Here is a 72,089-nt window from a genome sequence, read left to right as displayed (position 1 = left end):
TCAAGGATAGGAAATCCAGGAAGTGTGTACGGGAGAAACCAGGTATGCAGACAACCCGGAAAAATATACACAGGGCTATCTGGGGGGAGAGGGCCATGTCACCCCAACCCACCTCTGCGGTCAACATCCTTATCTCCAACACTAAGACTGTGAAAGAAAGATTAAAGTATGGATTGACACAAACAGTGAATACAAAGCGGTATTGTGAATTAGGAACACAAAGTATTTATTTTAAACAGGTTAATAGTATAACAGGGTAATTTTGTTTTTGAAACATTCACTACTTTTTTTACAAATGTAGTGAAAAATGCTACTTTTAAAAATAGGGGTTGAACCTGCTATTGAAAGAATTGATGACCATGTGTTTCTTTGAGAAAGTTGAGGGCAGCAATGGCTTTTAATAGAGGATTCCGCTAGGTGGCCAGCAACAGGCATTCTTTTTTATTTTATTTATTATTATCGTATTATACAGTTAACAAAAATCAACTTTTAATACATCACTATTACAGTGTTCATTGAAATCCCAGTAAAACAGTATAAAATAGAAAAAACAGTGACCACATAGGACTGTGAAAAGTAAAAACAACAATTTCAAGCCAAGATGTCCAAGATCCTCACTATCTTCCTCCAAAAGATTGTAAGGTATATAATGCATGCTTCTTGGTTTCCGTTCATAAACGTAAATCAAAGTTCTTCCCTTGAAATAGTACCTTCAATTCCAGCTGACCTTAACGCAATCAGACAGAGATTCACAAGTGAAATACATTCGGTCAACAAGTGTTTCACAGTTTCCAATATAGCATCTCCACAAAAACAACATTGTCTGTTTTTTCTAGTTATATTCGACCAAGTTCCAACTACCTCAAGGGACTTTACAACATTACATTTTACTTTGATGTAGTTTCAGACCACAGACTTTACAACAAAATGGCCAATATAGCTTGGGGAATTCGTCCGGTCCAAGATGCATTCTACAAACACTGCTGAATTGCTCCTCGAGGTCAGTTCGGTAATGAGTTGTTCATGACTAATCCCAATTAGAATGGGCTTCAACATTTCTTTTTTTTTGTGGCAGAATGATCACATTCTCCGGAGCCAATGCTAGCCATCTATAAGCAAGTGTCTTACATTTCACAATGCAACTTGCTTGCATGAAACCAGTTTTAGATAACACAACATCATGACGCAACCCACATAAGCTAGTGTCAAAGCCGTTTTTCAACTTCCATTACGTGCTTAAGCAGGAAAGACAAAATGTAACATAAATAGGTACAATCATATTCAGGATACACCATTTCGGTAGCTGTGCAAAGAGGCAGTCGCATACGTCTCTTTAGTGTTTGACACTCTAGTTGAGTCATCTCTGACACATTTTCAAAGGCCCAGATCTCAGCACCATACAGTATTGAGGGTGAGATTTTAGCTTGGTCGAGTTGAATCAAAACTCCAACAGAGTAACCCCTACCCTTACTTGCAAAGGAGCTGATGCAACCAGTGATCTAGGCGGTTTGGATATTCAATTTCTCAAGGTGCTGTATACCCCTTAATTTAGAGTACAAATTAATGCCTACATATTTGTACTCAGAGACCGCTTTGAGTGCCTCACCAAACATGTACCATCTTACTCTTTTTACCTTTTTTAATGTTGGTGTGAAAACTATAACTTTGGTTTTTGATATATTTACTACGAGAGATTTCAGCTCTGGGTGGGCTTACAAGCAATTCAGAGGGGACTGCAGTGCTCCAGGGGTTAAATCAAGCAAAACAAGGTTGTCCGCGTAGCCCATCGATTGCGAAAGGGTTTGGCCCAGTTTCGGTGCTGTGGAATGTGGATTGGTGATGGCCTCACCTAAATCTGACAAATAAATATTAAATAGGATGGGGGCAAGGATACAACCTTGTTTTAAGCCTTTATAGGTGGCAATCCAGTGTGTCGGCCTGCCATGTTGGTCAAAACGTACCTTAACCCTAGTATGCTCATGTAACTGTATGATCATCTTTAGTAGGTCAAGGGGGATGTTCCATTTAAGCAACTTGCTCCATAGCCTGCCTCTATCTACGGTATCAAATGCTGCACTAAGATCAATAAAGACTGCATATACTGTGTTCCTTCGTATCACCCAACCTTGTTGAATGGTAGTAACCAGAGACACGCCATTTACAGTAGTGTTGAGCCCTTTCCGGAACCCAGTTTGATTGATGGGGAGCTCCAAGCTCTTTTAATAACACACAAGCAAAGATCTTAATAAAACACAAGCAAAGATCTTAGCCGAGGCATCTAACATCAACAATCGGGGGTCGACATTACTCACCTTCTTAAAGATAGGGACAATTATGCTATCCCTCCATGAGGAAATACCTTGTATTGGCTTTTTCGTTGGATAGATTGGGTCTCTTCGATCCAACGAAAAAGCCAATACAAGGTATTGACCCATAGGTCCAGATCTGCCTTAATTAAAGAGTTACAAATCCCATCAGGGCCTTTGGCCCAAGATGATTTACTGGCCCTTATTATTCCATGGATATCAAGGAGACTGTCCGTGAAAGACCAACTCACAGAGGTCTTGGTCATTATGAGCCCCTCACCCTGTCTTCACATGAATAGCCCATTCCTGCTCTGGTAAACCATTGATGACACTAGTCAAAGATTTATTGGTATTAATTAGCTTCCAAAAAATAACAGGGTGTTGTGGTTGCCATGAGATATGCTTGCGTGGTACCCTGGATATGGTTGCCATGAGATATGCTTGCGTGGTACCCTGGATAAAGCGCTACAACACAGTCCACCTGTGGACCCTTATGTTGGTTTCCAGGAAGAGCTTTATTTACATATATACAGTTATGTACATAACCTGTTGCTCTTAGGGTAATTGTATGAAGACTGGACTGGGCAGGGAAAGGACATAACAAGACTGATATGGGATAAATACAGGGAACACCCACTGGCCATCCTCACTACTTTCAGCCTGCACCCATCAGCAATCTCTGAGCTGTCACTCACTCACTCAACATTCTATGGAAGTCATAAGTGACCAGGAGGCATTTGACACAGAGACCTATTACAACGCAGGGTTATTGGTGAGGGATGAATGGACCAACACCTTCCAACATGAGCATTTGACTTGATATTTATGTTGTTTTAGCCACTTTTGATAGTATTTTTACTTTCAATAGATACTCAACTGAGTTAGACTCCCCTTTGGCTGTGGCACGTAGTTCTCAGTGTAATTCCCTCTTTTTTTCTTTAATGTGCTTGTCGGATATATGCCGTTGTAAAGGTTTTGGGTCAATACCAGCGCGAGAACAAGTGCCTATTCTAACAAGGGCACTGGGTTACATTTTCTCCACACAGGTTTCATAGGTTGTAATGGCCAGCTTGGCAGAAGCCAAGAACATATTAGCTTCAACAAGCAAACAAATACTCAGGGATTCACCTAATTGGTCTTGTGCCACAAGCTTGGCGTCCCCAACTTAATGTCGCTCCATGAGATCATATTCTTTGAAGGATTAAATACTTAAGTGCCCAGATTGAATAGGACTTGAAAGCAATGAGGCAGGTTAAGCCAGGCTACTAGGAGAAAAAGATCTCTTTCCTCCCGTTGGACAACACACATGTCAGTTATAAGAGTAGATGGGGTCATAAATATTAAAAATGATCAATTCCTTTAGTCCAGTCTTGTAAGGTTCCTGGGGGAAGATAATTCTACCAATGGGAACATGCTCTGGCTCAAAAGAAATTTCCAGCAGGCCAATCGTTTTTCTCACCGCCCAAAATAAGACCGCCTTTAGGGTGACCCCTAAGCCCCTATGTGGCCAAGGCTAGAAAGAATATTCCATCTGTCTATCAATATTAGATCCGTGAGCCAAGTCCCCTGGAGCACTACGGCACTGAGATTATCAATGTGCTCTAGTAATCCACCCTGGTCAAACAGGTGTACATATTCGTGTTCATTTTCATCTGTTATTATTGTGAAAACATTTTGAGGTAATTGTCGGAGTCCTTCTCTTCCTCCACATTTAAGATGCTATTGTATGCCGAACCGCACTTCTCTTTGAAGGGATTCAGGATATTAAGGGGAAGGACACAAGATGTTTTTAGGCGATAAAGATCCATGTCAGTCATGCTTTGTTTTGGAAGTGAAGTATCTTTTCCATCTCATTTGCGTTTCTTGATGATTGCAGTAAAAATTTAATTTGCATTTTGAAAAGATGGATTGTGCATTATCTTGATTTTGAGGAAATGGGGTACACTGTTTAAATGTCTATTTTTTTTAAAAAAATGTTTTTATTAAAATGATTTAGTTTGTTGCAAACTTTTCATTTCATTTTTAAAACTCAGTGATACACAAAATTATAAAATATAACAGTTCAATTGAGAGCTAGAGAGAGTAGATAAAAAAATAAGAATGTAGAGACAATAAGAAGATCTCTTGTTAACACTTTCGGCATCAATTAGGCCAGTCGTCAGTATCTTCACTTGGCTTTCTGTTGAACTCTAGGCTGCAATCCCAAAATATGTCTTAAGTATTGAGCTATCGTGAAAATTAGTTTGTTTTCGCGTCCGTTCAATAATAAAGACCAACGCATATCTGTGTCCATATGTTGACTTGATATTTTGAAGAAATTACCAAAATCCAGTCTCTTGGTCGTTAATTCTGGGTAGATCATTACTAGATGATAAATTGTTTCTGGTACTTCTCTATGTTTACAGAAACAACAATAGTTGTCACTTTTCGGGATTTGTCATATCATTGCCAGTTTGTCTCTTGTAGGTAAGTTATTTAAACAAATTGCCATGTACACTGTACGGATATTGTTATCAGGAAACTGTTCCATGTACTTCGGAATTTCGTTTAGTGCTCGAGTGTCCAATTGACTTTGAAGATTTCTTTAAATATAGAGTTTTGGCATGACATGTTCGGATCCGGTCGTTATTTTCTAATTTGCGTTTTGCATGTTGTGGTCTGTTCATGAGGGTTTTGAGTGATATTTCTTCATCCTTTAATTGTTGGTGCAAATGATCTTTCCATTTCCTTAAAAATGTATTATGAAGAGCAGTTGGATTATTTTTCAAAATTACTGTTGCTGGTGTTTCATCGTTTGTCAGAAGTTTTCTTAGTAGGTCGAGCTTTTTCCATGTCACTATCGAAGATAGGGATTAGGTTGCCACCTCATAGCAAATTCTAGCCATCGGATAGGAATCTGGGAGCCTTAGGATCTTTCTCCAGAATATAGCTTCTAGTTTCGCCCAATTGTTGGATTGTGAGTGGATCATTGCGTCGCTGCCATATGTAATTACCGGGATTACTTTCTGCCTGTAGAATTTTATGACAGGTTTAAAGGAAAATTTGCCATATTTCCTGTGTAGGACACAGCCTTGTCTGGCTAGTGTCTGGGTTTTCATTTCCAGGTTATTGAACCACTGTTTTTCTATTTTAGATTGATTTAGTATAATGCCGAGATATTTGAAGGTCGATACTTCTTCTAGACAAATGTTATCAATAGAGAATTTTAGCGCTGGATGTTTCTTGAATGGAAGTTTTACTAATGGCATGATTTTAGTCTTTGCTGTATTGATCCTTAGGTTGCTGGATTTCATGTTGGTTCCCATAATGTCACGATATCCAGATCCAAGGTGCAGGAGCGACGTTATACCAACCACCCCCACTATGGTCACGAGCCCGCAAGTCAAGGCTTACACAGGTTTCTTTGACCAGAGCAGGGAAGGAGGGTTAGGGTCTCGATGGTTGGATAGGTGGGGGGAAGTTAGGTAAACCGGATTGAGGGTAAGGTAGAGGTTATGGACAGGACAGGGGAAATATAGGGTAGATTGATTGCTGCGCAATTTTGTTCAGGTGTCCACAGCCCTTAGTAGTTATTCTTTTACATGAGCACCAATTAGCACATAAGCACACCCTTACACTATCTAACCCTATGTCAATCAGACCAGTACGTAGTTTTTTAAACAATACAAATGGCATGCAGACTTAGCTCTGGTCTTTAGAGTCTTGTCCATGAAGAGCAGTCGAGTCCTTGTGCACGTCCGTGAAAAGTTCTCCCAGAGGTTCAAGCTAAAAGAAATGACAAGCGTTAATGTGTGTCCTCCAAATTTGTAGCATTCACACCATGCCACACCTACACACACATACACACAGTGTTGCCTTCTCAAGGCTCAGATTGTACAAAGTAATGCACCAAGATCTGGTGATGTACAGCAGAGTGTACAACTAGAGGCAAGCGGTCTTCCCGCAGACCCCTGCAAACGTAATTGTAGATTTCCCTGAATTTCCACGAGCGGTCTTGCTTCAGACCCTCGTAAACTTGTGTGCGTTCAAGACCTGAGTGAGAACATCCCAACAAAAATACGGACCCCAGAACATACTGCCCGCGCACTAGGGCGCCAAAGTTATGCCCGCCCACTTATCTTTTTACAATGGTGCAGGGGCTCCGGAAGGGCAAATGTTGGCCCCCTGCACTTCCCCCCGCGGTTCCTCTTAGATTTTAGCATAAATAGGCACTTATCTTATGAAGGCGAGGGGCCGGGCTGCTGCTCGGGTGGGGCTGGGCCCCTAGCGAGTGATTTTCCTGGAGCTCCGGTCCACACGTCCTCTCGCCGTGGAGTCTCAAGCGCAAGCCCCGTGCCTGGGGCTCTGCGCATGCGCATTGGGGCTGCTGCACCCTTCCTGGTTCCTGATTGGCCTGAATCGGCCCAAAGCATGCTGGGAACTGTAGTCATTTGGCGCCAGTTGCTGGGCAATGTAGTCTTTAGTGTCTTTTTCCTGCACACAGGACAACGCAGCCTTTTATATGGTTGCAACTTCCCACGCAGAGCCTGTTCTGCCATAATAGTTCCCACAACACCCCTGCGAGTAGCCTGTCTATGTCTCAGCCTACCTGTATCCCTGACACATAAGATGTAAGCTCCGTTGTAGACCCGAGATGGTTTTGTCTAATAGGATTATTTCGTCGTCCTAGAATAACGCTTGAATTGGGACAGAGTTCAGTTTTGGAGGATTCAGAGCCGGGTCATTAAGATGTTCTTCACAATCTGCTGTGTATAAATTATATAAGGTGGCTGCGAGAGGACAACCCCGCTTTAGTCCTTTCGTTGTTTTTATCATGGGTGTCTATTGATTCCACCATGGATTGATATTCTGTTCCATTTCATGTGCATTCTTCAGCTTAAAATGTTTTGAGCAGATGTACCAACTGTGTTTCTTTCAAATGTTTCTTTATAATGTTCAAATGTAGTGCTTATGTCTCTTCCTGCAATCCAAGATTTAAAAATGTGTATTGCCTATGTTCTGGTAGTTTGTGTTGTAATTTCGTTTTTAGCTCTTTCAAATTCAGAAAGTTAATTTTGAGTTTAAAAGATTTTTATTATGAGAAATCACATACAAGATATTCAATAATCATTAATAATAAACAAGAACAAGTGCCAGTACATAAATAGGAGGTACCAACAAAATGATTAAAAGAAGTGCAAATGATTTACAACAATATCCGTTATGTGTAAGTAAAAGGATGTAGTTAATATCAACAATGCAGTATGTTCTGATTTAAAAGAAGGGGTGGCAACGAAACAAAAACATAATGACAGGCTATACAGAAAACAAACGAGACAGACAGGACGGAACACAAACAGAAGGAGAAGTGGGGAGGGAATAAAGAAATATACAATGATAGTGTTAGTGGCAATCTGTATTAGATATAAAATCAAGAAACGGTTGCCATTTCAAATTATGTTTGCAAAGTGGAGCAGGGGAGGAAGCTATACAGTTTTCTAGCCAATGGATGTTACAAATATTATTCCACCAACACTTGTAAGTAATGAATGCATTGCATACTTTTCCACTTAGTAGTATAGAATTTCTTCACGTACGTGTCACATGATGTCTATGTAACAGTAGACGGGAACTTTCTTAAACAAAATCGGCATTCAAGATTTTCTAGGAAGATCTCAGCCTTGTAAAAATCATGTATTTTGATTATGCACAAGTACATAAAAAAAAAATAGTAGTAATGGGTTGCAGTGCAACCATGAGACATAAATCAAAACGTTTTTTGTATGATCCTTGGTAATTGCAGCTTGTAGGAGGGAGCTCCCAAAGATGAGGAAGTCAAAATAAGTCCTGCTGTGTTTTAAAAATGAAAAGGGAAGCAGAGGTAGCAAAGGCTCTATGAAGGGAAATTAATAGGGTTTGGGTTAGACTGGCTGACAAAGTAATTCTCAAGATGCATTTCCACTGTGAAGGCCAATCATATTGAAGGTCCGGCAGTGTACAGTCGTTTCTCCAATCATTATGTAGCAAACCAGCCTCTGGAGTTGCCATCAGAGATTTATAAAGGAAAGATGCAGTACAATTATGTTTTTGTATATAAAACAATCTTAGTATATCAGGTGTATTGGAGTTATGAATAAGTTGATCGTAATTTTCAAACAGAGCAGTAATAATGGTCAAGTATTGTTTCATGGCAGATGCCGGAAGATGATATTTGATAGCAAAGTTTTCAAAATCAATAGGAACATCATGTGAGAAGAACTGGTTACAGTATTTAATGTTTCTAGATAGCCACGGCTTCCACAATATCGATTTGCCTTTCACCTTAATCAGGGGATTAAGCCAAATAAGGGGAGAGGTAAAGCAGACAATTTGGCAAGAGATGGGAACATAGTTTAAGCTATAGTGCAGATTGACGTATATAGGAACATTTCATAAGTTTATTCTTACTTTTGATAAGGTAAATATCCGATAGGGGAATTGGGGAAACCACAGCTTTTTCCAACAGCACCCAATTGGGAGCATTTTCCAATTCTTCTTCAATAAACCATGTTTGTACTTGCTTAATAACAAAGGCTATGCGATACTTTCTAAAATCTAGAAAATTAACGCCACCCATAGAGCGAGGTTTCTTTAGTTTACTAAGTGATATTCTACGTCTTCCTTTACCCCATACAAATTTGAGTAGGCAAGAGTATAAGGACTTGAAAAAGGAAAGGGGAAAGGAAATAGGTAGCATATACAGAAGATAGAGAATTACGGGAGAGATCATCATCATCTGTATGGACTCTGAACGACCCCACCAGGATAGATAAAGGGGAGACCATGAAGTTATAAGTTCATTGACTCTAGCTAATATGATTTATGTATTTCCTTTTCACATCTCAAGATACGAGTGATTATATGAACTCCAAGATATTTGAGACCTTAGGGACACCATTTCATTCCTAAGGGTAGTGTATGGTGTGGCATGCAGTATTTGGGGAAGGATTTCTGATTTATCAATGTTATGCTTATATCCAGATATAGAGAAGTTAGAGATAGTCTGTAAAAGGTGTGGACCTCTTTGTTCTGGATTATTCAGGAATGTAAGAGCATCATCCGCATATGCAGCTGTTTTGATATGAAGGTTTTGATATTGTATTCCTAATATATTATAATTTTTTTTCTGATAGTCTCTAAAAAAGGTTCAAGAGCTAAAATGAAAAGGATTGTAGAAAGGGGAGAAAGATCATTTTCTGACATGGTGTATTTTACATGGTGGAGAGCCATCAGGTGGATAAAATGTAAAATGCTATTGGCTCTTGGCTATGCACCCCTCCGGTACTCTTTGGGATCTAGAAGCACACATTAATAAGAGTTGGCTGACCCGTTTGAACATACATGTGCAGCACATTGATTGTGCCTCCGAGCCATGCCAAGGCCACGTGACTTCACTTCACTCTGACTGGGGGCACACTGAAATAGGCCCTTCCTCATCTCCGATCGCATACAGAGATAACTTCTAACTTTAATATGAGTGTCCTTTCACAGACTGCGCTCTATTTTTATGCACATACATTTCCACTCTGAGGAAGACGCAGGGGGCCACACTGTCTGAACATTTCATAATTGGAGGTCCAACTACAATGGCAAGTACTTTCAAATATTGCAGACTACTTTTAGGATAGTGGGCAGCACCCCCTAGCGTTGAATCACGTGTCGGTGTACAAGAACAGTTATTGTGTGTGACAATCAATGCTGTGTGAAATATATTAACATCTTTGCCCTTTGTCATAGAACAGAATTGTCCAGACCAGACTCATTGATATGATTGTTGTGGACTAGATTTCTTAACTTCTAGGAACAGAAAAGGATGTTTTAAGTACATGTACATATGATTTATATGTAAATTCAACGTGTATAAAAGACCACATCTGATGCTCGGCACTCAAGTTTGGTGTTAGGACAGTTCTTTCTCCCATAACATTGAGTTCCAATTTATTTGAAGTTATGCTCTAAATCTATCTTTAACAGGTGGCACAATGGCTCTACACAGTGGCCCAATCCCTCTTTTTTTTTCCTCGAGACAGGTTTCAAACGAAATTTTGTCAAGTGCATCAAATGCGACGATGGTAGGCGTGACATTATAAGTATTATGTGCTTCATCATGAAGAGACTGATGTTGTGTGGAGGTTCTTGTAGGTGGTAAACTCTGTTTCGAGGCACAAAGGTATGATTAGCATTTTTTCAGATAAGGTTTCTGAAAATTTGTGTTGCCACTGTTTTTTTTTCCAAATCGTAATGGCACGGCGGTTTTGGGTGAAAGGGGAGAGTCGCAGTGGGAGAGCGGACGAACACGATCAGAATGCGCGCTTAGCTGGTTTAATATAGCTTGCGTTCCCAGCATTTTAATTGGTTCACGGCACCGCCAAGGGTGATAATGTAGATTAGACTGTCAGCAGGACAGAAGATGCAAGACCAGGGCCTAGAAAATGACATTGTTTGTTTTTATTATTTGTAGTGCGCACCAGACACGAGGGTATCAGGGCGCAAGGCATAAGAATATGTTCAGCTTGGTTACATATAAGAAAAAGTAGTACTTAGCAAGAGTCAGATAATACATATACACTTACATGAAAGACTATTTACATAACTCACTATTTAGATAGCTAATAAAAGTCAAATATACAGAATGAACAAAAGCCACTGGGTGCATCACATCAGGTACAAATTACGGTAAAAGGTGTCTAAAATAGCAACTGTGCAATGGGAGGCCACTGCGGCAACGGGCAGGGAGCTAGGACTAAAGTAGAACAGGTAGAAAGCGTAAGGGACAACATAGTTGTCACATGTATCTATGGGCGCAGCAATTCTAGGACAAGACCGGAGGCGAGCATTATGCTTTATCTTCTTTATTCACTGCTCAACAGCAATTAAAAACTTCACTTTTAATCCTGTTTTTTTTTTAACAGTTAAAGTATGCCCAACTGGCTTGAAAAACAAAAATAAACAAAACATGATGAGCTCTGAAGGTGAGCCTAAACTACATTTCCTACGAGTCTCAGAGGCTCAGTAGGCCCTAGCCTCAGTTCTGTCCTCCAATGAGGGCTCCTTGGTAAGTATAAGTCCCTGAGTCTCTAGGTGCTTTCCTCTTCTTTTTTTGCTGATCTCGACAGCTAAGTACCCCTTTCCCATTCTATCAGCATGCGCATATTGCATATTTAATATTTAATGCGCGTATTTATATTTGCAAGCGTTTCGTTGCGCCGCATATAGATCGTACGGTTTACCTTGCTAACTCTTGATAATAATGCCAGAGAGAATGACGATCCCGCAAGTGACTTTGCTCGCATCATGGAGATCATTATCCCTCTGAGGAGTTCTGTGTGGGCTACTGCGTAGTGCCCTGGCATCTTACGCATGGCGAGAGGAGACAATTCGTGAAGAGTATTCCGAGTATGCGCGGCAGGCATTTGTTCCCCCAACGTTCTTTCCTCAAATGTAATGGTTGACAGCACAGCTCCGCAGCTCACAGATATCCGATCCACATCGGAAGCGCGGTCTTTGTGATTTAATCATTAAAAAAAAAAAGAAATTATATTGAAAACAAACAGAAAAAAAAGCACTCTGCCAGTGACACTGAAGCAGACAGGTCAAGTACAAGACCTATAGAGTGCTAGATCACAGCCCCTCACAGTGAGTCAGAGATGGCCTGTGACAGAGGGGAGGAATACTGGGAAGAGTATAGTGATCAAGAGCAGGAGCTTCAGGAGGAAGAAATAGACCTCTCCCAAAGCTTTAAAAGAGTTTTAGGAGACTCCCTAGTCAGAGCTGTAGCTCAGGGAGTTCAGCCTATACAGGACAGGCTACAGGTCCTGGAGAATATTCTGGGCACTAGAGCTGGCAGGCAAGAAGATCCGGGAGAGGGGACTTCCACCACCAAGCCTCTGCAAGAACCGCATAGGGGGTGTAAGGCAGCCTGGAAGGGGAAGCACTCCTCTCCCCCCCCCCCCTGGGCTCAGAAATGAGGAAGAGAGAGAAGCCACAGGAGGCAGCTGATGCCTTTAACAGGCTCAATGACGCTTTCCTTGCTAAATCAGCAGTGCCCTGCCTCGTACCACCTACCCGAGGGGCAAAAAAAATAGGGGATGTACCTTCATCCTCAGAGGAATACGATCAAGAAGAGCAAGAGGAGGAGAGAAGTCTGTCAGGAGGCAGTCCAGGAAAGCAGGAGAGAGACAGACCGATAGAAAAGAAAGCCAGCTTGGTGGAGAGTACCCCGAAGAGGACATGTGAGACATGTTTGAGCGGTAGCTCATTAGGCACCTCAGGTCCACAGACTGGACCCCATCCCAGAGGGTAGCACTGTATATGGCTCAAAAGATCAGGAAACCGTTGGAGAAGGAGACCAGGTTCCGATTTAGGGCAGCATGCCCCAGACCAGAGCTTACGGGAAAGGTGGCATAGACCCTGGAGCTCAACCCCAAGATGTTGACTTTTGTCACTAAGGCCGGTAAGGACGCCAGTAGGGGGATGGACCGTGCATGACGGTCCTACCAAGATAGGATCCTGGACCTAAGAGGCTCCATAGCTAAAATTATGGATCTCGCCGAAAGAGCAAAGGACATGGGAGAGCCAGTTGACCCTTTCATCCTAGCAGGGTGGGCCCAGCGAGCCGTGTGCCTTCTTGGTAATGCGAATACAGCCATCTCAGCCGAGAGACATAGGTCTATGCTTTTAAAAATAGAAAACAAGCTAGGCGACCTAGCCTCATATGAGGCAGGAGAAGGGGCACAAGGCCTGCTCTTCGGCGACACATTTATCAAAGAGATAAATACATTTGTATGGACTTATACAGCGCTCGAAAAGGCGCAAGCATCGATTAGGAAGGTGTTCCCTACTCAAGTTTTTTGCAGGGGCTGGCCGATTCAGGGGCCGCTCGACCGCCCGCTTCAATTCCAACAAGAGACCCCAAGGGCCCAGAGCCCAATACTGGGAATCTCGCCAGCAAGACGCATTCTTCCCGAACAGAGGCAGAGGTTTCAGAGGCCGACCTATCAGAAGATACTTCAGAAAACAGAATAATTCCACAGGTGAGGGAGCGCACAGCGATATATCCCCCAGTAGGAGGGAGGACATTGCTTTTCATGAACAATTGGCACAAATTATCAGCAGGCGCATTCGTGCTTCAGACAGCACAGGGAGATTTTGTAGGGGAGCCAATTAAGTTATAACCCCCACAGCGCATGCATTCCTCAAAGGAAGAGATGGCTCTATTGTATACAGAACTCGCGCGAAAACAAGCCATAGAGAGAGCACAGCCTCACTCAGAGGGATTCTTGGGCAACATGTTTCTGTCCACCGCAAAGGCAAGGTCAGACCTGTCATCAATTTAAAAGAACTGAACAGCTGGTTAGTTTACAGACACTTCAGGATGGAGGGAATCCATCTATTGGCGGATCTCCTCAGAAGGAACGATTGGCTAGCGCAGTTAGACCTAAAGGATGCATACCTGACGATACCCATAGCCCCTCTCCACCGTTGTTTCCTTCGATTTGAGTGGAAGGGAGAGGTATGGCAGTTAAAGACACTGGCCCTCATTACGACCCTGGCGGAAATCGAAAAACGATGGCGGAAATGCAATACCGCCATCGAATAGCGCTCGGTGCGACTATGACCCGTCACCGCAAAGTACGAAGCCACTAGCGACACCGTAGTGAACGCCAACGCTAACTGCACCAAGCAAGCGCGCGCGCGCCATGCCAAACCGCAAACACCACCATGGTGCAACGGTACGCCAATTCCGACCCTAGCGGACATGTACCTAACGCCATCAGGCATGGCGGAATGTACCATTCCGCCATGGCGAGAAGTACGGCATCGCGAATCAACCGTAAACGGCCCCACTGAGTGCCTGTACACCGCTCCCTGCCCACAAAGTACAACTCCCGGTAGGTGCAATGAAGTCACAATGCAACCATTGTAATGCACAAAGCACCCATGCATGCCAACGAACAAAAGCAACACAAGAGGGGCCAATGGGAGCTGCAGGTCACAGATGGCACGAATACAGAAGCCATCCCAATGGACATGACCACAGTCCCCCACCAAGAAACGCACGCAAACACAGGCACCTGTGACCAGCAACATTCCGAAAATCACATCATTCCACCAGTCCACCTGGCTGACCGGCATCTGTTACACAAAACCCAATCCCCCGCCCCTGAGCATGACAACATTCAAACTGTCATATAGGCAGCCCCCATCCCTGACCTCACGGGCTTAGCAGGCAAACGCGCCCAGTACAGTACCACGCAACTAAACCCCGAAGCTGGAACCCAATGCAGATCCCCTCACAATACATCGCCCCCCAAATAGGCATATGCCACATCACTTGCAAAGAAAAACGCTACACGGGCCAAATCAGAATAGCAATTTATGCACATCAAAGACACCAAGCCCATACAGCCATCAGGCCATGAACTCCAAAACACTAATCACCATTGTGGGCTGCATCCGCAAGAAATGACCAGCCACTACTTGTGTGTCGCCCTGTACCCCCATGGTACACAGAGCCACATTCACGTACGAAAAGGCAACATGGAAGCGCACAGAACCGCAGGGCTGTCCCAATGGGGAGGCACTAGTCCAGCTGAAAGGCCGAAATGTTGCTCCGAGACACCAGTACTGCGTAAGGGCATGTGGGCCATTGGCGATCGTCCCATAAGATCGTAATGCTGCTCCACCGATTAACACGAAGCAGCAGGTGTCGGGAGTAAAATCCATCTGCAGGAGTGGCATACAGATGGCAGTGGCAAAAGGGGAGGAGATACCTGTCAACCAAAAGAAAAGAAAAAGAACAGAATGGCCATCAGAACTACATTCGAACAACTCACTTCAATGATCACACGAAATCCACAGCCATATGCATGCTAGCCCACTCAAAAGGATCATCACCACCCCAAAACCACTTGCGACTCATAAACATCTATATCGAGGTGCAAACACCATCACAAACGAGTGTACCTGTGCATGCGTCTGTCAAAACAGAATCCATCAGATGGGAATGTCAACGTGCATGGACACAAGTGTCTGAGGGCGCCTCGAGACAGGGAGGGCTCAACAAGGCCAGATAGACGATGGTCCCACTATGGCAGGCCTGCATCACATAGCGTAGGGGAGGCGGATATATCCCAAGAAGCCCTGTACATGGCAAACTCTGTATCAAATCACCTGCCCATGCATCCATTCATCATTCCCTCATCCCGGGATCAAAACGCCTGAATAATTACTCACATGACATTAGAAACATCCATTGAGTCTGTGCGTTATGCAGCCTGCAATATCCACAGTGCCCCAGCCCGTAATTCCAGTGTTGTGAAGTAACATGTATTTGGGAACGTCCGGCCTCATCGCCCACGTCGCTAATGCGCATCCCAAACTATTCATATCAATCATTGCACCCTCGCCATGGGCCCTGTCTCAAGGACATTGAACAATAGAACGTTATATTTGCAGTCAGACCTGTGGGCATCTCCTCGCCGCCAGCTGATAACCGAAAGCGCCGCCCTTCGAATTCCTCATTTGCAACATCACGTCGAAAAGGCATCTGTGGCCGTTTGAAATCACTAATTATTCCATCGAGTGCGGCTGTGTGTGAAAATGGCAACTGCCTTCACCCACGAATGGGACGCCCCGCCCGTCGTTGCAACTCGGTACAGTGATGCATGAGGGCCCACCGTTACTCGAGTACTACGTTCCACTGACCCTTCACAAGTCTGTTCGCGACTGCACAGATAGAATGGGAAACAATGGGACCATAGCCGAATGAACATAACAACCAATCCAACACGCCCATCGGGTACAAATACATGATAGCAATAGCAAGATACCATTCCCCGAATTGCAGCGTTGTGCGCGTGACGTGCTCGGCCAAAGGGGAGGGCAGTTTGCACAGGTGGAATGAATCACCACAGGTGGAGGCCATACAGCCTGAAAACACATGAATTGCACAGCCAGTCTCCTCCCACGACCACACCGAAATGCTACCGGCAGGACTCGCGATGTTGGCCCTGGGGGACCTGATAGCACTGCAAGTGCTCCAACTCCAAGAGGAAGACGAACACCAACTACAACCGGCCGCACGGAGGAGACGCAGGAGGAGGAGGAGGGCAAGGCAGGGCCAGCAAGGCCCACCAGCACAGCCACTACCACCACGCAGGCAGGCCGCAATCCCACGCCTCCGAGCACATCCGTTCAACCTCACTGCTGAGCAGATCCACACCCTCTACCGTTTGGACCGGGACACCATAGCCGCCATTGTGGACATGACACAGGCTGACCTTGTCAGCATGATAGATAGCCCAACCGCCATCCCACCCCTACTGAAGGTGGTGTCTGTACTACACTTCCTGGCCACAGGCACCTACCAGCACACAGTCGGACAGTTGCATGGCATTTCTCAGCCACTGTTCTCACGGACACTATTGCAAGTGCTCGATGCCCTCCTGCAGCACGCAGACGACTACATCTCCCTACCACGCTCGGAGCAGGAAATTACAAACACGAAAGTGGGATTCCATGCACTTGGCGGCATACCGGGTTGCATTGGTGCCATCGACTGCACCCATGTGGAGTTGGTCGTCCCACATGCCATGGAGGCCCAGTACCGCAACCGAAAACAATTTCATTCTCTGAATGTACAAATGGTGTGTGACTCCAACAGGATCATTACACATTGTTGTGCCCGATTCCCTGGATCAACCCATGATTCTATGGTCTTGAGGAACTCTACAATACCACGCTACATGGAGCAACACGCAGGGAACAGATCCTGGCTACTCGGTGAGTCTCATTACATGCATGATGATGTGGGGTATGTGAATTGGCAATGACCTGGCAGGAAGGGGGGGGGGTGTGCGTACGTATCAATGGCATTCCACATCATACGTTTCTCGTCCACATACAGGTGATGCTGGATATCCACTGAAGAGATGGCTCCTCACACCAGTCCGGAACCCACGGGACCAGCATGAGGAGGACTACAACCATGCCCACTCACGTACCCGTGTAGTCATAGAACAGGCATTCGGCCTACTGAAGGGCCGTTTCCGCTGCCTCAGCAGGTCTGGCGGGGCACTCCTGTACCGCCATGAGAAGGTTGCAAAGATGGTGATGGCATGTGTCATGCTCCACAACATGTGCGTACGTAGATATGTGCCCATGCCCCCTGACGCAGAACTGCAAGCACCTGATGATGGTCATGATGAGGGTGGGGATGTGGCAGCACCTCATGGAGTCTGCGAGGCACCGGAGGCCCGTGACATTCGTCAGCATCTCATTGATGTATGCTTCTAGCACTCACGCCTGGTGGCTGATACATGGACACGGGACTCGTGGCACTGCGTGTGTCTGGGACATGCACAATATGGACTGTACGCCTATGATGGCCTAGTACACAAAGATCAATGTCCACACATCTAATTGGTTGATCGTGCACTTTTTATGGTATATGTGATGTCATGTTGAACACCCTATCGACCCGCCACCCAAGTGAGCCCAACACACCCCCTCCACCCCCCTACCTCCCCCCCGAACACCAGTGTCCAAAGATGCTCATTGTCAGTGGGCTGTCGCTATTGCAAGCCCCCTCTGCGGGTATCAGGGGCACCCCTGCCTGTGGAGCGCAGGTTCCTTCCAGATCTACGTTGGGCGCTGCCCTGGACGGAGCTTGCAACGGATGATGTGTCTGCCTGCTCACGTCCATGCATGTCCCTAAGGGTTTGCGAGAGCTCAGTGAGCACACGGCGCACTGCGGCAAGTTCGGCACATACGTCCTTGGCCGTCGCATGCAGTTCCCCCCTGAGGCTCTCGGTGCTTCTCTCCATTTGGACTCTCAGGCTCTCGGTGCTACTCTCGATTTGTGCCCTAAGTGTCTCAGTTGATGTTTCTATGTCTGCCTTAGTGCCCCCACATTCATCAGCATGGTCCTTGAGGAGCGTGGCCAGTTGCTGCTGTTGTTCGATCAACTGGTCGAGGGACTGTTGCCTCTGCTGGGCCAAGGCCATTTGCGGGGGTGTCACAGAGGGGCTGTTGACCTCATGTTGCCTTGCCACAGGGCTTGTGGGGGATGGCCAGTCGTCGTCTTGTGGGTGCCCCTGCGTGGTATCCTCATGTTGTACGGGATGGGACAGACAGGGGGATTGGGACAGGTCATGGATGGATCTGACTTCGGCATCCCCGTTTTCTGTGTCGGAGCATGCTGCCATCAATGGGGTGTCACCTATGGTGCTGCTGCCACCGGAGGCAGTGCCTTCTGTGGCATCCATTGGGGGGACCTGTGGTGGTGGTGTTGTGGGCATGCTGGCTGCTGGGGTGCCTGTTGATGTTCCCTCCTCTGTGCTGCCACCTGATTTGTGCTGCTGCCGTGTCTTGATGCGTGCAGCTGAGGTGGAGGGTCTCTGGCCGTTGTTCTTGGCCCTCTTTGCAGGTGTGCTGGTAGGGGTGTCCTGATGCTCGTCGTTTGGATCGGACCCTGTGGTGGAGTAAAGGAGGGCGAGGGTTATTAATGGGTCTGTGGGAATTTGAATGGCATTGTATCACATGCATTGGGGTGGTACCTGAGGGTGATTTGGGTCGGGGCCTTGGAGGTGCTTTGATTTGTGTGTGGAGTGAGGGTGCAGTTGTTTGGCAGCCTGCAGTTAGGGTGTGCCTGCTGCACGTGTAGTGCGTGTATTAGGGGTTTTTAATTATTTATGTATTTATTGTGGGTTTTAACGTGCGCTATCAGGCCGATGTGTGTGGACGTTCTCCTGGATATGTGTTTCTGTTGCACTATGTGGACGCATGGTACTTCACATGGATGGACTGTGTGGATTTGGCATTGTTTTTCCTGGCCCACCTACCTGTATCTTCGGATGTCTGCACTCCTTTCTCCATCCCTCCGACTCCCTCTATGCTCTCCATTCCGATGGTGGAGGCACAGATTTCTTCCCAGGGGGTCAACTTGATGGGTGATTCAGGACCTCCCCCGGTGGCTGTGGCAATGTTGCGGTTGGCAGAGAGTATGCTGCGGACGCGTATCCGCAGGTCGTCCCATCGCTTGCGGCATTGCTGTGGGGTGCGGGGTGCGGTCCCCACCGCACTTACCCGCTGTGCCACCAGAGCCCATATGGCCTTCTTGTTTGCAAGTGCCGTCCTGGTCATTTGCGTGCAGAAGACGACGGCAGCATTCTCCTGGAGGGTCTCTGTTAGCACGGTGAGTTCCTCACGGGAGAAGTGGACCTGCCGCTTGCGGTCGCACGCTTTCTTCGCTGCTTTTCCCATTATTCTTGGTTTCGCTAGGGTGGTTGACGGGTTGGGGTGTGTTTCAGGGTAGTGATTTTAGTGGTTGTGTGGTTTTAGTGTATTTATAGGTGTACGCCGGGATGTTTCCCGTTCCGGCCCCATGTTTTAACTTCCGTTTCCGTATATTTCCGGCCACCGTACTTTCCGGTAGGCGCACACTGCGGTGACCGCTAAGAGGGGTGGCGGTATTGCACCTGGGGCGCCGTACGGCGGCGGTGTGGGCCGTTTTGGGGTCATTTCCGCCATCGCGGACTTTGCACTTCCGCCATGCCGTGGTGCTCGTGCCCGATGGGTCGGAATGGGCCGCACTTTGCTCCTTCGTGCAATGGCGGAAACGCTATTTACGCTGTGGCGCTCCGGTCAGTCGCTTTCCGCCAGGGTCGTAATGAGGGCCACTGCCTTTCAGGCTAGCATCGGCACCTTGGGCCTTCACCAAGTTAATGAGGCTCCTGGCTACCGCAATGAGAGAGCAAGGAATAAAGATGATCATATATTTAGACGACATCCTGTTCATGGCGGAGAACAAAGCGAGACTGCAGAGGCAAGTACAGTGGGCAACCGCTTTCATCTCCAGTCTAGGCTTCCTGATCAGCAAGGAGAAATCAGAACTCATTCCAGGCAGGAAGCTGGAGTTCCTAGGTTTCACCATAGATACGAGGAAGGCCACTCTAGCCCTACCGTCCACCAAGATAAGATCCATCAAGAAGGATCTGAAGACAGCCCTGGGGAGACAGGTTATTTCGCTTCGGAATCTGGCCAGGACAGTGGGTCTGCTTGCAGCCTCGATCCAAGCGATCATTCCCGGGCCTTAACACTATCGAGCTCTCCAGAGGCTCAAAATCAGGTACCTGCAAAAAGGATGGAGATACCATCATCAGGATCCTTTTGGATGAGGACAGCAGAACAGAGCTCCGCTGGTGGCTTCACAACATGGAAGCATGGAACGGCAGGGCCATCTTCGGAGACCTGCCAGAGCTCATAGTAGAATCAGACGCAAGCAGGTCAGGCTGGGGAGCCAGGTGCGGACACACAGAGACAGGAGGAAAATGGTCCCAAAAGGATCTAGAGTTGCACATCAACTGTTTAGAGCTTCTAGGGGGGTCGTTCGCAGTCAGAGCCTTCTCCAAGGACAAGGCGCAATGTTGCATCCTGCTACGCATGGACAATATATCTGCAGTGAGATATATCAACAAGCTGGGAGGAACGAGGTCCAAGGTGTTAGTGGAAATCGCCAAAGACTTCTGGCATTTCTGCCTGGACAGGAACATTTCGGTCAAAGCAGAATATCTTCTGGGAGCGAAGAATACTGTGGCCGACTGGAACTCCCGCTATCTGGTAGACTCGAGTGACTGGAGACTACACGAATCAGTCTTCGACAAATTACAGCGCAGGTGGGGGCTGTTTCATACAGATCTGTTCGCCTCCAGACTAAATACACACCTGCCAAACTACTTCAGCCGGAAGCTGGATCCAGGACCGATAAGGACGGATGCGTTCCTACAAGATTGGGGACTCTACATCCACTATGTTTTTCCCCCCTTTGCGATGTTGGCCAGAGCATTAGCGAAGGTGTGCAGAGAAAAGGCCAGGTTAGTCATAGTAACTCCGGAATGGAAGTCTCAAGCCTGGTTTCCGATTCTGATGGAACTTTCCACAGATTTCCCTCAGAGGATCTCTCACCGAGAGGATCTCCTCGTAGATCCAGCGGGAGCTCCACAAACTCTGATTCAGGATCGGACTCTAACCCTCCTGGCCTGCAGAATTTCAGGTGAAGGTGGTGCTTGCCGGGACTTTCAGAGGAAGCTACGGAGCTCATCAGAGTATCATGGACCCCCTCTACAAGCAGGAGCTATAATTCTGCTTGGCAGGCCTGCGAGATATGGTGCAGGGGGAGGCGTATTTCTCCCATTTCAGCTCCTATAACTCAAGACATACATTTTCTAGCATCTCTTAGCTCAGGAGGGAAAGCATTCAGGACAGTGGGAGTGTACAGATCTGCCATTTCGGCTGGACATGAGCTGGTAGACGGAGTACCAGCAGGTTAACACCCGGCAGTGGTAAGACTTCTAAAAGGTATTAAAGTGAGCAAGCCTCCGTTGCCTGGGTACTCGGTCCTGTGGGACGTTGCTAAAGTATTGCACTTGTTTGAACAGTGGCCAAGAAAGGACTCTTATCAGGGAAGCAACTGTCCGGGAAGTTAGCCACTTTACACTGTCTAGTATCTTGTAGACGGATTTCAGATTTTAAGGCTCTTGAGATAGACCGAAAGATATTCTATCCGGAGGGAGTGGCATTCAACATAGCGCAGCGTACTAAGACCAACTCCAGAGTCATTACAAATCCATACTTTCCAGATAACAGCAGCCTCTGCGTAGCGCAATGCATAAAGCAGTATGAAGCAGTTACATCTGCGATTAGACCACAAGGGGTGACTCAACTACTTATTGCACGTAGGAAGCCACATAACGCAGTGACCCCGGCTATTATAGCAAGATGTGTGAAGGAGATTATGGAATTGTCTGGAATAGACATTTCTGTATTTGGAGCTCACTCGACCAGAGGAGCTATGGCTTCCGAAGCTTTTGCAGCTGGAGTTCTGCTGCAAGAGATCATGATGGCTGCAGATTGGTCCAGTGACTCGGTATTCAGGACTTTCTATTTCAAGCCAGTAGCTAACATCGCGGCAAAGCTGCAAAGCTTTGAACAAGCAAAATGCTCGCCTCCCGTCTTGTCATAGAATGAAGATTGCCCATGCGCCAAGCGCAGGAAGTCTTGATTCTATTAAAGACACGAGGCGAGCATTATCCCTCCCTACAGAATTCAGTTGTGTAAATAATGTTGTATTGAATTATTAAGATTCAATGTTGGAGACGAATTCCCAGCCCTAACAATCCTTATTTCTCTTTGACCCTAGGAGAACAGAAGAACAATCAGGATTGATTTATAGCAACGCATCAATAGAGAGCTATGCCATGCAGAGTAGCGGAAATAGTTAAACGATTGCAGGAGTTAAGCAGCGAGAGAAGAAAAAAGAAGAGGAAAGCACCTAGAGACTCAGGGACCAGGGAGCCCTCATTGGAGGACAGAACTGAGGCTAGGGACTACTGAGCCTTTGAGACTCTTGGGAATGTAGTTTAGGCTCACCTTCAGAGCTCATCATGTTTTGTTTATTTTTATTTTTCAAGCCAGTTGGGCATACTTTAACTGTTAAAAAAAAACAGGATTAAAAGTCTAGTTTTGAATTGCTGTTGAGCAGTGAATAAAGAGGATAAAGCATAATGCTCGCCTCTGTGTCTTTAATAGAATGAAGACTTCCTGCGCTTGGTGCATGGGCAATCTTCATTACTTGTCGTTCTCTTTCAACCAGTTGGTCATGTTCTGTCTGAATTTGGTAAAGGTTTGGTCCTCTCTCAAATGTGGATAGTTGTCTCCTGGTAGAGGAGATGTGTTCATTCCTAGTTATATTTAGTGCGGCTCTCATGGCGTTGTTCTAAAGTACCTGTATTTTTTTGATGATGTGTTTGCTCGCACCAATGTACAGGGTGTTTTAATAGTCCAGTTTCGAGAATATGAGAGCTATGGAAAGAATTAGGCAGCTATTAGTGGAAAGAAATTGTTTGCCTGCTCTGATTAATTTGCACGTGTCTGCAGAAGAGGATGCCAGGGAATTTACCTGTTTGGTAAATGTTAGAGTGGCATTTAAGTAGAAACCTAAGGTTTTCACCTCATTGGCCACTTTGATAGCGTTACCGTGAATAGTAAAATATGCGTAGTCCGGACTTAATTTAGATATTAATAAGGTTTGTTTTATTTTCTGCTGAGGGTAGGAGTCTCCAAGCAGTTTCACATTTTCTTTTGTCTAGTCTTACATTTTTTAGGTGTGGGGTGAACCATGTGTTGAGATTTTTTTTAGATTTACTCTTCCTTAATTTTAGTGGGGCGATATCATCAAGGGCCATGATTTTATTATATTCCTCAACTAGTAGCTTGGGGTCCATATTGTCAGGTAGGGAGTTAAGATTAGGTAAAATGCGGGGAATTATTTTGTCTACCGTAATATTTTTTGTGTTCCTTGTTATAGTGAATGGGGCAAGAGATGTTGACTGAGCTATGGCTAATTTAGTTGCCAATGTGTATGTCAGAAGATAATGGTCGGTCCAAATTTGAGGGGATATAGTAGTGATAGATACGTTGCAGTTGTATTCTGCAATCCAATCAAGGATTCTACCTTTGTCATGTGCAGGTAGGTTAACTTTCTGGGTGAAGCCTAGTTCTTTAGAATATTAGCGATAGCAGTGGATTGAAGATCCTTAGTATCGTTAAATCCCAAATTAAAATCTCCTTACACTAGAGTTTGAGAAGTATTTTTTAGGTTGTCTGACAAAGAGGTGGAAATATCTTCAGGAGAAGGTCCCAATCTGGCCTGGTGGTCTGTAGATGAGATGAATATCCAAAGTTTGGGAGTTGGCAGTGGGTGTTTTAACTGATAGGCATTCACAGGATTTCAGAGTAGGTGAGGAGGCTTTAGAGACATAGCTTTATTTTACATAAGCTACAGATCACAGTTAATCTTTTATCTTGTAGATTATACGTAGACAGGAGCACATCTACCAGCTTACTTCATGTAAATCATCCCATGTCCCATTTAACACTGTCACTCCTCTATAGATACCAACATTCTCACATCAAGCATGGATGAATGGCAGGTCACTTGCACTAGAAGAAAGTGGACATGCACTTGACTTACAACCTGAACAAACACACCACCTTCCTTCTATATGCATTAACCAAAAAACACAACTGTCCCTATATATATATATTCAAACAACATCCATGGTGGCTGGAGGTGTATAGGGGCTTAGCCTAGGAGAGACGCCTCACAAAGAAATTCGTTTTAGAAATCAATAAGCTTGAGGAGCCCCCCACCTCCACTTGGAGTATTGGGTGTTTGTAAACATTCTAGGTAGGGAAATGACATGGAGGATAGCCTGTTCCCTAGAAAAAAAACACTGTGCACTAGTGATATTTTCAGTCTTGTTTAAGACTGTAAAAGAAGCACCTTTGTATGGATTAATCAACGGAGGACACCTGCTGTAGTACACAATCCTTTTTGAATGCACGGATCCCAGCACAGCTTGAGATTCTGTTCCTGATAAAGCCTATATTTATGGATTACAGGTTTTTTAAAGCACTAGAGTCAAAAGGAAGAGGGCTACTCCTTCAGAGCTCTGCACTGTATTCCTACTGGCAGTAATACTAAGGATCAGAAAATTGGAATTTCCCTGGGACAACGAAGCTTGTATAAGTGCGAAAAGTATTTTCTTCAATGTGTTGTCATGATCCAAGCACTTTTGATTTTTTTTGTTGAAAGTTTATTTTAAGATTTTAACTGTAACAAATACAAAACATCCAAAAGAACAACAATATACAAAATACAAATTAGCACACAGCATGTAACCTGTACATATTTACAAAACCTCCCCCTGCCCCCATCCACAACCAGGGTTCACATCAAATCATCAATTAGAAATCCATACATGGCGAGGAATTTCCGCCATATTCTCTCAAATACAATAGGTTTCCTGTTCCTACGAAATATAACCCTTTCCATCTCAGCCATGTCATGCATTTCATCAATCCAAACTTCAATCAGAACAGGATTCATCGTTTTCCACCCTCTCAAAATAATTTTCTTACCTACCATTGCACCTCGATAGACCCACTTACTTTGAGATATTGGTAGATCCTCCTAAAGAACGTTGCTACCGAGTATCAAAGTGTTAGAATCAAAGTTTATTTTCTCATCCAACACTACATCACAAATCCTGCCAAATTCAAACCAAAAGCCTTGCACTCTGGTGCACGTCCAAAGCATATGCTCAAATGTACCCATATCATGAACACACATGACCAACAATCTGAGCTGTCTGACATTCCTCTATTGAACAGCCTTTCAGGAGTCCAGTATACTCTATTGATGATTTTAATCTGTCGGGACCTCTCCACTAAGCTTAAAGAGCATTGTCTTGTATTAGCACATATACGTAACCAGTGATCTTCTTCAATAGTACTCCCAATCCTTCTACCCCACTCCTCCCTCAACAAAGCATTGCTTTCAAACTTTCCTGCAATCAAACCATAGACTCGACTCACCTGACCACCTCCACCTACTTTAGGTTTCTGCCACAACAAGTTAACATCTAGATTTTGCTCCAAGTCAATATCTCCAACAGCTCTTCGGATTTTACAGTAATCAGTCATACAGAAATGTGAAATATTGAATTTAGATTGCAATTCCCTTGTAGTGAACCAATTTCCATTCTCAAAGAAGCCGCTCACCCATTGCACTCCCGCCAGAAACATTCCGACCAACACAAGGATTTTCCATCACATCTAATACCCAGATTTAACCAAATTGAAGCATTAGGATTCGTCAAAGCATCGTACCCCAAACAATCATTCATCCATGAACTATGCAGGCATTTTGTTAATGGGTCACACCCGGTAATTTTGATACAGTTGTCAACAGAGCTCTAGGGAATAAAGGACCAAAATGACTACTCTCAGCACACAACCATTCATCCAGATTTGGCTTCATAAATTCCATTAGTTTTTGCGACATATAAGCCAAGTGGTAAGATCTATAATTTGGCACACACAGTCCACCTTTTTCCAAGGCAGTTGTAATTTGCATAGTTTCAACCTCGGCATTTTATGATCCCATAAAAATCCCTGGGTTAGCCTATCCAATTCCTGACAAAATTTCTTTCCAATATTCAGAGGGATCATGCTTAGTATATAATTAATTATTGGCGTGGAGACCATTTTCAGTGCGTTAACTTTCCCCCATAAGAACAAATGCAAAGCACTCCATCTCTTTAAATCCAACCTATATGCAGTACAGACCATATTCATGTTTTCCGTTACATATTCACATATATTCGGCAAGATCCAAACACCTAAATACAGCAGTTTACTTGTACACCATTTAAATCCCCACTGTGTAACAAACTTCTTATCACAAAACGGTACCAAGGGTAGAACTTCTGACTTGGACCAATTTATTTTATAACCTGAAAGTCGATTATAGTTTGTCAAAATGCTCATAAGATTTGGAATTGAAAGCCGAAGATCTTTCAGGACCAACAGCAAGACGTCTGCATAAAATCACACCTTTTGTTGTACACCCAATAACTCACACCCTGTAGATTTTCCTCCAGCCTTAGCGTCATTGCCTGAGGTTCAATACTAATGACAAAAAGCAGTAGGGCGAGGGGACATCCCTGTCTCGTTCCTCTCTCCAATTCAAATGTTTCGGACCTTAGACCATTAGTATTCACATCAGCCGTTGGTTTGTTGTAAAGAAGTTTAATCCAGGAAATATAATTTGGACCAATACCCATCTTCTCCATCTTCTTGAACAAGAATTGCTAGTTCCCCCGTCAAAGGCTTTTTCTGCATCCAGGGAAAGAACTGAGGTGTCTTCCGTTAACTCAGTAGCTACAGAAATAGTGCGGAATTATTTCCTTATGTTGCTTGCGGTATTCCTTTCCTTTACGAAACCCGATTGATCATGATGAATCAATTTTGATAATACATTTTCTAATCTTAGAGGCAGAATTTTTGGCAATATTTTGTTATCGACGTTGAGCAAACTAATCGGCCTATAACTGGTTGTTAAAAGTCTCATCTTTTCCTTTTTTCAAGAACACTGATAACATAGCATGTCATGTAGTAGCCGGAAGTAAACCATTCAAGTGGGATGATTTGAACATGTCCAACAAGAGAGGCAAAGCAGAATTAGGCAGCCACTTGTAAAACTCAACTGGTAGACCATCCGGTCCAGGAGACTTTCCCGTATTCAGTTTACTGATTGCTTTTTTCACCTCATCCAATGATATATCTTCATCTAAGGAAACTGATTCCACTGTCGTAATTGTTGGAATTGGCAATCCTGACAGCAAACCACCATCATCTGAGGAAATCTATGTTTCATTTTTATACAGATCAGAATAAAATTTCTGGAAAACCTTGTTGATTTCTTTAGGTCTGAAAGTAATCTGATTATCTTGTCCTCGAATGGAAGTAATGGATCTTTCTGACTCCCTTTTTCTCAGTCTAAATGCCAACCAACGATCACATTTTTCCCCTTCTCAAAATATGTACATTTCTGTTAAAACAATTTTTTGTTTGTCTCGTCTGAAATCAGGTTTCTTAATTCTAGACGGAAGTATTTAAGTTTCCGAATCAAAATTGAATTTCCAGGATTAAACATCAAATCTTTAGTGATGTCCTTAATACTTTTTTTTTAACAACTTTATTTTAACTGACAAACGAAATACATAAATACTACACACATTGAGGGACATACATTATTTTTGAGTCATTGTGGGGGGTAAGATTGACCGTGAAAGATAATGTAGGTATCGGGGTACAACACATTTCTCTCTTTTTCGCTGTGCGATTGGTATTACAGTTAATTCCGGGATGTGCCACTTAGGCCGGACTGTGAGTCCCATGTGTCATCATCAGATGTGCCCGAGGTAGGCCGCAAGTAGTTTCTCAGGGGGGCCCATATGTCCTTTGAACGGCAGGTCGCGGCGATGTTTCTGACATACATCTCCTCGGACTCCTGGACATATATAAGGTCCATAAGCCATGCTCGTCGAGTGGGGGGTGTTTTGGATTTCCACAGTCTGAGGATATTTCTCTTGGCAACCATTCCTGCTACCGCGAAGAGGCAGCGTGTTTTTATTGGGACCTTCCCCATGTCTCCCACTAGGTATTGTCGGGGGCAGCTGGAATCTGTAGGTCTATGATATCGCTCACTGTGTCAGCTGCCTCTGTCCAGAACTGTTTTATGCGGGGGGCATGACCAGTACATATGAAAGGAGTCTGCTGTTGCAGACTGGCACTTGGGCCATACTGATTTCATTGCGGGGTTGAATTTAGCTATTTTGTTGGGTGTAATATGTAAGTGGTTCAGTATTTTGAAATGTATCAGTCTGAAGTTTGCACAAAGTGAGGCACTTTTAGTATATTGGCAGTATTTGGACTATTGGGTGTCATCTATAGGGGTGTCCTGATCTCTTTCCCATTTAGCTTTCATCGTGTTTTTAGAAGGGGTGTGGCATTGGGCGGCCTGGTATAGCGTGGATATGCCACCTGTAAAGCCTTCCGTTGTCATGATCTCGGCGAGGAATGGATATGTGGGGGGAATGTCCGGGAAGGAGACACTTTTTTTTGCATGCTGCTTTCATTCTATGGTATTGTAGCAATGTTGTGAGTCCGGTACCCACTTTTGCTCGGACCATTTCTAGGGTAGCAAATTTCCCTTCCGGGTATAAGTCTCCCACTCGCATTTCTTTTCTTGGATCCCATCGCTTCTGTAGAGCCTTGTCTAATGTGGGTTCGAGGCTAGGGTAGTGCCATAGTGGAGTATGGGATCAAAACGGATTCTGGCATCCTACTCTGTCAAATATTCGGGACCAGGCTCGCACGGTCGAGCACTTAGGGTCAAGTTCTCCCCTGCCCCTTGTGGCATTGGCAAACGGCATTGTTCTAAGGTTTAGTGGGGATGCAGAGAATTTTTCGGCTAGTACCTGCACGAGTCGTTCTGCCGTTGATGCCCAGTACTTAGCGAAGTGCGCTTGTGCTGCCTTGAAATACAATATAAAAGCCGGAGCAGCGTGCCCCCCTGTCTCATACCATTCACTCATCTTGGACCACTGGATACGGGCTGTTCCCCCGCTCCACACAAAGTGCGTTGCCATTTCTTGTAGTATTTGAAAGAATGGTTTGCCAGGCCATATCGGAATGTTGCAAAACAAGTAAAGAAGTTTCGGCACAATCACCATTTTCAGTAGTGATATACGTCCGTATATTGTTATCGGGAGTTTGTCCCACACCCTACGTTTATGTTCTAGGAGCTCCAGGTAGGGGTCATAATTATTTGCCATTAAGGTCTGTTTACCTGTGGATAGTATGATTCCCAGGTAGCGTGCTGATGTGGGTGACCATTTGAACTGTATGGTAGCTTGGGACTGCACTGTGGCGGGAGTCAAGGGAATGATTTCAGACTTCGCTTGGTTTATCCGATATCTGATGTCCTTAATACTTATCTCCAATTCCAGATGTCTACAATCAGATCTCTTCTTCAATCCACTTGCCAAACTGATGAGCATACCACGCACTGTACATTTAAAGGCTTCCTAGACTATGCCAGGGCAGACCTCCCCTGTGCAATTCTCTTTCAACAACAATGACTCTATTTCTGTGGCAATTTTCTTCATGCTTTTTCATTGTCCAAAACCCTTGTGTTCTCCATGTACAGTTTTTGTTCAAAGCGAAGTCAAGCTTCATATCCATGATAACATGAGCATGATCTGACAATACAATATTTCCAATATTGGACTTTAAATAATTTTCGGTAATGCTTCCGGATGTCAGCAACATATCTAGCCTCGAATATGTTGTATTCTCTAATCTCCACCCATCCATTAAATTGTGTTCTTTTAAAAGGTCTCTCAGAGCTCTAGAGTGCATGTCAGTAGGCTTGCCATATCTTGAGCTCGATCTATCCACATTCTGATCAAGAACTGCATTAAAATCCCCACCCAGGACAATATTTCTCGATCCCAGATCTTGAATAATTTGAGCCACCTTCCTAAAAAAGGAGCAATCATCAACCGTAGGTGCATAAATATTACAGAAAATTACTTCAGTACCTTGAATATTAGTCAGTATGGCAACAATCCCACCATCTTTGTCTTCAAATTCTTTAAAAACCTTTATAGGGGCATTTTTTCTAATCAAGATCGCTACACCCCTAGATCTTGAGTTTAACATTGACCCATAAACTCTTCCAATCCATCCTTTCTCCAGAACATCAAGTGCTTCCTTAACTAGATGCGTCTCTTGCAGAAGACAAATATCACCTTTCAGACCATTTTGATAAGACATTACTTTTTTCCTTTTTTGCACATTATTTAAACCATTCACGTTCCAGGTAACTGTTCTCAAAAGCCCATCCATTCTGAATATTAGACTTAGCCCAGGTTCCCAGATCTGTAGAGAACCATGAAATGGCTCCAAAACCTCAATAGAGTAATGAGACGTGAACCCCACTCCTCCAACTTCAATGTAGACGCAAAGCGCAAAGATCAGTGTCAAATATGTGTTCGCATACCACATATCCAGATGTCCGGCGCCCTGGACACCTCTCCTTAATTTATCTGAACTCTTAAACATCTTAGAAACAATAATAAAATGAAATACAATATCTCAAACCCATATCAAAAGCAATTCCTAAAAGGACAATGTCATCCCCATTGCATTCATCCAAAAAACAAAACATCTACACATTCCTGTTGACTACTGACTCGACATCATGAAAGAAAAGCTCAAACATTTCAAGAAAAAGATTGGAGTGAAGACAGCCTTTCACATAGTTAATGTTATGAACAACTGCACATGCCCATTCGTCTTCTGGGTGACCATGATGGGAGAAATGTGCTGAGCCTCTTCTTTGCTATGGTGCCCTGGGTGTCACTAAAGGCGATGTTGTGGCAAGTGCTCTCTATAGTCGTCTGGCCTACATAGTCTGGCGCAATTCCTACACTTGATGTCGCATAGTGAATGGGGCAAGAGATGTTGACTGAGCTATGGCTAATTTAGTTGCCAATGTGTATGTCAGAAGATAATGGTCGGTCCAAATTTGAGGGGATATAGTAGTGATAGATACGTTGCAGTTGTATTCTGCAATCCAATCAAGGATTCTACCTTTGTCATGTGCAGGTAGGTTAACTTTCTGGGTGAAGCCTAGTTCTTTAGAATATTAGCGATAGCAGTGGATTGAAGATCCTTAGTATCGTTAAATCCCAAATTAAAATCTCCTTACACTAGAGTTTGAGAAGTATTTTTTAGGTTGTCTGACAAAGAGGTGGAAATATCTTCAGGAGAAGGTCCCAATCTGGCCTGGTGGTCTGTAGATGAGATGAATATCCAAAGTTTGGGAGTTGGCAGTGGGTGTTTTAACTGATAGGCATTCACAGGATTTCAGAGTAGGTGAGGAGGCTTTAGAGACATAGCTTTATTTTACATAAGCTACAGATCACAGTTAATCTTTTATCTTGTAGATTATACGTAGACAGGAGCACATCTACCAGCTTACTTCATGTAAATCATCCCATGTCCCATTTAACACTGTCACTCCTCTATAGATACCAACATTCTCACATCAAGCATGGATGAATGGCAGGTCACTTGCACTAGAAGAAAGTGGACATGCACTTGACTTACAACCTGAACAAACACACCACCTTCCTTCTATATGCATTAACCAAAAAACACAACTGTCCCTATATATATATATTCAAACAACATCCATGGTGGCTGGAGGTGTATAGGGGCTTAGCCTAGGAGAGACGCCTCACAAAGAAATTCGTTTTAGAAATCAATAAGCTTGAGGAGCCCCCCACCTCCACTTGGAGTATTGGGTGTTTGTAAACATTCTAGGTAGGGAAATGACATGGAGGATAGCCTGTTCCCTAGAAAAAAAACACTGTGCACTAGTGATATTTTCAGTCTTGTTTAAGACTGTAAAAGAAGCACCTTTGTATGGATTAATCAACGGAGGACACCTGCTGTAGTACACAATCCTTTTTGAATGCACGGATCCCAGCACAGCTTGAGATTCTGTTCCTGATAAAGCCTATATTTATGGATTACAGGTTTTTTAAAGCACTAGAGTCAAAAGGAAGAGGGCTACTCCTTCAGAGCTCTGCACTGTATTCCTACTGGCAGTAATACTAAGGATCAGAAAATTGGAATTTCCCTGGGACAACGAAGCTTGTATAAGTGCGAAAAGTATTTTCTTCAATGTGTTGTCATGATCCAAGCACTTTTGATTTTTTTTGTTGAAAGTTTATTTTAAGATTTTAACTGTAACAAATACAAAACATCCAAAAGAACAACAATATACAAAATACAAATTAGCACACAGCATGTAACCTGTACATGTTTACAAAACCTCCCCCTGCCCCCATCCACAACCAGGGTTCACATCAAATCATCAATTAGAAATCCATACATGGCGAGGAATTTCCGCCATATTCTCTCAAATACAATAGGTTTCCTGTTCCTACGAAATATAACCCTTTCCATCTCAGCCATGTCATGCATTTCATCAATCCAAACTTCAATCAGAACAGGATTCATCGTTTTCCACCCTCTCAAAATAATTTTCTTACCTACCATTGCACCTCGATAGACCCACTTACTTTGAGATATTGGTAGATCCTCCTAAAGAACGTTGCTACCGAGTATCAAAGTGTTAGAATCAAAGTTTATTTTCTCATCCAACACTACATCACAAATCCTGCCAAATTCAAACCAAAAGCCTTGCACTCTGGTGCACGTCCAAAGCATATGCTCAAATGTACCCATATCATGAACACACATGACCAACAATCTGAGCTGTCTGACATTCCTCTATTGAACAGCCTTTCAGGAGTCCAGTATACTCTATTGATGATTTTAATCTGTTGGGACCTCTCCACTAAGCTTAAAGAGCATTGTCTTGTATTAGCACATATACGTAACCAGTGATCTTCTTCAATAGTACTCCCAATCCTTCTACCCCACTCCTCCCTCAACAAAGCATTGCTTTCAAACTTTCCTGCAATCAAACCATAGACTCGACTCACCTGACCACCTCCACCTACTTTAGGTTTCTGCCACAACAAGTTAACATCTAGATTTTGCTCCAAGTCAATATCTCCAACAGCTCTTCGGATTTTACAGTAATCAGTCATACAGAAATGTGAAATATTGAATTTAGATTGCAATTCCCTTGTAGTGAACCAATTTCCATTCTCAAAGAAGCCGCTCACCCATTGCACTCCCGCCAGAAACATTCCGACCAACACAAGGATTTTCCATCACATCTAATACCCAGATTTAACCAAATTGAAGCATTAGGATTCGTCAAAGCATCGTACCCCAAACAATCATTCATCCATGAACTATGCAGGCATTTTGTTAATGGGTCACACCCGGTAATTTTGATACAGTTGTCAACAGAGCTCTAGGGAATAAAGGACCAAAATGACTACTCTCAGCACACAACCATTCATCCGGATTTGGCTTCATAAATTCCATTAGTGTTTGCGACATATAAGCCAAGTGGTAAGATCTATAATTTGGCACACACAGTCCACCTTTTTCCAAGGCAGTTGTAATTTGCATAGTTTCAACCTCGGCATTTTATGATCCCATAAAAATCCCTGGGTTAGCCTATCCAATTCCTGACAAAATTTCTTTCCAATATTCAGAGGGATCATGCTTAGTATATAATTAATTATTGGCGTGGAGACCATTTTCAGTGCGTTAACTTTCCCCCATAAGAACAAATGCAAAGCACTCCATCTCTTTAAATCCAACCTATATGCAGTACAGACCATATTCATGTTTTCCGTTACATATTCACATATATTCGGCAAGATCCAAACACCTAAATACAGCAGTTTACTTGTACACCATTTAAATCCCCACTGTGTAACAAACTTCTTATCACAAAACGGTACCAAGGGTAGAACTTCTGACTTGGACCAATTTATTTTATAACCTGAAAGTCGATTATAGTTTGTCAAAATGCTCATAAGATTTGGAATTGAAAGCCGAAGATCTTTCAGGACCAACAGCAAGACGTCTGCATAAAATCACACCTTTTGTTGTACACCCAATGACTCACACCCTGTAGATTTTCCTCCAGCCTTAGCGTCATTGCCTGAGGTTCAATACTAATGACAAAAAGCAGTAGGGCGAGGGGACATCCCTGTCTCGTTCCTCTCTCCAATTCAAATGTTTCGGACCTTAGACCATTAGTATTCACATCAGCCGTTGGTTTGTTGTAAAGAAGTTTAATCCAGGAAATATAATTTGGACCAATACCCATCTTCTCCATCTTCTTGAACAAGAATTGCTAGTTCCCCCGTCAAAGGCTTTTTCTGCATCCAGGGAAAGAACTGAGGTGTCTTCCGTTAACTCAGTAGCTACAGAAATAGTGCGGAATTATTTCCTTATGTTGCTTGCGGTATTCCTTTCCTTTACGAAACCCGATTGATCATGATGAATCAATTTTGATAATACATTTTCTAATCTTAGAGGCAGAATTTTTGGCAATATTTTGTTATCGACGTTGAGCAAACTAATCGGCCTATAACTGGTTGTTAAAAGTCTCATCTTTTCCTTTTTTCAAGAACACTGATAACATAGCATGTCATGTAGTAGCCGGAAGTAAACCATTCAAGTGGGATGATTTGAACATGTCCAACAAGAGAGGCAAAGCAGAATTAGGCAGCCACTTGTAAAACTCAACTGGTAGACCATCCGGTCCAGGAGACTTTCCCGTATTCAGTTTACTGATTGCTTTTTTCACCTCATCCAATGATATATCTTCATCTAAGGAAACTGATTCCACTGTCGTAATTGTTGGAATTGGCAATCCTGACAGCAAACCACCATCATCTGAGGAAATCTATGTTTCATTTTTATACAGATCAGAATAAAATTTCTGGAAAACCTTGTTGATTTCTTTAGGTCTGAAAGTAATCTGATTATCTTGTCCTCGAATGGAAGTAATGGATCTTTCTGACTCCCTTTTTCTCAGTCTAAATGCCAACCAACGATCACATTTTTCCCCTTCTCAAAATATGTACATTTCTGTTAAAACAATTTTTTGTTTGTCTCGTCTGAAATCAGGTTTCTTAATTCTAGACGGAAGTATTTAAGTTTCCGAATCAAAATTGAATTTCCAGGATTAAACATCAAATCTTTAGTGATGTCCTTAATACTTTTTTTTAACAACTTTATTTTAACTGACAAACGAAATACATAAATACTACACACATTGAGGGACATACATTATTTTTGAGTCATTGTGGGGGGTAAGATTGACCGTGAAAGATAATGTAGGTATCGGGGTACAACACATTTCACTCTTTTTCGCTGTGCGATTGGTATTACAGTTAATTCCGGGATGTGCCACTTAGGCCGGACTGTGAGTCCCATGTGTCATCATCAGATGTGCCCGAGGTAGGCCGCAAGTAGTTTCTCAGGGGGGCCCATATGTCCTTTGAACGGCAGGTCGCGGCGATGTTTCTGACATACATCTCCTCGGACTCCTGGACATATATAAGGTCCATAAGCCATGCTCGTCGAGTGGGGGGTGTTTTGGATTTCCACAGTCTGAGGATATTTCTCTTGGCAACCATTCCTGCTACCGCGAAGAGGCAGCGTGTTTTTATTGGGACCTTCCCCATGTCTCCCACTAGGTATTGTCGGGGGGCAGCTGGAATCTGTAGGTCTATGATATCGCTCACTGTGTCAGCTGCCTCTGTCCAGAACTGTTTTATGCGGGGGGCATGACCAGTACATATGAAAGGAGTTTGCTGTTGCAGACTGGCACTTGGGCCATACTGATTTCATTGCGGGGTTGAATTTAGCTATTTTGTTGGGTGTAATATGTAAGTGGTTCAGTATTTTGAAATGTATCAGTCTGAAGTTTGCACAAAGTGAGGCACTTTTAGTATATTGGCAGTATTTGGACTATTGGGTGTCATCTATAGGGGTGTCCTGATCTCTTTCCCATTTAGCTTTCATCGTGTTTTTAGAAGGGGTGTGGCATTGGGCGGCCTGGTATAGCGTGGATATGCCACCTGTAAAGCCTTCCGTTGTCATGATCTCGGCGAGGAATGGATATGTGGGGGGAATGTCCGGGAAGGAGGCACTTTTTTTTGCATGCTGCTTTCATTCTATGGTATTGTAGCAATGTTGTGAGTCCGGTACCCACTTTTGCTCGGACCATTTCTAGGGTAGCAAATTTCCCTTCCGGGTATAAGTCTCCCACTCGCATTTCTTTTCTTGGATCCCATCGCTTCTGTAGAGCCTTGTCTAATGTGGGTTCGAGGCTAGGGTAGTGCCATAGTGGAGTATGGGATCAAAACGGATTCTGGCATCCTACTCTGTCAAATATTCGGGACCAGGCTCGCACGGTCGAGCACTTAGGGTCAAGTTCTCCCCTGCCCCTTGTGGCATTGGCAAACGGCATTGTTCTAAGGTTTAGTGGGGATGCAGAGAATTTTTCGGCTAGTACCTGCACGAGTCGTTCTGCCGTTGATGCCCAGTACTTAGCGAAGTGCGCTTGTGCTGCCTTGAAATACAATATAAAAGCCGGAGCAGCGTGCCCCCCTGTCTCATACCATTCACTCATCTTGGACCACTGGATACGGGCTGTTCCCCCGCTCCACACAAAGTGCGTTGCCATTTCTTGTAGTATTTGAAAGAATGGTTTGCCAGGCCATATCGGAATGTTGCAAAACAAGTAAAGAAGTTTCGGCACAATCACCATTTTCAGTAGTGATATACGTCCGTATATTGTTATCGGGAGTTTGTCCCACACCCTACGTTTATGTTCTAGGAGCTCCAGGTAGGGGTCATAATTATTTGCCATTAAGGTCTGTTTACCTGTGGATAGTATGATTCCCAGGTAGCGTGCTGATGTGGGTGACCATTTGAACTGTATGGTAGCTTGGGACTGCACTGTGGCGGGAGTCAAGGGAATGATTTCAGACTTCGCTTGGTTTATCCGATATCTGATGTCCTTAATACTTATCTCCAATTCCAGATGTCTACAATCAGATCTCTTCTTCAATCCACTTGCCAAACTGATGAGCATACCACGCACTGTACATTTAAAGGCTTCCTAGACTATGCCAGGGCAGACCTCCCCTGTGCAATTCTCTTTCAACAACAATGACTCTATTTCTGTGGCAATTTTCTTCATGCTTTTTCATTGTCCAAAACCCTTGTGTTCTCCATGTACAGTTTTTGTTCAAAGCGAAGTCAAGCTTCATATCCATGATAACATGAGCATGATCTGACAATACAATATTTCCAATATTGGACTTTAAATAATTTTCGGTAATGCTTCCGGATGTCAGCAACATATCTAGCCTCGAATATGTTGTATTCTCTACTCTCCACCCATCCATTAAATTGTGTTCTTTTAAAAGGTCTCTCAGAGCTCTAGAGTGCATGTCAGTAGGCTTGCCATATCTTGAGCTCGATCTATCCACATTCTGATCAAGAACTGCATTAAAATCCCCACCCAGGACAATATTTCTCGATCCCAGATCTTGAATAATTTGAGCCACCTTCCTAAAAAAGGAGCAATCATCAACCGTAGGTGCATAAATATTACAGAAAATTACTTCAGTACCTTGAATATTAGTCAGTATGGCAACAATCCCACCATCTTTGTCTTCAAATTCTTTAAAAACCTTTATAGGGGCATTTTTTCTAATCAAGATCGCTACACCCCTAGATCTTGAGTTTAACATTGACCCATAAACTCTTCCAATCCATCCTTTCTCCAGAACATCAAGTGCTTCCTTAACTAGATGCGTCTCTTGCAGAAGACAAATATCACCTTTCAGACCATTTTGATAAGACATTACTTTTTTCCTTTTTTGCACATTATTTAAACCATTCACGTTCCAGGTAACTGTTCTCAAAAGCCCATCCATTCTGAATATTAGACTTAGCCCAGGTTCCCAGATCTGTAGAGAACCATGAAATGGCTCCAAAACCTCAATAGAGTAATGAGACGTGAACCCCACTCCTCCAACTTCAATGTAGACGCAAAGCGCAAAGATCAGTGTCAAATATGTGTTCGCATACCACATATCCAGATGTCCGGCGCCCTGGACACCTCTCCTTAATTTATCTGAACTCTTAAACATCTTAGAAACAATAATAAAATGAAATACAATATCTCAAACCCATATCAAAAGCAATTCCTAAAAGGACAATGTCATCCCCATTGCATTCATCCAAAAAACAAAACATCTACACATTCCTGTTGACTACTGACTCGACATCATGAAAGAAAAGCTCAAACATTTCAAGAAAAAGATTGGAGTGAAGACAGCCTTTCACATAGTTAATTATCTCAAATTGATCTATCCAACAACCCATGCAATAGAAATTAAACACATTACAGATGCAAATAAAATATACATTCCGTCCACTATAAAACACAAGCCCAAAAGGTCATCCCCCATCCATCTAGTGCTATCAACTCAAGCACTTTTGAAATCATTCTCTCTTTAGATTCAGGACTTGGCGACCTCTGCTATACCATCAGTCCTGATATTACTGAACTGACTGTTTTGCCAGAATCTTCCTTGTTCTAAGACAACGGAATCCTATGAACAACTGCACATGCCCATTCGTCTTCTGGGTGACCATGATGGGAGAAATGTGCTGAGCCTCTTCTTTGCTATGGTGCCCTGGGTGTCACTAAAGGCGATGTTGTGGCAAGTGCTCTCTATAGTCGTCTGGCCTACATAGTCTGGCGCAATTCCTACACTTGATGTCGCATTCCATAACCTGGAGCTCTGTATGGGGACACCAGCTGACCGGGTAGGTGTTATGTGTGGTGGCAAACATCATCTGATAGTGAAAGGAGCCACACCTGGTGAACGTTGCCAAAGGAAGTTTATTCAGTATCATCTTCAAGACAACCCTCAGCCTCAGGTGGCTTCTGGCATCACCATATAGCTGGAGCTTCTCAACTGTAACGCTCACCTGGTTCCCTCGGAGGCGCTGGCGCTGGTCTTGGGCTGGGCGCTGCAAACGTCTTCAAAGTTAGGCGTAGGGTTCGTTTGGCTCCCGGATTTGGCCCCTTACTCACCGAAAGCTTGACCTGCAGAGTGAGGTGTCTGCAAGTGGAAAATCAAGGTATTAGTGGCTGGAAGGATGGGAGAAGTTCCTAGCCCCTCTCTCCCTTTCTCCCCGTGGTACTCAGATGATTGTTGTGCTCACCTTAATAAGTGAATGCTGAGCTCTCCATCCTGCGTCTTGTGCAGGGGCGCTGGGTCCAGTTACTTCACTGGATGTGAGTTCCGCCTCTTGATTGCAGAGGGTAGGTGAGAGCGATGCCGCCTTTTTGCTGCACGAGCGTGACTTGTAAGTATTAAAGTTCTCTTTGGATTGCTCTCTTTAAATGTCTTTTTCCTTATGTCTATGTCTTTTGCTTTTAGGATGCTGTCGATGCCAAAGAAGATGCTCTCCCAGATTTGTGGCAGAGAGCGTAACAAGAAGATGGTGAATTCGAAGGCACGTAAGTAGGAAGACTGCTTTAGGGCCGTAGAATGCACCTTAATGTCCCCTTTTGTTTTTACAGGTGCCGGAATGCAGCGCGAACAAAGTTGGAGCAAGCGCAACACAGGTAAGCAGTATTGTAACTGAACGTTACTAACCAATGTTCTTTGTCTTTGCAGGCCCGATGCCGGACGCGGAATGCGGAAAAGAAAACGGCTTGGATGCTGCCGATGGCTCGGGTGAGTTGAAGCGCTAACTTTGCCTTTGTCTAACCTGTGCCTTTTGTTTTGCAGGAGCTGCTGAAGATTGAAGATTGGTTCCCAGCAGGTAATTTTCGTAACTACAGGATCCGGAGCTGAAGATTCGCTGGAGCTGACACGGTGAGCGTCCTGCTGCAGATGCAGAATAACGCGAAGCATGTGGAACCAATCGGGTGTGGTTTAAATAGCCCATAGGAGTACTTAGGTGTCTTCTTCCACAGCAGCCGCGCCCAGGTAAAAGAGTTCCTGCTTCCAGAAGAGTTCCAGCATTAGTGATCCAGGGAGTGGTGCCTGCCCCACCCAGAAAGAAAAGTAGTTCCTGTTAGAAGAGAGTAAAGCATCATCTGGCTGGTAAGTAAGCAGCATGGTCTGCTTCAGGTAGGTTCACCCAAGCACTTTTACACTTGATATGAGCCCGGCGCTTCCTGTGCCGGGACGGGTCCTTACTATGAGCCTGGCACCACCGGTGCCAGGACAAGGTCCAAAAGGTCCCTATTGGGACTTGCTGGTGCCGATAAGGCATGTTATGAGCCTGTTTCCAAGGATGTTGGGTAGGTCCTGACTCCTTGAAAGCAGTGGTCATGACAGCACCCCCCCTCAAGGCCCCTCCCAAATTTGTTCCCTCCGGGGGTCTTGGTTTATCAGGAAAAGTTCGATGAAATTTCTTAACCAGACGGGGTGCATGAACATGTTCCGACGGTTCCCAAGATCGTTCCTGGGGGCCATAACCTTTCCAGTCAATCAGATAGTATAATTTAGATTTGGAAATCTTGGAGTCTAATATGTCTTGTATTTCGAATTCTAGTTCCCCCTCCACGAGAATAGGGTCTGGAGATTTTGTCAAACGGGTTCCAGGTTGCATGGGTTTCAGTAGTGAAACGTGGAAAACTGGATGTATTTTCATATGAGCAGGTAGGCCCAATTTTACCGCCACTGGATTGATTATGGCAGTGATTGGGTAAGGCCCCAGGTATCGTGGATTGAAAGTACGCTGTCCTTTTAGGGGTAAATGTTTGGTGGATAGCCAGACCTGATCTCCCACAAGATATTGAGGAGCTTCCTTTCGATGTAGATCCGCACTTTTTTTATATTGTTCCTTGGCCTGCTTAAGGTGAGATGTGGCCTCCTTAAAGGCTTGAGTGATTGTCGAATGCAGATGATCTACAGCGGGTGTTCCAAGAGTCTGAGATGGGTCAAGATTTGAGGTGCGAGGGTGGATTCCATATGAAAGAAAAAACGGAGTTTTTCCAGTTCCGGCGTGGACTGAATTATTATAAGCGTACTCCGCAATCCAGAGAATGTCTTTCCAAGTGCCTTCTGATTGTTGTAACATGCAGCGTAGATACTGTTCCAAGGTTTGATTGGTCCTCTCGGTCTGCCCGTCGGTCTGGGGATGGTGGCTGGTCGAAAGCCTTATGTCAATTTGGGCTAGACGACAACAACTCCGCCAGAAGTGAGAAATAAATTGACTCCCTCTATCTGAGATTAAAATTGAAGGAAAGCCGTGCAACCGAACGATGTTTTCGAGGAATTCTCGGGCCAAAATTGGAGCTGTAGGTAACCCTTTCAATGGGATGTAATGAGCCATTTTCAAGAATAGGTCCACAATCACTAAGATTGTATTAAATCCGGAGCATGGTGGTAAATCCGTGATGAAGTCCATGGAGAGAGTATGCCATGGATGTGGAGGAATGTCTATTGGATGTAGGAGGCCTGCTGGTTTCTCCTTCTGGCTTTTGCTTTGAGCGCACACGCCACAAGAATTAATAAAGTCCTTAATGTCCTTTCTCCAAGATGGCCACCAAAAATGTCTCTTTATCTTTTCCAACGTTTTGGTAATGCCGGGATGTCCTTCCATTAAGGAGTCATGGTAACAAGAGATTACCTGTCTTTGTAAATCGGTACATGGTAGATATAATCTTCCTCGAAAGTATAATAGGTTCTTATCCATTGTGAAATCATTTCCCTTGAGCTGCCAATCTTGCACTTCTGCTGGAGTCAGAAGATCTTTAACTTTAGTTTCAATGTCTTCAATGGATTGTGCATCTATTAAACCCAGGATTCTCTGTTCCGGAATTATAGGTACGGGTTCAAGATTGGTCGTGAGTTCATCTACTCCAATTCGGGAGAGAGCGTCTGCTTTACCATTCTTGTTGCCTGGTCGGTAAGTTATCACAAAGTCGAATTCGACGAAAAACAATGCCCAGCGAAGTTGTCTAGAGGATTGAGCTTTGGCTGATTTAAGGTACTGTAAATTACGATGATCCGTGATGACGGTGACTGTGTGTCGGGCTCCCAAGAGATAATGCCGCCAAGCTTTAAAGGCGGACTTAATCGCCAAAAGTTCCTTATCTGTAATGGTATAGTTGATTTCAGGAGCTGAAAATTTGCGGGACCAAAATGCCACTGGGTGTAACTGATTTGTTTCCGGGTCTCTTTGCGAAAGCACTGCTCCCATTGCGAGACTGGAAGCATCAGTCTCTACGATATAGGGAAGTTCCGGGCGAGGATGTTTTAGAACTGGAGCCGAGGTGAATTTTGTTTTTAGTTCCAGAAAGGCTTGTTCAGCCTCTGTAGACCACTCGAAACGTTTATTCTTTCTGAGGAGGGCTGTAATGGGTTGGACCACTCGAGAAAAATCTGGGATAAATCTTCGATAAAAGTTAGCAAAGCCCAACATGCTTTGAACTCCTTTCACTGACGTTGGTGAGGGCCACTTAATGATAGCGTCCACTTTTCTTGAGTCCATGTGGACTCCATTTGGTGACAAAATGAATCCCAAAAATTCGACCTCCGTGACGTGAAAAACGCATTTTTCCACTTTTGCAAAGAGTCTGTGTTTTCGGAGCCGCTCCAGTACTGCGGTGACATGTTTTCGATGTTCTGCCTCAGAGGACGAGTAGACCAGAATGTCATCAATATAGACAACTACACATACATCAATGAGCTCTCTGAGGACGTCATTCATAAAATACTGAAAGGCTGCCGGAGCGTTGCAAAGCCCAAAGGGCATTACTTGATACTCGAACAGTCCATATTTAGTACGAAAGGCCGTCTTCCATTCATCGCCCTCTTTTATTCGTACTAAATGGTAAGCTCCTCTGAGGTCCAGCTTTGTGTAGATACAGGCACTTTTAACTTGGTCAAGAAGTTCAGGGATCAATGGTAACGGATATCTGTTCTTAATCGTAATCTGGTTCAGGGCACGGTAATCTATGCATGTTCTTAGGTCTCCCTCTTTTTTTGGCACGAAGAACAAAGCTGAAGAGGCTGGGGACTTCGAGGGACGGATAAATCCATTGGCCAGGTACTGATCCAAATACTGCCTTAGGTGAAGATTTTCAGGTTCTGTGAGGGCATAAATTCGACTGCATGGAGGAGTGGATCCTGGAACCAAGTCTATTTGGCAGTCGTATGATCTGTGAGGAGGCAGTGAATTAGCTTGATCTTTTCGAAAGACATCCTGAAATTCCCGGTATTCAGGAGGCAGGTGAGGACTCTCAGAAGCAGTTGCAGCTAGTTTCGTGGGGGGCTGTGGATAGCAGGTAGGTGCGCATTCTGGAAACCGGATTGTCTTTGCTCGCCAATCAATTTGAGGATTGTGTTTTTCCAGCCAAGGGATTCCCAGGATAACTTGAAACTGTGGAGCCTTGATCACGTCAAACACGATTTTCTCTTGATGTCCATCTTGGCTTACCAACGCCACTTCCATGGTGGTGTGAGTAACTGGTCCGGAAGCTATTTCCGTACCATCCACGGTGGTGATGACGTCTTTCACCGACTTAGGACAAAGAGACAGATTCATCCTGGCGGCCAATTCACAGTCCACGTAATTGCCGATTGCGCCACTATCAATGTATGCTTTAATGGCATGCATACGATTGGGTTGTTCCGGACTCACGAGGACCATGGGCATGGTAAAATGCGAGGTCAAAGAACTGTTTTTTACGCTCGGCAAGCGGACCTCTACACTTGTCGGGCGAGGTCGTTTTCCGACTCTGAACCTTTGGCACCCTTATCGGAAGCTCCTACTGTCTTCTTCTTTGGTTTCACTGGGCAGTCTTGGAGGAAGTGCCCTGAGTTCCCGCAATAGAGGCACAATTGTAGTTGTCTTCTCCTTTCTCTTTCCTTTTGGGTTAGAGGTCCTTTCACCACCCCAATCTGCATGGGTTCCACGGTATCATTTCCTTTAACGGAGCTCTGTGGTCTTGAAAAAACTCGATTTTCAAACCTGGAACGATCGGCTTTTCGATTTTGTATTCTATGATCTAATTGCACCACCAGATCAATGTATTCGGAACAGTCTTGTGGTGGATTCACCACCTGGGCCAGAACGTCTTTAAGTTCTCCACGAAGGCCTCTATAGAAAAGGGTGATTCTCTTATCCTCAGGCCATCCGGTTTCAACCACTAGTCTGTTAAATGATGCAATGTAGGCCAGAAGATCTTGATTACCCTGTCGTAGTGAAAGAAGTTCATTGTCCAGAGCCTGTCCCTGAGAATGCCTTGCGAACAATCTTTCCATACTAGCTTGGAAGTCCTGGAAATTATAAAGGATAGGGTTATCCTGAGTCACTAAAGGAATAGACCAATCTGCGGCGCTGCCACTAAGATATGAGAGCACAAAGGCTACCTTAGCCTGGTCTGTTGGAAAAGCGGCAGGTCTACACAGAAAGTGCAAACGACACTGATTGATGAACACAGCAAACCTTTTCGGATCACCTGAAAAGCGTTCGGGCGGAGCCAAAGGTACATTTCCTGGTAGATTAATTTGCACCGGATTAGAGGAAGCCGTTGGGGCATGGCTTCCACCAGGGGTAGGCAGAGGAGTCTGTCCCGCTTGGGCTTGTAACAATTGTCTAGCCAAGTCGTCTGTTCGCTCCTTAGAAACCACTAGCTCTCTCCTTAGGGCATTTGTTTCCTGGCGTGCTGCGTGTACTTCTGCTCTCAACTCCCCGAGCAACTGGGCCAATTGGTCTGTGTCTGAAGTCTCCATTGCGCCTGGGCGGGAAATGTTTGGGAGGCTTCGCGTTCTGTAACGCTCACCTGGTTCCCTCGGAGGCGCTGGCGCTGGTCTTGGGCTGGGCGCTGCAAACGTCTTCAAAGTTAGGCGTAGGGTTCGTTTGGCTCCCGGATTTGGCCCCTTACTCACCGAAAGCTTGACCTGCAGAGTGAGGTGTCTGCAAGTGGAAAATCAAGGTATTAGTGGCTGGAAGGATGGGAGAAGTTCCTAGCCCCTCTCTCCCTTTCTCCCCGTGGTACTCAGATGATTGTTGTGCTCACCTTAAGTAAGTGAATGCTGAGCTCTCCATCCTGCGTCTTGTGCAGGGGCGCTGGGTCCAGTTACTTCACTGGATGTGAGTTCCGCCTCTTGATTGCAGAGGGTAGGTGAGAGCGATGCCGCCTTTTTGCTGCACGAGCGTGACTTGTAAGTATTAAAGTTCTCTTTGGATTGCTCTCTTTAAATGTCTTTTTCCTTATGTCTATGTCTTTTGCTTTTAGGATGCTGTCGATGCCAAAGAAGATGCTCTCCCAGATTTGTGGCAGAGAGCGTAACAAGAAGATGGTGAATTCGAAGGCACGTAAGTAGGAAGACTGCTTTAGGGCCGTAGAATGCACCTTAATGTCCCCTTTTGTTTTTACAGGTGCCGGAATGCAGCGCGAACAAAGTTGGAGCAAGCGCAACACAGGTAAGCAGTATTGTAACTGAACGTTGCTAACCAATGTTCTTTGTCTTTGCAGGCCCGATGCCGGACGCGGAATGCGGAAAAGAAAACGGCTTGGATGCTGCCGATGGCTCGGGTGAGTTGAAGCGCTAACTTTGCCTTTGTCTAACCTGTGCCTTTTGTTTTGCAGGAGCTGCTGAAGATTGAAGATTGGTTCCCAGCAGGTAATTTTCGTAACTACAGGATCCGGAGCTGAAGATTCGCTGGAGCTGACACGGTGAGCGTCCTGCTGCAGATGCAGAATAACGCGAAGCATGTGGAACCAATCGGGTGTGGTTTAAATAGCCCATAGGAGTACTTAGGTGTCTTCTTCCACAGCAGCCGCGCCCAGGTAAAAGAGTTCCTGCTTCCAGAAGAGTTCCAGCATTAGTGATCCAGGGAGTGGTGCCTGCCCCACCCAGAAAGAAAAGTAGTTCCTGTTAGAAGAGAGTAAAGCATCATCTGGCTGGTAAGTAAGCAGCATGGTCTGCTTCAGGTAGGTTCACCCAAGCACTTTTACACTTGATATGAGCCCGGCGCTTCCTGTGCCGGGACGGGTCCTTACTATGAGCCTGGCACCACCGGTGCCAGGACAAGGTCCAAAAGGTCCCTATTGGGACTTGCTGGTGCCGATAAGGCATGTTATGAGCCTGTTTCCAAGGATGTTGGGTAGGTCCTGACTCCTTGAAAGCAGTGGTCATGACATCAACCTCCTTCACACTCTCAACCCTGAACCATAACAATAACAAGTTTACATGGAGACAGTAAGTAGGGGTGCATGTTCTAAGAGCACTGAGCCTGGATGTGTGATGTCACACACAGCTATGTCATCCAGGAGGCAAAGGTTACAGATGAATGAACTGAGTGTAATCATAGAGGAAAGGAGATATCCTTTCCTAACACCTCTCTTCTTTCTGAATGTAACAATAAATGAAACATTTGATCTCTACTTCAAAGAAATTACATGCATACAAACAATGATGCTTGTTCACAAAATGTGTCAGCAAAGCTAGTCCAACAAACTTGACCCTTTCATCAATGATGCTTGTTTACAAAATTTGTCAGCAAAGCTAGTACTACAAACGTGACCCTTTCATTACTCCTCCTCCTTATTCCTTGCACCATTTTTGACGATTGCCACTTGTTACGTTAGAGGGTTTGAGCAAATGAATACAGCAGGCCGTTGTAATGGGTTAGAATATTTACTGAATATGATAAGAAGTTACAAAGTAGAGGAACGTAGAGAGAAACATGTAAGTAAGTAGGTGCAGGAAGAGACATCCACCGGTCCCTTATTTGCAGCTATACGGATACCAATTTACCACACACAGAACGTACAGCTCAACCTTACACAAACATTCTAGAGCAGGCATTCCACAAGCATCGAAGGCACAGATCATCCGAGAGAGAGATAAAGCAAAACATAACACCACTTTTTCTTTATTCCATACAGCTCCACCCTCCACCAAAACAGATGAGCCCAAATCTTTCACTAATAATTTGGGCTCCGAAAATATCGGAGAACCTTTACGTACCTTAGTTGGCAACTTAATTTTGTTCCAATCACCTTCAGTCACAGTTAGATTCCTGCAACAATTTATCCAATCATACCTGCATTTAGCTTTCCCACCACTTATTTTCATTCTATCTTTCACTCTATCCATGTTAAGAAAGCTGCACACCTCCAAATAGTTTCACAAGTTTTATTGGCATAAACGTACGCAGCAGCAGACACTGCCAAGATACAAACTCCAACTGAACTCTGGCATTCCAGAACATAACAACCTATATAACATTACTAATTGGAACCAGATGAGGTCATCATATTGCTTAACCTCATCTGAAGTAATTAACAAACTCATTTACTTTAATGGAACTCCTCACCAATATATATTATTAACGGATTTGAATACATGAACACATTTCATCAATTGCTAATCATAACAGTCCACATCTACGTTTATCATCCTTGACCTCCGCATTCACCCAGGACACAGATGGGTGTTGGGTTTCCCTCCCCTCAAAACTTCAAATGGGGACACTCCAGTGACACTGTGTGGGGCCAGGTGATATTGAAACGTTCTCTTCATAACAGTCCTGAACCAATCCCCCACGAGCCACTGCAATTCTTATTGCTTCCATGAGTGTTCTGTTAAATCTCTCAACGCAACCATTCCCTTGAGGGTGATAAAGTGCTGTGTTCACTTGTTTAATCCCATTCCTTTTTAGAAATTCTTTAAATTCTTTGAATACCAACTGCGTGCCATTGTCTGAAATGCATCCTTTGGAGAAGCCTTCTCTCCAGAACAGCTGTTCCAAAAACTGAATTATCTTGAAACTTGTAATCTCTTTAAGAACACATAATTCAGGCCACTTTGAACTAATAAATATGTGTCAGTAGCTCCCCTTAAATTAAAGGCCCAAGCAAATCTAGTGCCACCACATCCCATGGTAACTTGGGACTGTCCCGAACAACGAAATTAACCTTTTGAACTGAGAGACCTTTATCTCCTTCTTTGCAGTCTGAGCAGGCCAACACCTGATCCTCCACTTCTTTGTCTAATATTAACCTTTTGAACTGAGAGACCTTTATCTCCTTCTTTGCAGTCTGAGCAGGCCAACACCTGATCCTCCACTTCTTTGTCTAATCTCGACAATGCATCTGCTACTAAGTTGTTTCCACCAGAAACATGTATCATGGTAAACCTTAGACCCTGCATGGAGCATACCCATTTCATTATGCGGCTAGATACGCCCTCTAATCCTTTTTTAGAAAATATACTCACCAACGGTTTGTGATCGGTACACACCACACATTCTCTCCCCCATAAAAACCTCTTGAACTTGTCTACTCCCCACACACATGCCAGTGTTTCCTTCTCTGCTACTGAATACCTGGTTTCTGCATCCTTGAGACTTCTAGAAGAAAACGCAATGGTATATAATCCTAGTCTGTCCTGTTGCATCAATAATGCGCCAAAGCCATGATCGCTAGCATCAGCAAAATTAATTGTTTCTCTGCTTTCTTCAAATCCTGCTAAAATGGGGGCATTAACTACTGCAAGCTTTATATCTTTAAATTCCGCTTCACATTTCTCATCCAACTTAAAATTGACCCCTTTTCGCGTCAACCTCCTTATGTTCCTAGTTTTATCTGCTAATCCTCTAATTAATTTCCCATATAATTCAATCAATCCTAGAAATGGGAACTAACATGTTCTTAATCGCCTCTATAGCATCTTCTTTGGGTCTGAATCCACTTCCAGATATCTCATGCCCAAGATAGACTACTTTCTCAGCTCTAAATGTGAATTTCTCTTTAGCAATTGTTAACCCAGCTTCTTCCAGAATTCTCAGAACTCTCTTAAGCCTCGCCTCATATTCTTTCTCATCAGCCCCACATACTAAAACATCATCTTGAGAAAACATCACTCCAACTTCATCCCCCAACAGCTTATACATTATGTTTTGAAACATGCTTGCAGCAGACACTAGTCAAATGGCATTCTCACAAATCTGAACAAACCAATGGGCGTTATAAAAGCTGTGAGATCTCTGGAGTCTTTGTGGAGTTCTACTTCGTGAAAGGCAGATTTCAAATCAAGTATTGAAAACGTTTGCCCCTGACACCCCCGCCAACAAATCATCAATCCTTGGAAGTGGGAATATCTCAGCAACCACCATGCTATTGAGGTACCTGAGATCGATGCAGAGTCTTATTTATCCATTGTCTTTTTAACCACCACAATGGGACTCACTCACTCAGAGGTCTGTATCCTCTCTATCACACCCTCACTCTCCAATCTTAATATCTCATTTTCTACATCCTTGCACAGTGCAAGAGGTACTGTGCATAACTTGGCAACTTTGGGAACTGCTTCTATCTTCAATGTAATTTTGTGTACAAATCCTCTCAGACATCCTAACTTTGATGCTTGCTTCACTGCCATCACTTCCACTGCTTTGACGTGTGTCTCAACTTCTCTCACCATTTGCACTTGGTCATGATGACTGGCTTCAAGCTTAATCTTCAAAGCTGCTTGGTCACTCCAAGACAATAGTTCACCACCCTTGGTTGCAACATGAATGGTGGACATGGTGTTTCTCCCTTTGAACTCAACCTCTCCCTCAAAACAACCTATGATGTCAATGGGTACATCCCCATAAGCGTTTGCCTTGACCCCATTTTCCCACAACGTGCAACATTGGCATTTTATTCTCCATACCTCAACACTAATTAGGGTATAGTCCGCTCCACTATTAATTAACATTTTCACTGGTATACTGTGGTAATGAAGACACAGAGGGATTGTAGAAGTGCCTTTATTGCAGCAGCCCTGATCCCAGCAGTACTCTCCAGCTATGTCCACCAACTGCTCTCCAGTTTACTGAGGGGCTGTGCTGTTGACCCGCCTATTAGCTAGTGTCTCTGGCACTGATGTTGCAGCGACATGCAGGGGCTGGGCATTGATGGCATAATTGGTGTCAGCACTTCAGAAGGGGGCGGAATAAAAGACTGGAAAGACAGCAATAGTGAAGAATTGGCAAAGGAATTACCGTTGTGGCACTACCCCAAGCAGCGCTGCATGACTGGCGATTTGTGTGGTCCGGTGATGTCGAGCAGTCAGGCTCTGGCTGATGGTTGGAGTGGAGAGCTTCGTCCGTGACTGCTCTCTCTGTCTCAATGATGATGTCAGTATAATGCAGGGGGTATCGGCGATGTGCCTGGTGTGGAGTGTTCTTGCTGGTATTCCAACAGCCGCCATTGTAAGGGATCGCATCACTTAGAGCTGTTGGGAGTTTTGAAGAAAGCACCTTCCAACGTGCTATCAACGTGCCCTAGTTCCGTGTTTCAAGGGTTTTACACTTGTGAATGTTGCATGATCAGGCAAGAGATGGAACTACGACGTGCCCGGCAGTGAGATACGCAGTATATTCCTGTGATGTGGTGAAAGAACAATACGAATTACAGAACGTAATTTCAACATCGTTCATTGAGTATTTAGTGCGGATGCGGAGCTCTTCCTTACTATGTTTACAATCTTGGACTATGGAACAGATCGAACAGTTACGAGGAGGAGTTAATTAGGTAGGCGGCCAAGGTTTTCTGGTGTTCTAAAGGGTGAGATGACAGTGGCAGCAAGCTTTCTTATAAAAAGTGTTATCTAAAACATGTAAATTGTCAAAGCGTTACATGTTATTTTTTTTGGAGGAGCAATGGGATATGTGCTGGTTAGCTGCCATACCAGCTGAATTTTTACGTTTGAACTAGCTCAAAAACGCTCTGCTGATTGGGAGGATTTCTCTGTTTAAAAAAAAAAATATTGCTGTTATAAGATCTTAAAGTGGTTATTGCTGTATTGAGTTTGTAAAGTGGTTAAGATGTCTTGTGAGGCCTGTTAGCTCACTTTGGTGCATAGTTGTTTTAGTGGTTACAGTGTTGAATGGCATTGGAAGTGAGTGATGTTGAGGATGATTTGCCGTGGCCTATGTAAGTTTCATATATGTGGCTTATATGGTTGTGCTATGTGTCTACATTTTCGTTAACCAATTTTACTTTCACAGGTTCATCAAACATAAAGGACTTTGTAGGGTAAAGAATATGGACTGGGTAGTAGTGTTTAACTCCCGCTCACCATTCTTCAACGCTCAATTTACCTATGCTCGTATGGTGGAAGTTTTGTGGTGAGTGATGTGTGCGTGTTGCGGTGTTGGTGTGACTGCATGGTTGGCGCAAGATATGCCATGCATTTATCTAATGACATTTTTCTTCCACAGGATCATCTTAGCTAAAGGACTTTGTACCATAAATAAGATGGACTTGATTTGAAGTGTGTAACTCTCGTTTACCATGCTTATATGTGCAATTTACCGAAGCTTGTGTAGTGAGAGCGCTGTGAGTATGTTTCGGTGCTGTGATGAGTGTGATGTACCGAATTTTGGCCCGACACTAGGTGTCAATTTGTGGTAGGATTTGTGGTCTTGGCACCTAGGACTGGTTTTTCTGACATGTGGTGTCAGTTGTGTAGGTTTTGTGGTCCTGGTGCATGTTGCCTAATTTTGGTGGGATTTGTGGTCCTCACACTAGGTGCATTTCGGTGACTTGTGGTCCTCGCACTAGGTGCATTTCGGTGATTTGGTGTACTCGCACTAGGTGCATTTCGGTGATTTGTGGTCCTGGCACTAGGTGCATTTCGGTGATTTTGTGTGTTTCGGTGGGACTTGTTGTCCCGGCACTATGTGCAAGTTTACATGGAACTTGTGTTCTGGCACGTGGTGCCCAGTTGTGGTATCACTTGGGTCCGGAAATAGCTGCCAAATTATGGTGGGACTTGAGGTCCTTACACGTGTTGCTGAGTTGTGTTGGTATTAGTGGTTCTCGCATTTGTGCTAGAGTTTATTGGGATGGTGTCCCGGTCACGCTTGTTTGGGAGCGTGTACTATGGCAATGTTGCCATTTGTGGGGATTGGTATCCCGGGTTGGTGGATACAGGTGGAGGTGGAGGTTGCAAACCTTGTTTAGGGCGGATGGATGATGGTGGTGTTGGGTCCGAGTGAGTTAGCTTGGTTTGGTGTCGTGAGTGAGGGCTGGTTCCCTGTTTTTGACGTCTGTGGTGGGCCTGCTACGGAGTGGATGCATGTTTGTGTTGGAGTTTAGCTTATTTGTAAGCTAGTTTAAGGTTTGGTGGAGTTCAGCAGTTTTGCTCTGAGCATATTGTTTGGTATGGAAGTTTTGATGGTGGAGAGTTAGGTCTGGGTTGGATGTCTTTCATGGATCGTTTCTCTAGTGTTCTTTGGTATTCTCCCTTGTTTTTTCCTCTATTGTTTTTCCGATTTTGTAAAGGGGGAAGATGTGTTATGTCTGTGTTTTGCCTCCTGTTTGATTGGTCTGTATGCATGAGTCCCTGAAGAACATTGGTGTGGAATGTTATGAATGAAGTGTGCCTGTGTGTTCCACAATGTCAGTTGGGGCCTGAAACTTAAAGGATGAGGGGGCCAGTGGATGTCTCTCCCTGCTTATATACTTGACCTACTTGCTTCATGTGAATTTACCTTCTGTGTTAACCTAGTAAATATCTGCTACATCCACGTGCGGCTCAGTTCACTCATTTCACCCAGTACAGAACTTATCATTTGTCAGGGACTCATACATACAGACCAATCAAACAGGAGGCAAATCACAGACATAACACATCTCCCTTATCTAAGTCCACCGGTCCCTTATCTCCTTCAGTACCGAGCCCAGCTGACTCTTGATAGAATTCTAAAGAGTCACAGACCCAAACATTCCAAACATTCCACACTCTAATCAACATGAGCACAAACACACTCACAGGTGAGAGGGATACATATAAAGCCAGTGAAGGGAAAGCAAATGTAAAACACAAACATCTCCCTTCTTACACAAGAACACAAATGAAAACAGAAAGTAGGATAAGACAACAGGAAAGTAATTAAGACAATGGGCCTCATTACGACCCAGGCGGTAAGTTACCGCCTGGGCCGTGACTTTACCACCATGGCGTAAACTACGTTTACGCCATGGTGGTAGGCGGACTTACCGCCCCATTCCGAGGTCGGCGGGGCGGTAAGTCCCCAATCCCCATTTACCCTTCCCCATTCCCATTTTTGCCCCATAGGGCATAATGGGAGTGGGGAAGGCGTTAATTACGCCACCGTAAATTAAGGTGGCGTAATTAACTCCATGGTCCCTTAGCGCCATGGATTTTAACACCTGCTAAAAGCAGTTGTTAAATCCGCCATGGCACTAAGGGACCTCGTACTCAGGCGGTAAGGGTCGGCGCTGTTTACGCCGTCGTAAAACCCTTACCGCCTGAGTCGTAATGAGGCCCAATGTCACCACCAAGTACCCTACACACCAAGCAAAGCATATTGCTCACCCCACTGAACCACCTATAAATTGCTACAGCTAGCACCCCAACAAAACATGCAACAAATCTGTGGCAGGCCCATACCACAAGCACCATACAAAAAGGGAGCCATCCCTCACTACTACCTCACATAAACCAAAACAACCAGTCATAAACTATATACCAACCATCATCATTCACCTTTCATGGAGTGTACAGGAACACTAATCTGAGGTTACCAACCTCCTAACACACATTACCCAGCGATACATAATCTTGGGCACTTTAAGTAAAAGCTGGTACTAGAACCACGCAGCCCTACCACTATTGGCAGAGATATCACTGGCACTTCCGGTCCCTCTCCTCCTAGAGGCAACCATATCGGCAAGAAACATAGTCCCCAAAACCATGGCACAACCACAAAATAAAAATGAGGAACCACAGCCCCTCTACGCATTGGCGCAACACATCAGCGCCAGGACCAACAGTCCCACTAAAGAAACGTGGCAAGTCCACTAAAACATCATGAACCACCATCTCTCTACAGATTGGCGTTTATTGTGATGGTGTCCCGGTCACGCTTGTTTGGGAGCGTGTACTATGGCAATGTTGCCATTTGTGGGGATTGGTATCCCGGGTTGGTGGATACAGGTGGAGGTGGAGGTTGCAAACCTTGTTTAGGGCGGATGGATGATGGTGGTGTTGGGTCCGAGTGAGTTAGCTTGGTTTGGTGTCGTGAGTGAGGGCTGGTTCCCTGTTTTTGACGTCTGTGGTGGGCCTGCTACGGAGTGGATGCATGTTTGTGTTGGAGTTTACCTTATTTGTAAGCTAGTTTAAGGTTTGGTGAAGTTCAGCAGTTTTGCTCTGAGCATATTGTTGGGTATGGAAGTTTTGGTGGTGGAGAGTACGGTCTGGGTTGGATGTCTTTCATGGATCGTTTCTCTAGTGTTCTTTGGTATTCTCCCTTGTTTTTTCCTCTGTTGTTTTTCCGATTTTGTAAAGGGGGAAGATGTGTAATGTCTGTGTTTTGCCTCCTGTTTGATTGGTCTGTATGCATGAGTCCCTGAAGAACATTGGTGTGGAATGTTATGAATGAAGTGTGCCTGTGTGTTCCACAATGTCAGTTGGGGCCTGAAACTTAAAGGATGAGGGGGCCAGTGGATGTCTCTCCCTGCTTATATACTTGACCTACTTGCTTCATGTGAATTTACCTTCTGTGTTAACCTAGTAAATATCTGCTATATCCACGTGCGGCTCAGTTCACTCATTTCACCCAGTACAGAACTTATCATTTATCAGGGACTCATACATACAGACCAATCAAACAGGAGGCAAAACATAGACATAACACATCTCCCTTAGCTAAGTCCACCGGTCCCTTATCTCCTTCAGTACCGAGCCCAGCTGACTCTTGATAGAATTCTAAAGAGTCACAGACCAAAACATTCCAAACATTCCACACTCTAATCAACATGAGCACAAACACACTCACAGGTGAGAGGGATACATATAAAGCCAGTGAAGGGAAAGCAAACGTAAAACACAACACATCTCCCTTCTTACACAAGAACACAAATGAAAACACAAAGTAGGATGAGACAACAGGAAAGTAATTAACACAATGTCACCAACAAGTACCTTACAAACCAAGCAAAGCATATTGCTCACCCCACTGAACCACCTATAAATTGCTACAGCTAGCACCCCAACAAAACATGCAACAAATCTGTGGCAGGCCCATACCACAAGCACCATACAAAAAGGGAGCCATCCCTCACTACTACCTCACATAAACCAAAACAACCAGTCATAAACTATATACCAACCATCATCATTCACCTTTCATGGAGTGTACAGGAACACTAATCTGAGGTTACCAACCTCCTAACACACATTACCCAGCGATACATAATCTTGGGCACTTTAAGTAAAAGCTGGTACTAGAACCACGCAACCCTACCACTATTGGCAGAGATATCACTGGCACTTCCGGTCCCTCTCCTCCTAGAGGCAACCATATCGGCAAGAAACATAGTCCCCAAAACCATGGCACAACCACAAAATAAAAATGAGGAACCACAGCCCCTCTACGCATTGGCGCAACACATCAGCGCCAGGACCAACAGTCCCACTAAAGAAACGTGGCAAGTCCACTAAAACATCATGAACCACCATCTCTCTACAGATTGGCGTTTATTGTGATGGTGTCCCGGTCACGCTTGTTTGGGAGCGTGTACTATGGCAATGTTGCCATTTGTGGGGATTGGTATCCCGGGTTGGTGGATACAGGTGGAGGTGGAGGTTGCAAACCTTGTTTAGGGCGGATGGATGATGGTGGTGTTGGGTCCGAGTGAGTTAGCTTGGTTTGGTGTCGTGAGTGAGGGCTGGTTCCCTGTTTTTGACGTCTGTGGTGGGCCTGCTACGGAGTGGATGCATGTTTGTGTTGGAGTTTAGCTTATTTGTAAGCTAGTTTAAGGTTTGGTGGAGTTCAGCAGTTTTGCTCTGAGCATATTGTTGGGTATGGAAGTTTTGGTGGTGAAGAGTACGGTCTGGGTTGGATGTCTTTCATGGATCGTTTCTCTAGTGTTCTTTGATATTCTCCCTTGTTTTTTCCTCTGTTGTTTTTCCGATTTTGTAAAGGGGGAAGATGTGTAATGTCTGTGTTTTGCCTCCTGTTTGATTGGTCTGTATGCATGAGTCCCTGAAGAACATTGGTGTGGAATGTCATGAATGAAGTGTGCCTGTGTGTTCCACAATGTCAGTTTGGGCCTGAAACTTAAAGGATGAGGGGGCCAGTGGATGTCTCTCCCTGCTTATATACTTGACCTACTTGCTTCATGTGAATTTACCTTCTGTGTTAACCTAGTAAATATCTGCTACATCCACGTGCGGCTCAGTTCACTCATTTCACCCAGTACAGAACTTATCATTTGTCAGGGACTCATACATACAGACCAATCAAACAGGAGGCAAAACACAGACATAACACATCTCCCTTAGCTAAGTCCACCGGTCCCTTATCTCCTTCAGTACCAAGCCCAGCTGACTCTTGATAGAATTCTAAAGAGTCACAGACCAAAACATTCCAAACATTCCACACTCTAATCAACATGAGCACAAACACACTCACAGGTGAGAGGGATACATATAAAGCCAGTGAAGGGAAAGCAAACCTAAAACACAACACATCTCCCTTCTTACACAAGAACACAAATGAAAACACAAAGTAGGATGAGACAACAGGAAAGTAATTAACACAATGTCACCAACAAGTACCTTACAAACCAAGCAAAGCATATTGCTCACCCCACTGAACCACCTATAAATTGCTACAGCTAGCACCCCAACAAAACATGCAACAAATCTGTGGCAGGCCCATACCACAAGCACCATACAAAAAGGGAGCCATCCCTCACTACTACCTCACATAAACCAAAACAACCAGTCATAAACTATATACCAACCATCATCATTCACCTTTCATGGAGTGTACAGGAACACTAATCTGAGGTTACCAACCTCCTAACACACATTACCCAGCGATACATAATCTTGGGCACTTTAACTAAAAGCTGGTACTAGAACCACACAACCCTACAACTATTGGCAGAGATTTCACTTGCACTTCCGGTCCCTCTCCTCCTAGAAGCAACCACATCCAGGCACTCACTCACAACACACTCTAGGCAATTTGAGCATTTAAGAAGTGTCAAACAGGAGCTAAACACTTCTACTGAGTTCATGTTCTATTGCTGCAAAGTCCAAATATGTGAGATAAAATATGTGAGATAACCTGTGGAGAAAATATTATTAACACAACAAAATTACTGATTTCAGGAATTTCAACTTAACAACCACTCACCACTCACACCGCAACCTAGGCAAATTGAACAGATAGACATGATAAACAGGAGTTGTACACTGCCACTGAGTCCATAACATATTGTTTCAAAGTCCTAAGCACATGTAAGTATCTGTGAAAGAAAAAAAACAAAGCCAACACAACAAAGTAATACATTCTTATTGTTTATATGCACCCAATTCTACTATGGCACACTGTGACAAGGTGTGCATGTCTTATTACGACAACTGTTTTACTAGGGGACCATAAAAGCCCTACTGACATAGAAATAATGGAGCAGGAAGTGAATCATGTAGGACCTTTCCTCTAAGCCTGTTTTGGTTTCCTAGGAGACGGGAGCTGAGGAGGAGAACGTCGTGGAGCCCAACGGTCTCAGCTGGGCTTACTAATGAGGGGCGAAAAAGGAAGCGAGAAAAAGAAAAACAGCTGATCGGCGCAGCTGAGGTGAAATATAAAAAAAAAAATAAGTCGTTAGAGGAACGTGAGAGGGAGAGGGAGAGTCGCGATCACAGGAAGACCTGCACGGCGAGGCCCAGCTGATTGGGAGAAAGTCGTTGTTGTGACAGCCGGAACAACGTGACAATACGAAGAAACAACTCTGGAGGCTCCAGCGGAAGGCCCGCATGTCGAAGCTCAGCTGAATAGCGGTAAGCCGTAATTGGGGAAAGAAAGAGCAACGCTGCTCTACCAAGCGAAGATCGGCAGGACGAGGCGAATAAGGTTGCTGTTTATTGTTGAAAGGAAAGCGCCGTTGCGCTATTCCTTAGTTAAGCTGACTAGTTTTCAGAGAGCGCCGTTGCGCTCACGTTATTAAATAAAGTGCTATCTTGCCACAAGTTGTTAACGAAACAACAGCATGATAACTATTTCAGAAAGCGCCGTTGCGCTATGAACAGGGTACAAAGCGCCAAGACGCACGTTGAGAAGTGCTGAATCCAGACAGAAAGAGCGAAGAGAGTAAAGAAGAAAAAAGGGAAAAAGGAAGAAAACAAGACACAGAGAAATTCTAAAGAGCTTCTGATCAGAGAGTAGTGACTAGAAAGAACAATTTAAGGAAGCAGTGACCTGATAAAGGGAAACCTTAAGTTGAAAGGGTGTGTAAAGGCAATTGAATTGTATGAACAGTTACAAGGCAAACAACAGAGGAAAAAGGAATCCCTCAAGATCAGAAAACCAAGAGCCAGGAAAATGAAAAGGTCACTTCTATGAGATAGAGAAAAGAACGGAGAAGAACGGCAAAGACATAATTAAAGACAAAGAGAAACAAATAAGTCCAAGAAGAGACTTTCAGATAGAACTTACCTTTTAAATTCCTTGCTGGTGAAATAAGACGACTCTCTCCTTAAAGATTGGTGGAACAACGGAGAAGAGGTATCCTTTTCCTGTTTTCTTTTTCTGAAAAGAAAAGAATTTGATTAATAAAGAATTGGGCTCTCTTTCAGTCCAAAGAAAACTACTTTTGGTTAAAGTCTCATATTTCTTACTACTATATATATATATCATTTCCACTAGTATCGTCACACACACACTATACGTTATTGAGCCATGCTTTCCTTGACCGGCTCCTTAAAACATAATTATTCAATAGTGCAACATTTCATCACAGGGAACTCAATATTCTCTTTGGTAACATGAGAGTTCTTTAAAAAAATTAATGAAGTCGGGGTCAAGTTCCTCAAGAACAGTAATAGCATTTTCCACGCTCCACTCAATACCAACTTCCGCCTGCGACTGCGCCTCCACATCAGTTCTGATACCGAGATGATAATTTCCTTCCAAACAGCTATCACTACTCACATAGTAAGCAATATTTTGTTCAGTCTTAAATTCATTTTTAAAATCTTCCAAAGACAGTCTTACTTTCTTAATAAAATGCGCATTGGTCATCTTTATTTCCTTATGTATCGACTCCATTTCAGGGAACTTTTTATTCCCTACTGAGCTCTCCTCGATGGATAAGACTGTATCTTGCTCTAAACTCCCTTCTGCAGATTTTCGCTTCCTCTGATGCACGGAAACAGAAAGTCTCGAGCACTGGACCTGCTCCATGTCACATGACGCACTTGCCACGCTTGCCGTAGCTGTTACACTCTCCATCGATGTCATCATTCCCACAAAGGACAGGCAGCTGACAACACCTTGTTCTTCGCACGACCATGGTCCGATACTCTTATTCAGTGAAGAATGCCCGCAGTTTCAGTGGGTCTTAATGTTCAAACAGCTTTTAACAACACTACGAGCGCCGCCTCACAAAACTTCTCCCTTCCTTATATGGAATTACCCCTTATAACGGGCCGCCCTGCGGGACCCGGTGGATGTCTCCCTGCTCTGGACCCAGTTGGGACCACCACTCTCCTATAGCAGTCGTCAGCGCTGTCACGACCAATACCCAAAGTGCTGCGCTAGTACGCCGTCCACCCTTTTTCTCTCCTCAACTCTGTATCCTGCTGACATGCCCTCCTCGGCATCCGCTCACTGAGTCCTGTGTGGTAATGGGGCAGACCTCCGCTTGACTGCACAGCCCCGATCAGTCACTTCACAGCAGGTACATATACACTTCCACTTGTACTGTGATGGTCACAGCTCCGGAACAGCAATTCTTTACTCTCGAGGCCCCTAGGCTTTTCAGATCCTCGTCGCCAATGAAAAGTCTAACCCTTGATGTAAAAAACTGCACCAAGCACTTAGGATTAATGCATAAGTTTACTGAATACGTAGGTTTACAAGTTCACAGGATAGCAGGCAAATACAGAGAGGGCAGTTAAGTAAATATGGGTCAAGTATTCAATAGGTTGAAATATTTTCCAGGGAGACATCCACTGGTCCCTTATCTGCTTCAGTACCAAGCCCAACTGACTCTTGATAGAATTCTAAAGAGTCACAGACCCAAACATTCCAAACATTCCACACTCTAATCAACATGAGCACAAACACACTCACAGGTGAGAGGGATACAAATAAAGCCAGTGAAGGGAAAGCAAATGTAAAACACAACATAGCAGTGCCTTTATTGCAGCAGCCCTGAGCCCAGCAGTACTCTCCAGCTATGTCCACCAACTGCTCTCCAGTGGAATGTGGAACCTGGTCCACAAGTAAACAGAGAGACCATCAGCACAGTAGAATGCTACTTTAAGAACATTCCTGGAGGTAAGCCCAAGCTTACATCATAACATATACCTGCAATGATCACATCAGCATAAGGTTTAGGTATTCTCACTTTCCCTTCCACAGCATTAACTGAGAAAACAACTTCCCTGCCCACAACCTCAGATTCATACATTTCTTCATTATCATACATTTAATTAATTTGACCACTGTTCAAATTCTTGCACCATCGTGTTAAGTGTCCCTTTCTTCCACATTCATGATAATGATGCATGATGCATGTGCCATGCAAAATATTCCCTGTCCACGCCAAATGCGTGATGCTTCCACACCTGAAACATCTTTGACTAGGCATACCTCTAATGGGCATGCCTCTAACGTTTTCTCTGAATGTTCTGCCACCTCTTGCAGATGTCTTTGTGTCTCTTCCCACTATCCACGGGTGTCCCCCACCTCTGCTATCTGAACCTCTGTGTCCCCCCACTCTCTTGTCTCTCTCCGGCTTCCTGGAACGTTCACCTTGGGGCACTTTGTAGGCTGCCTTATTGACTTTATTCACCAAGCCATCTTCCACCTTGGACTTCTCTCGAGATTGGTCAGATCCCTTGTCTGATTGGAGAGCATTGATGCATTTCTCCGTATGCTCCACCATTTTAGCAATTTCAACTGCTCTGTCCAATGAAGGGTTGCGTTCTTTCCACAGTTCTTTCCTAACATTGCCATTAGTGCACTTGATCATAAGTTGATCCCTCAGATGTTCATCATGACAATATGTAAAACAGCACTTTACTGCTAGTGCTCTCAAGGCTGTTATAACTTCTCATCAGTTTCACCCTGTGTCTGTTCTCTGGTGCCAAACTTGTAGCGTTCTAATATAATGTTTTCCTCCACCATAAAATGTTTGTCTAACTTTGACAGGGTCCTCTCATATGGGCCACCATCCTCCTTGCCCACGGTCTCGGGAAGCTTCCTCAACAGATCCTGGCCAGCCGGGCCTAAACAATGACACAATAATGCTTCCTTCCTCTCATTCGAGTAATTTGCCCCAAATGCTGCCAGTGCATATTGGCTAAAACCTTCCTTCCAATCAACCCATCTCACTCTGGGTTCACCAGGGCTGGAAAGGAAACATACTGGGGCAGGAATGTTCGCCATGCTAATGCTAATACCCAAAGTACTGGCTGCTGGCACTGCCTGCAGTGACTCGGCCAATATTACACCGTTCAAATGCTTTCCTTAACAGCTTGACTTACTTGCAATTAGAGAGAGCTCGTGAAGGTTTCAAACACATCAAAGTGACAGTGGTGCCTGCCTCTGCTGGGTCAGCTGGTGCTGCCTCACTTAATATGCTCCTGGAAAGGATTTCCTTCTGTTTCCCCTTGGCTGGGGCTTCTCAAAAATCCCAGGGGTGCATCCACGATCCTGGGTGCGTCCTGACTACAATAACTGGCAAACGTGGCGTCGCTGGGGGTTGTCCGCCGCTCTTCCTTCTTCCACACCTTGTTTATGCCCAAATCCCTGTCGCCAATGTGTTCTGTGTGGTGGCAGACATCATCTGATAGTGAAAGGAACCACACCTGGTGAAAGTTGCCAAAGGAAGTTTATTCAGTATCATCTTCAAGACAACCCCCAGCCTCAGGTGGCTTCTGGCATCACCCTATAGATGGAGCTTCTCAACCTCCTTCACACTCTCAACCCTGAACCATAACAATAACAGGTTTACATGGAGACAGTAACCAGGGGTGGATGTTCTAAGAGCACTGAGCCTGGATGTGTGATGTCACACACAGCTATGTCATCCAGGAGGCACAGGTTACAGATGAATGAACTGAGTGTAATCAAAGAGGAAAGGAGATATCCGTTCCTAACAGTAGGCTATACATGGTGTCTTCCATCTCTCCCTCCAGAGTATCTACCACCCAAGTGAGTTACCGGAGTTGTATCTGCATCGGCATAAGCAGCAATGACCTTTCTCCATGCATGATTTGTTGCAGCCTGACCAGGTTTAGGCTGTGCGGCTCAGCCCCCTTTGCTGGAAGGCCAGCTGGAGAATCAGTTTGGTCCTGGCTAGGTATTCACAGAGTCTCTCATCCGGTTTAAGGCGGTTGACATAATACTTTTACATCAGCTCCACACCAGCTGCAGTAGCTAAGAAGACTCTCTGCAGTGACATCTGGAGGCATGGCACGAAGCACCTGGATGTCCTGACCTCACAGACTCTCGATCTCCCTTCGCTGCTTCTCCTGTTCAGAAGCTCACAAGTGGTGTAGCATCTCATTGGTTGGCTCGCCCCGATCTAATATTCATCTTCACCTCTCAGGATAGGCTTCTTCCCCAAGAAAGATTTCAGACAAATGTAGGGTCCATGCTCTGATGGTTCTGCAATGGTCTCGTGCAACACGACCTTTATAGCGCCTACCGTGAAGGAAGCAATCAGTCTAATTCCTCTATCCTTGGCTGTAGAGCTGTCATGCATGCTAGACACAGAGGAACTAGGAGTGCTCATGGCAGGACTGGCCACAGCGCTGGGCACGGCAGGGCGTGGGCTAGGAAAAGATGGTGAACCCCTGTCCAGGTGTTTAACACACAAGGAGAATAGAATACTATCAGGACATCCTCATATATGTGAAGCAATGAAGAACGTGAAGCAGCGTCCTTAAGCATATTAGCATCTCGGGTACTTGTAGAGTGTCTTGCTCATTACTTCTATTGTAAGATTAAATTAAAGCTGAATTTCCATCTTCAGATATACAGCATGACGTAAGCCAAAACGCATTGAACAGTCTGCCCCTGTAAATAGACCTTGGTCCTACTTCAAAAAGCTGGCTAAATCTCAAACTTGCCAAATAGCTAGAGTCCTCAAAGCAGTCCTCTCCCCTGGACAGATTGGGCCTCATTGTGAGTCCGGCACAAACCCGCCGGTTCTACCGGCTGGTTACCACCGGACTCGTAACACTGTTTCCGCCGCCTGAGATCCCAGTGCAACCGGGACATTACAAGTCCGGGCGGCCTGGCTTATCAGGCGGCGGAAAGTGTAAGTCCACCATTCTCATGGAGTCCCATATAGACATCTCCTCCACAGTATGCAACTTGGGCATCCTGATGGACAACGAGCTGACATTTGCCCCACATGTTTCCACATGCTTTCTTCTTCTGCTCACATTTCCTCATAGAGTCTTGACAGGGAATGCATTTTTTCATTCATGAACTTCACAAGCCTTAAAGACGGCCTCCTCACCCAAATGAAAAGCTGGCAGCCAGGCTGCATTTGGGCCTGAGGCGATTTGATCATATGTCTTCAACCTTGACTATTTTGCTCTGAATTGTGTAGCTCAGAGGTATGCAACTGTTGTAAATGCTTGGAATGTACATGTGTGTCAAGGTTTTCATGATGGAACATTGGTGTGGAATGTGCATGGGCAAAGCTAAGCTCTGTGTTCTGAGCTGATCAGTTGAGTGGGAGCTGGAATACGAGGTTGTATTGGGGTCTTGCTGTGTAGTACCATAAATAAGACAACTACAACTTACGAGAAGTGTCCAGATGTCTTCCCATTATTGGCAACAAGCTTCAGCAGCCCCCAGCCGTCAGTTGTGAGTTCTGAGTGCTGCCCTGGTGTCCTATTCCCTCTGCAGGCAGCTTCACCTGTTGCTATCTGCTCCACAGTGGCTTGCGGTACTGGTGTGCGCATCAAGGATATCATCAGAGAAGCAGACGAAGAGTAAACGTCAGGTGTGACATGAGTGGTGTGCCTTGGGCGACTTGCGGCTTCCTGAGTTGCACTGCATGCCTGTGCCCCAAGATTGGAGAGGGATGTTAGTTTGCGGGTAAGGTGTGTTCCAATATGTTTTAGTGGGCAATCTGCATTTCCCTAGTGTTTTGGAAGATGCTCCTTAGCTGCCAGGGCTTAGTGCGAGCGCTGTGTGCCAACGACCTCCTTGTCATCGCACATTAGACAAAAGGACCCACAATGTGTGTGGCCATATTGGGATTGGCAGCGTGACTCGCTAAGCTTGTCCGCATTACTGCAGAGCCTGCTTCTCATTGCAGTATTTTATCAAAAAAGGAAAGGGAAGAGACAGGAAAATATCTTCTGTGGTGATAACGTGAGTTCCTTATTGTGTAAAGGTGCCTCAATTCGATCTGCATCAAAGGCAAGCACAAGTATGTGACTTTACCCACAGAGGCGCAATAGGTTGAATGTTTTCTTCCCCACTGATTTTCTCTGGAAACCCCTCTGAATGAAGTCCACAATCCCTGTGCTCCTGCTTGGCGCATTCTGCATCACTTTAAATAGCTCGGCCTTCTCTCACCTTTCATGGAGTGTACAGGAACACTAATCTGAGGTTACCAACCTCCTAACACACATTACCCAGCGATACATAATCTTGGGCACTTTAAGTAAAAGCTGGTACTAGAACCACGCAACCCTACCACTATTGGCAGAGATATCACTGGCACTTCCGGTCCCTCTCCTCCTAGAGGCAACCATATCGGCAAGAAACATAGTCCCCAAAACCATGGCACAACCACAAAATAAAAATGAGGAACCACAGCCCCTCTACGCATTGGCGCAACACATCAGCGCCAGGACCAACAGTCCCACTAAAGAAACGTGGCAAGTCCACTAAAACATCATGAACCACCATCTCTCTACAGATTGGCGTTTATTGTGATGGTGTCCCGGTCACGCTTGTTTGGGAGCGTGTACTATGGCAATGTTGCCATTTGTGGGGATTGGTATCCCGGGTTGGTGGATACAGGTGGAGGTGGAGGTTGCAAACCTTGTTTAGGGCGGATGGATGATGGTGGTGTTGGGTCCGAGTGAGTTAGCTTGGTTTGGTGTCGTGAGTGAGGGCTGGTTCCCTGTTTTTGACGTCTGTGGTGGGCCTGCTACGGAGTGGATGCATGTTTGTGTTGGAGTTTAGCTTATTTGTAAGCTAGTTTAAGGTTTGGTGGAGTTCAGCAGTTTTGCTCTGAGCATATTGTTGGGTATGGAAGTTTTGGTGGTGGAGAGTACGGTCTGGGTTGGATGTCTTTCATGGATCGTTTCTCTAGTGTTCTTTGATATTCTCCCTTGTTTTTTCCTCTGTTGTTTTTCCGATTTTGTAAAGGGGGAAGATGTGTAATGTCTGTGTTTTGCCTCCTGTTTGATTGGTCTGTATGCATGAGTCCCTGAAGAACATTGGTGTGGAATGTTATGAATGAAGTGTGCCTGTGTGTTCCACAATGTCAGTTGGGCCTGAAACTTAAAGGATGAGGGGGCCAGTGGATGTCTCTCCCTGCTTATATACTTGACCTACTTGCTTCATGTGAATTTACCTTTGTGTTAACCTAGTAAATATCTGCTACATCCACGTGCGGCTCAGTTCACTCATTTCACCCAGTACAGAACTTATCATTTGTCAGGGACTCATACATACAGACCAATCAAACAGGAGGCAAAACACAGACATAACACATCTCCCTTAGCTAAGTCCACCGGTCCCTTATCTCCTTCAGTACCAAGCCCAGCTGACTCTTGATAGAATTCTAAAGAGTCACAGACCAAAACATTCCAAACATTCCACACTCTAATCAACATGAGCACAAACACACTCACAGGTGAGAGGGATACATATAAAGCCAGTGAAGGGAAAGCAAACGTAAAACACAACACATCTCCCTTCTTACACAAGAACACAAATGAAAACACAAAGTAGGATGAGACAACAGGAAAGTAATTAACACAATGTCACCAACAAGTACCTTACAAACCAAGCAAAGCATATTGCTCACCCCACTGAACCACCTATAAATTGCTACAGCTAGCACCCCAACAAAACATGCAACAAATCTGTGGCAGGCCCATACCACAAGCACCATACAAAAAGGGAGCCATCCCTCACTACTACCTCACATAAACCAAAACAACCAGTCATAAACTATATACCAACCATCATCATTCACCTTTCATGGAGTGTACAGGAACACTAATCTGAGGTTACCAACCTCCTAACACACATTACCCAGCGATACATAATCTTGGGCACTTTAACTAAAAGCTGGTACTAGAACCACACAACCCTACAACTATTGGCAGAGATTTCACTTGCACTTCCGGTCCCTCTCCTCCTAGAAGCAACCACATCCAGGCACTCACTCACAACACACTCTAGGCAATTTGAGCATTTAAGAAGTGTCAAACAGGAGCTAAACACTTCTACTGAGTTCATGTTCTATTGCTGCAAAGTCCAAATATGTGAGATAAAATATGTGAGATAACCTGTGGAGAAAATATTATTAACACAACAAAATTACTGATTTCAGGAATTTCAACTTAACAACCACTCACCACTCACACCGCAACCTAGGCAAATTGAACAGATAGAAATGATAAACAGGAGTTGTACACTGCCACTGAGTCCATAACATATTGTTTCAAAGTCCTAAGCACATGTAAGTATCTGTGAAAGAAAAAAAACAAAGCCAACACAACAAAGTAATACATTCTTATTGTTTATATGCACCCAATTCTACTATGGCACACTGTGACAAGGTGTGCATGTCTTATTACGACAACTGTTTTACTAGGGGACCATAAAAGCCCTACTGACATAGAAATAATGGAGCAGGAAGTGAATCATGTAGGACCTTTCCTCTAAGCCTGTTTTGGTTTCCTAGGAGACGGGAGCTGAGGAGGAGAACGTCGTGGAGCCCAACGGTCTCAGCTGGGCTTACTAATGAGGGGCGAAAAAGGAAGCGAGAAAAAGAAAAACAGCTGATCGGCGCAGCTGAGGTGAAATATAAAAAAAAAAATAAGTCGTTAGAGGAACGTGAGAGGGAGAGGGAGAGTCGCGATCACAGGAAGACCTGCACGGCGAGGCCCAGCTGATTGGGAGAAAGTCGTTGTTGTGACAGCCGGAACAACGTGACAATACGAAGAAACAACGCTGGAGGCTCCAGCGGAAGGCCCGCATGTCGAAGCTCAGCTGAATAGCGGTAAGCCGTAATTGGGGAAAGAAAGAGCAACGCTGCTCTACCAAGCGAAGATCGGCAGGACGAGGCGAATAAGGTTGCTGTTTATTGTTGAAAGGAAAGCGCCGTTGCGCTATTCCTTAGTTAAGCTGACTAGTTTTCAGAGAGCGCCGTTGCGCTCACGTTATTAAATAAAGTGCTATCTTGCCACAAGTTGTTAACGAAACAACAGCATGATAACTATTTCAGAAAGCGCCGTTGCGCTATGAACAGGGTACAAAGCGCCAAGACGCACGTTGAGAAGTGCTGAATCCAGACAGGAAGAGAGTAAAGAAGAAAAAAGGGAAAAAGGAAGAAAACAAGACACAGAGAAATTCTAAAGAGCTTCTGATCAGAGAGTAGTGACTAGAAAGAACAATTTAAGGAAGCAGTGACCTGATAAAGGGAAACCTTAAGTTGAAAGGGTGTGTAAAGGCAATTGAATTGTATGAACAGTTACAAGGCAAACAACAGAGGAAAAAGGAATCCCTCAAGATCAGAAAACCAAGAGCCAGGAAAATGAAAAGGTCACTTCTATGAGATAGAGAAAAGAACGGAGAAGAACGGCAAAGACATAATTAAAGACAAAGAGAAACAAATAAGTCCAAGAAGAGACTTTCAGATAGAACTTACCTTTTAAATTCCTTGCTGGTGAAATAAGACGACTCTCTCCTTAAAGATTGGTGGAACAACGGAGAAGAGGTATCCTTTTCCTGTTTTCTTTTTCTGAAAAGAAAAGAATTTGATTAATAAAGAATTGGGCTCTCTTTCAGTCCAAAGAAAACTACTTTTGGTTAAAGTCTCATATTTCTTACTACTATATATATATATCATTTCCACTAGTATCGTCACACACACACTATACGTTATTGAGCCATGATTTCCTTGACCGGCTCCTTAAAACATAATTATTCAATAGTGCAACATTTCATCACAGGGAACTCAATATTCTCTTTGGTAACATGAGAGTTCTTTAAAAAAATTAATGAAGTCGGGGTCAAGTTCCTCAAGAACAGTAATAGCATTTTCCACGCTCCACTCAATACCAACTTCCGCCTGCGACTGCGCCTCCACATCAGTTCTGATACCGAGATGATAATTTCCTTCCAAACAGCTATCACTACTCACATAGTAAGCAATATTTTGTTCAGTCCTAAATTCATTTTTAAAATCTTCCAAAGACAGTCTTACTTTCTTAATAAAATGCGCATTGGTCATCTTTATTTCCTTATGTATCGACTCCATTTCAGGGAACTTTTTATTCCCTACTGAGCTCTCCTCGATGGATAAGACTGTATCTTGCTCTAAACTCCCTTCTGCAGATTTTCGCTTCCTCTGATGCACGGAAACAGAAAGTCTCGAGCACTGGACCTGCTCCATGTCACATGACGCACTTGCCACGCTTGCCGTAGCTGTTACACTCTCCATCGATGTCATCATTCCCACAAAGGACAGGCAGCTGACAACACCTTGTTCTTCGCACGACCATGGTCCGATACTCTTATTCAGTGAAGAATGCCCGCAGTTTCAGTGGGTCTTAATGTTCAAACAGCTTTTAACAACACTACGAGCGCCGCCTCACAAAACTTCTCCCTTCCTTATATGGAATTACCCCTTATAACGGGCCGCCCTGCGGGACCCGGTGGATGTCTCCCTGCTCTGGACCCAGTTGGGACCACCACTCTCCTATAGCAGTCGTCAGCGCTGTCACGACCAATACCCAAAGTGCTGCGCTAGTACGCCGTCCACCCTTTTTCTCTCCTCAACTCTGTATCCTGCTGACATGCCCTCCTCGGCATCCGCTCACTGAGTCCTGTGTGGTAATGGGGCAGACCTCCGCTTGACTGCACAGCCCCGATCAGTCACTTCACAGCAGGTACATATACACTTCCACTTGTACTGTGATGGTCACAGCTCCGGAACAGCAATTCTTTACTCTCGAGGCCCCTAGGCTTTTCAGATCCTCGTCGCCAATGAAAAGTCTAACCCTTGATGTAAAAAACTGCACCAAGCACTTAGGATTAATGCATAAGTTTACTGAATACGTAGGTTTACAAGTTCACAGGATAGCAGGCAAATACAGAGAGGGCAGTTAAGTAAATATGGGTCAAGTATTCAATAGGTTGAAATATTTTCCAGGGAGACATCCACTGGTCCCTTATCTGCTTCAGTACCAAGCCCAACTGACTCTTGATAGAATTCTAAAGAGTCACAGACCCAAACATTCCAAACATTCCACACTCTAATCAACATGAGCACAAACACACTCACAGGTGAGAGGGATACAAATAAAGCCAGTGAAGGGAAAGCAAATGTAAAACACAACATAGCAGTGCCTTTATTGCAGCAGCCCTGAGCCCAGCAGTACTCTCCAGCTATGTCCACCAACTGCTCTCCAGTGGAATGTGGAACCTGGTCCACAAGTAAACAGAGAGACCATCAGCACAGTAGAATGCTACTTTAAGAACATTCCTGGAGGTAAGCCCAAGCTTACATCATAACATATACCTGCAATGATCACATCAGCATAAGGTTTAGGTATTCTCACTTTCCCTTCCACAGCATTAACTGAGAAAACAACTTCCCTGCCCACAACCTCAGATTCATACATTTCTTCATTATCATACATTTAATTAATTTGACCACTGTTCAAATTCTTGCACCATCGTGTTAAGTGTCCCTTTCTTCCACATTCATGATAATGATGCATGATGCATGTGCCATGCAAAATATTCCCTGTCCACGCCAAATGCGTGATGCTTCCACACCTGAAACATCTTTGACTAGGCATACCTCTAATGGGCATGCCTCTAACGTTTTCTCTGAATGTTCTGCCACCTCTTGCAGATGTCTTTGTGTCTCTTCCCACTATCCACGGGCGTCCCCCACCTCTGCTATCTGAACCTCTGTGTCCCCCCACTCTCTTGTCTCTCTCCGGCTTCCTGGAACGTTCACCTTGGGGCACTTTGTAGGCTGCCTTATTGACTTTATTCACCAAGCCATCTTCCACCTTGGACTTCTCTCGAGATTGGTCAGATCCCTTGTCTGATTGGAGAGCATTGATGCATTTCTCCGTATGCTCCACCATTTTAGCAATTTCAACTGCTCTGTCCAATGAAGGGTTGCGTTCTTTCCACAGTTCTTTCCTAACATTGCCATTAGTGCACTTGATCATAAGTTGATCCCTCAGATGTTCATCATGACAATATGTAAAACAGCACTTTACTGCTAGTGCTCTCAAGGCTGTTATAACTTCTCATCAGTTTCACCCTGTGTCTGTTCTCTGGTGCCAAACTTGTAGCGTTCTAATATAATGTTTTCCTCCACCATAAAATGTTTGTCTAACTTTGACAGGGTCCTCTCATATGGGCCACCATCCTCCTTGCCCACGGTCTCGGGAAGCTTCCTCAACAGATCCTGGCCAGCCGGGCCTAAACAATGACACAATAATGCTTCCTTCCTCTCATTCGAGTAATTTGCCCCAAATGCTGCCAGTGCATATTGGCTAAAACCTTCCTTCCAATCAACCCATCTCACTCTGGGTTCACCAGGGCTGGAAAGGAAACATACTGGGGCAGGAATGTTCGCCATGCTAATGCTAATACCCAAAGTACTGGCTGCTGGCACTGCCTGCAGTGACTCGGCCAATATTACACCGTTCAAATGCTTTCCTTAACAGCTTGACTTACTTGCAATTAGAGAGAGCTCGTGAAGGTTTCAAACACATCAAAGTGACAGTGGTGCCTGCCTCTGCTGGGTCAGCTGGTGCTGCCTCACTTAATATGCTCCTGGAAAGGATTTCCTTCTGTTTCCCCTTGGCTGGGGCTTCTCAAAAATCCCAGGGGTGCATCCACGATCCTGGGTGCGTCCTGACTACAATAACTGGCAAACGTGGCGTCGCTGGGGGTTGTCCGCCGCTCTTCCTTCTTCCACACCTTGTTTATGCCCAAATCCCTGTCGCCAATGTGTTCTGTGTGGTGGCAGACATCATCTGATAGTGAAAGGAACCACACCTGGTGAAAGTTGCCAAAGGAAGTTTATTCAGTATCATCTTCAAGACAACCCCCAGCCTCAGGTGGCTTCTGGCATCACCCTATAGATGGAGCTTCTCAACCTCCTTCACACTCTCAACCCTGAACCATAACAATAACAGGTTTACATGGAGACAGTAACCAGGGGTGGATGTTCTAAGAGCACTGAGCCTGGATGTGTGATGTCACACACAGCTATGTCATCCAGGAGGCACAGGTTACAGATGAATGAACTGAGTGTAATCAAAGAGGAAAGGAGATATCCGTTCCTAACAGTAGGCTATACATGGTGTCTTCCATCTCTCCCTCCAGAGTATCTACCACCCAAGTGAGTTACCGGAGTTGTATCTGCATCGGCATAAGCAGCAATGACCTTTCTCCATGCATGATTTGTTGCAGCCTGACCAGGTTTAGGCTGTGCGGCTCAGCCCCCTTTGCTGGAAGGCCAGCTGGAGAATCAGTTTGGTCCTGGCTAGGTATTCACAG

Source organism: Ambystoma mexicanum, chromosome 4p (genome assembly GCF_040938575.1).
Source record: "Ambystoma mexicanum isolate Mex_15411 chromosome 4p, UKY_AmexF1_1, whole genome shotgun sequence".
In the NCBI taxonomy this organism is placed as follows: Eukaryota; Metazoa; Chordata; class Amphibia; order Caudata; family Ambystomatidae; genus Ambystoma; species Ambystoma mexicanum.
The sequence above is the reverse complement of the archived record's forward strand: the minus strand, read 5'-3'. Positions refer to the sequence as shown.